Source organism: Gobio gobio (genome assembly GCF_949357685.1).
Source record: "Gobio gobio genome assembly, chromosome: 5".
NCBI lineage: Eukaryota > Metazoa > Chordata > Actinopteri > Cypriniformes > Gobionidae > Gobio > Gobio gobio.
Genome location: NC_137101.1, coordinates 4,862,506 through 4,934,594, shown reverse-complemented (window position 1 = coordinate 4,934,594; position 72,089 = coordinate 4,862,506).

Sequence of the window (72,089 nt, the reverse complement as noted above, 5' to 3'; positions counted from 1 at the left end):
TGATAAATGAAAACTGAAATAAAACCGATTTCAGAATATTTCCAAAACTGAATTAAAATAATTGTAGTTTTTAATTTTTAAATGATATCAATTAGCTCATTAACTTCATAAAAAAAACTAACAATGATTAAGTAAAAACTTGAAACAAAACTGAAAAGACACTTATAAAAATGCTTCACGGTGGACTATTTTAACTAGCAACACCCTAGCAACCATGTAGAAACTGCCTAGCAACCAAAATTCAGAATATTTCCAAAACTAAATGTTTTTAACAAGAAAATACTAATAAATTAGTAAAATGTTGAAATGATATCAGTGAGCTCATTAACTTTGCCAAAAAAAACCTTAAAACTAACATCGATAAAGTAAAAACTGAAGAGACACTATTTTGACTAGCAACACCCTAGCAACCACTCAGAACACCGTAGCAACAGTATAGCAGCATCCTGGCATCCCCTTATGTTTGTATGAACGAACACTACACATTTTCTACAGCAAAAGATCCAGCATATCCTCCACAAACCTTTCAGAAAAGAGATCTGACTATCAAAGCTGGCGTAATTGCTTGTGCTGAGGTTCTGGAACCGCTAAATGACTTCCTAAGATCTCGCTCATTTCCTGTCGCAAATCTTTCTTGCAGCGCTTGGCCCACTTCACTTAAGTCCTTTTTTTTTTTTTTGTGATGTGGCGTCCCTTGAGCGCCGGCCAACCTCTCGCTCACTGTAACCCAGACATCCCAATCTCTCCCCCCAATCTAATCTGCCCCACCAGGAAATCCAAGCGAAATGTGTTATTCCTCTTTCTCCACCCAAACTGCACCTCGATCCTTCCTCCAGAAGTGCTGGCTCTTGCGTCAGAGCCCTGATAAGTGCGGCGCTACTAACCCTTCAGGAATCCAGTGATAAAGGGCCTTTAACATAACCCCAGAGAGCTTATAACCAGGTGTGATGGTTTGTGGGAAACAGAAACAGTGGCGTTTACCGCTCTGGGGATGCTTGTGTATTTGGGCAGAACCCGATCCAGACTGTTTTGTTTGGGCTGAAGCTCACCCTCTGCATGTGTTTGCTTCGTTTCTACACGACCAACCCAACAGATGTTTGGACATGAGCTACAAATACAGTCAGGAAAGACCAAAGAAGCCATTCTCATACTAGCAAACAGCCAGTCTAGACTGGTCTCAACCTCGCCCATTCACCGACCGTCAAAACCGGAAAGCACTTGGGAAAATCGCAAGTGTCGTTTTTTATCAGTTTCAATCCTGTACCGATGGCCTGATCTACTCACACAGTGTTTCGACACCATTTCTACACAGTTGCTAGTCATTTCATTATGTAGAAAGGGCAAGCAACTCTGAATGAAATGTGAAATATAGTGTAGGTGTCGAACACAACCTAGCATTAATAAAGCTTTAAATGTATGACTCCTTTGGTCACAGGTTATATTAGGCTTGCTTATTGTGTTCATGTGTACGGTACGGTTATGGGTAGGTTTAAGGGGTAAGTGAAGGTCATCAGTGTAATTATAGATGTAATTACAGAAATTAGCTACAGCTGTAATTACATGCAGGTACACACTTACTTTATAGTGGGACCAAACCTTTCAAAACTGTTTACAAAGTTGTGTCCTTATTGTTGTAAATAAACAATAATGAAATCAAATTAAATATAAATATGAAAACCTAAATTTAAACAACTTTCACTTAATGGGGATTAGAAATGCTGCTTTGGTTTACCTGGAACTACAAAAAAAAAATCACAAAAACAAAAAAAAAGCTAAATAAAAATATTTACAAAACCTGATAATGACAACGCAAAAAAAAATTACTAATACTTAAATATATTGAATATAAATAATGTTCAATATTTAGTATTTAGAAATGCTGAACTACAAATAATAATAATAAAATAAAGCTAAATAAAAATATTTTTAAAACCTAATAAAAAACAAATTCAAACTTAAAATATATTGAATATAAATAATATTCAATATTTAATATTTAGAAATGCTGCTTTGGTTTACGTTAAACTACAAAAAAAAACAAAAATAAATTATATATATATATATATATATATAAAATCAAGCTAAATAAAAAATATTAAAAAAACCTAATAAAAATGACAAAGCACAAAAATTACTAATACTTATAATATATTGAATATAATTAATGTTCAATATTTAATATTTAGAAAAGCTGAAATACAAAAATCACAAAAACTAAAATAAAATAAAGCTAAATAAAAATATTTTAAAAACCTAATAAAAATAAAAAAGCACAAAAATTACTTATATTTAAAATATATTGAATTTAAATAATATTCAATATTTATTATTTAGAAATGCTGAACTACAAAAATCACAAAAACTAAACTAAAATAAAGCCAAATAAAAATATTTTAAAAACCTAATAAAAATGACAAAGCACGAAAATTACTTATATTTAAAATATATTGAATATAAATAAAGTTCAATATTTAATATTTCACAATGCTGCTTTGGTTTACGTTAAACTAATACAAACAAACAAAAATCACAAAAATAAAATAAAGCTAAATAAAAATATTTTAAAAACATAATAAAAAAAAAAAACAATGCACGAAAAAAGACTTATACTTAAAATATATTGAATATAAATAATGTTCAATATTTAATATTTAGAAAGGCTGCTTTGGTTTACGTTAAACTACAAAAAAAAAAAAAATCACAAAAACTAAAATAAAGCTAAATAAAAATATTTTAAAAACCTAATAAAAATACAAATGACAAAGCACAAAAATGACTAATACTTAAAATATAATGAATATAAATAATACTGAAATAACACTGTTACAAAGTGCTTTACAAAACAATAAGAAGAAGAATGTCAAATGGTATAACATTTAGTACAAAAATAAAATATAATAAATATAAATAAAATAGATATAACTATATATATAAAAATGTTACATATACATATACACATATATTTATATACATATACACATATTTACATATATATATATATACACACACACACATATACATACATATATACATATATATATATATATATATATACACACATACATACACACTATAATAATATATAAATAATACTAAAATAACACTGTATTAAAAAAAAAAAAAAAAAAAGAATAAGATGCAAAATAGACCTGTGTGAGTAGATCTAGAGCAAACTATAGTTTCACAATCATAAATGTAAAAATCAGCTGATCTCACAGAAGGTCATGAGAGGTCAACCTGTGGATTTGGCAGGCCGTTCGTCTCCAGTTGAGCTCTGGTGCTCATCATCAACCACAGGAGAAAATCCGTCCAGTAAGCATGTGCTCAGGGCAGATGATGTAACCTGTGCTCCATTACAGGTAAATAACATAACAGAGATCCTAAACGAGTCTCGCTGGCTCATTACAGATGCGCCATTGAAAAAAAAAACACAACCATCAGGCTCTGCATATGAAACACAATCCTCCCTCCGGGGTTTGAGTGGCTACAAAAGTGACTGCTATCGTTTAACGATAAGTACATTCAGTTTCATAGACGTTATTGTGAATCTGAGACTCTGATTAGCGTCCATGCTAATCTCCTCTGTCTCTCAATGGATTAGCCGCATGGGGTCAGGACTGCTGATGTATTTCCTTTCCTTTTCTGATGAAATACTATGAACTTGTTTTTGTTGTATTTATTTTGACTTGAATCTCGAGGGCTCGAGTTTATTGCAGTGCAAACAAATAAAACAGTACATTAAACATGCAGACATACAATGAGGTCAGATGGGCTTTTCACAAAATGAGATGACTATAAAGCTTCATGGAAAAGCCCTTTAGGATGGATAAACCCCACCTCTGTCAATGTCAATTTATTAAAGGCCTCAAACAAAGGTTTTGTTTCCCTCTGGAAAGGTCAGTGAAAGGGTGAGGTGCTGTACCGGGTGAACATAACCTGCCTTCACTGCACAGGGTCAATGATGAACCGTGTTTAAAAGTCTTTCAAATGTGCTCGAAGCATTTATGCTAGCAAGTGGAGTTCTTGGCTTTTTCACAATTCTCCAAATGAATGCAGAAACAACTTAAAGACAGTATATTTTTTGTAATATTTGTTGTAATGGCATCTTTGTATGAATGAAGTATCACTGATACTAAGACTGATACTGATGTCTCTATGAAAATGATTTTTAAAAATCATTAATGATAGACATTCAACATTACAGTATAATTGAAAGCTATATACATTTTTATTAGGCTTTTAAAAAATAACTTGATAGCTGTAGAGGCTGTTTACTAAGTGAAAAAGTGATATATTCTATTTACACCATGTAAAAGTAGCAGTTGAAATATGTGTAAACAGATGCTATTTATACTTTATTTTGCCAGATACATACTATTTAGGCCTCAGTATTGTTGTACATTAACAGGATGCAATAATAACATTGAGTGTAAATTATCATATTTATTAAAATTATTACAGGGATGCCGACTTAAAGGGTTAGTTCACCCAAAAATGAAAATTAGCCCATGATTTACTCACCCTCAAGTCATCCTGTATATGACATAATTTTTTCAGACGAATAAAATCAGAGTTATATTAAAATGCCCTGGCTCTTCAAAGCTTTATAATGGCAGTGATTGTTGCCTCGTTTATGAAGTCCATAAAAGTGCATCTATCCATCATATAACTGCTCCACATGGCTCCAGGGGGGTTAATAAAGGCCTTCTGAAGCGAAGTGGCGCAATTGAGTAAGAAAAATATCCATATTTAAAACTTTATAGACTAAAATAACTAGTGTCCGGCGGTCAGCGGTGCACAAGTGAAAGAGTAAAAAGTTACGGCGAAAGAGTAACCCTTGACCCTTGAACCCTTGACGCATGCGTATTGACGAACTCAGAAGCGCAAAGGATAGAGCAAAACAAACACCGGTCATGAATTTGAGTCTAAAGTGAGAATTTTTGAGAGAAATGAAAAGTCCATCTCACTACAGTGGTTCTACAATAACTTTATGAATCGGCGAGAATAGTTTTTGTGCGCAAAAAAACCCTAAATAACGACTTATATAGTGATGACGATTTCAAAACACGGCATCATGAAGCTTCGAAGCGTTATGAATCAGTGAGTCGAATCATGATTCGGATCGCGTGTCAAACTGCTGAAATTTGGCGATTCAAACTGCTGATTCGACTCACTGATTCATAACGCTTCGAAGCTTCATGATGCCGTGTTTTGAAATCGTCATCACTATACAAGTCATTATTTAGGGTTTTTTTGCGCACAAAAACTATTCTCGTCACTCCATAAAGTTATTGTAGAACCACTGTAGTGAGATGGACTTTGTAACGACGTCTTTAGTACCTTTTAAGGGTCTTGAGAGTGAACCGTGCATTGTGCCAATGGAGGCCTTTCAGAGCCATCAGATTACAACTAAAATATCTTCATTTGTGTTCTGAAGATGAACGGAGGTCTTATGGGTGTCGAACGACATGAGGGTAAATAATTAATGACAGAATTTTCATTTTTGGGTGAACTAACCCTTTAACACGAGTGTTACATCCTTGACCCTGTAATCATAAATTGGATCATTTCCCTGCCAGAGCATCTCCCGTCCTCATGAAAAACAGAGCAGCTTTTGATGTTGAGACCTTTGCTCTGGAATCACTCTGAATACACACAGCTCTGATCTTGCTTTCATCTCGGGTCTGCGTCATTTTGTTAACATATAAGTTTCTCTCATTATTACACAGGACAGTCCATGCAATTTCGCCGGTTTGATGTATGCAACTTGCCAAGAAACATCAGCATAGCACCTTGCCCTGATGCATCTTACACAGGACATCCGTAAGCCACCAGGGAACAAGACGGAAGAATGCGGCCATCAGTCTCAAAGACATTTATGATCAACAAAGGAGCAGGTCTGGACTGGACCTGCTAGCTGTAAGAGCAAAACAAGCACATTAACTAGAGAACTTTTCATTATTTATGCGCTACCTGTGCTAACAACCGCAAATCTAGAAGCTGCAGGTGGGCCGCTAATGCAACGTTTGCTTCCACATCTTTCAAGGAAAGTTCAACGAGTGAATCGTTTACAGCATTTTATTGGAAATGAGCTGCTTTCCACGGATTCGTTTACCCAACAGGGAATGAGTCTGTTTAATTTGCCTGTGATTTAGGGTTGGATCCGTCTCAACACAGTCCCCGGTTAGCTGTTGATCTCTGCTCAGAGTTTGCTCTTAGACATACTACGTGTCGTCTCTCCAGTATTTAACAGCTAACCAGTTTTAAAAAGTGTTTATGGACCATCAGTAGATGCTGTAGAGAAGTGTCCTATCTTTACCTCCGAATTGCTCAACTTTACAAGACCGTAAATGCATTTATAAAGCTCAAGCGCCACAAACTCCAGCTATTTATTAACCATTTTAATGGAAATTCAGCGATGACAACGCAACAAATATGTTCATAAACTTTATATACTAACAAGAAACAACCTTCCAGGTAAAGCTTTGGTATTAGATTTTCTTAACTCATTCCCCGCCATTGACAGAATTTTCCGGTTTTCCGTGTTTTCACTGTTATACGGTTGCGGTGCGCTAACTGAAAGAGTACAGAATCTCCTGATCAAAACACAGGCGAAGAAGCAGAAACAAGCATTATCATATGTAAGCAGATGCGTTAAGCTAGAATAAAACAGATTTCAAGCAATAGCACAAATAAGTACAAGAAAACAAAGATACAAATTAAATAAACAATACTGTATGAAGTAAATACACACAGAGAGAATATTATAAACTTTCTTGAGGAAGCAGCACTGGCCTATGGAAGCTTGTTTCCACCACGGAATAAAAATATAAATATAATATTCATATCTCACAATTCTGACTTTTTTCCCCTCACAATTGCAAGTATACATCGTAAATCGTAATTCTGACTTTTTCCCCTCACAAGTATGAGTTTACGTCATAATTCAGAATTTTTCTTCTCCCAATTGCGAGTTTACATCGCAATTCAGACTTTTTTCCTCACAGTTGCGAGTTTACATCATAATTCTGACTTTTTTCCCCTCACAGTTGCGAGTTTACTTCATAATTCTGACTTTTTTCCCTCACAATTGTGAGTTTACATCATAATTCTGACTTTTTTCCCTCACAATTGCGAATTTCACCATAATTGACTTTTTTCCCGCAAAATTGTGAGTTTACATAATAATTCAGACTTTTTTACCTCACAATTGCGCAATTCAGACTTTTACTTCTCCCAATTGCGAGTTTACATCGTAATTCTGACTTTTTTCCCTCACAGTTGCGAGTTTACATCGTAATTCTGACTTTTTTCTCTCACAGTTGCGAGTTTTCATCGTAATTCTGACTTTTTTCCCCTCACAATTGCGAGTTTACACCGTAATTTGATTTGGACCGCAATTCTGACTTTTTCTTCTCCCAATTGCAAGTTTACATCATAATTCAGACTTTTTTCCCTTACAATTGCGAGTTTACATAGTAATTCTGTATTTTTTCTCTCACAGTTGCGAGTTTTCATCGTAATTCTGACTTTTTTCCCCTCACAGTTGCGAGTTTACATCGCAATTCTGACTTTTTTGCCTAAGAAGTACGAGTTTATATTATAATTCAGACTTTTTTCCCTCACAATTGCGAGTTTACATAGTAATTCTGACTTTTTTTCCTCACAATTGCAAGTTAACATCGTAATTCAGACTTTTTTTCCCTCACAATTGCGAGTTTACATTGTAATTCGGACTTTTTTTCCTCACAGTTGCGAGTTTACATCATAATTCTGATTTTTTTCCCCTCACAGTTGCGAGTTTACATTGTAATTCTGACTTTTTCCCCCCTCACAATTGCAAATTTACCTCATAATTCTGACTTTTTTCCCTCACAATTGTGAGTTTACATCGCAATTCGGACTTTTTTTCCTCACAGTTGTGAGTTTACATCATAATTCTGACTTTTTTCCCTCACAATTGTGAGTTTACATCGCAATTCAGACTTTTTTCCCCTCACAATTGCGATTTTACACCGTAATTTGATTTGGACCGCAATTCTGACTTTTTCTTCTCCCAATTGCAAGTTTACATCGTAATTCAGACTTTTTTCCCTCAGAAGTACGAGTTTACATCATAATTTAGACTTTTTCCCTTTAGAATTGCGAGTTTACATAGTAATTCTGTATTTTTTCTCTCACAGTTGCGAGTTTACATCGTAATTCTGACTTTTATCCCTCACAGTTGCGAGTTTACATTGTAATTCTGACTTTTCCCCTCACAATTGCGAGTTTACATCGTAATTCAGACTTTTTCCCCTCACATTTGCGAGTTTACATCGCAATTCAGACTTTTTTCTTCTCCCAATTGCAAGTTTACATCGTAATTCAGACTTTTTTTCCCTCATAATTGCGAGTTTATATCGTAATTCAGACTTTTTTCCCCTCACAAATGCGAGCTTACATCATAATTCAGACTTTTTACCCTCACAAGTACGAGTTTACATCGTAATTCAGACTTTTTCTTCTCCCAATTGCAAGCTTACATCGTAATTCAGACTTTTCTTCTCCCAATGGCAAGTTTACACCTCGCAATTTATACTTTTTCCCCCAGAATTGCAAGATATAAAAAGCTTGTTTTTCCTCAGAATTGCTAGATATAAACTCGCAATTGGGAGGGAAAAAGTCAGAATTATGATGTAAACTCGCAATTGGAAGATGAAAAAAACCTGAATTACGATGTAAACTGGCAATTGTGAGGGAAAAAAGTCTGAATTACGTTTACATCGAAATTCTGACTTAAAAAAAAAAAAATTATTCAATGGCGGAAACGAGCTTTGATACTGGCCCAGTCGTCCAGATAGATGATTATAGTTTTAGAGGGGCTGAGATGACCCACCTAAAAAGGGTCTAGAACCGCCCCTGGTTTAAACACCTTTATAATGATACATTAGTTGATCTATAATGGGCTCTGCTGCAATTCAGAATCATGAGTTGTTGGATTTACGACACATAAATTCATCCACTTCTCCCAAAAGGCTCTGGTTCAGCGCCAACGCAGATTTGAATTTAGCCGTTGACGACGTGCCGCACTGAACGCTCTAATCACACCAAATGTAAAAATATTATTTTTTGTCTTTTGGACGCCGCATTCAAAATTCATTTGGCTTAAAAATACTTGGTCACAACTGCACCGGCTGATTCTCTCTGCTATTAGAGAAGCAACGTGAAAAATCATTGTGGGTTTAAAATTTCCTGTAATGTGTAAAAAAAAATGCCTTCAGGCTAGAGAAAGGGCTGGAATGCAATAGAGAAACACTAAAGAGGGAAGTTGTGGGTGAGCTTATCAATCAAACAATACAGTTCACATAAATGACAGCAATAAACTGTGAGCACGCTGCCGTTCCCACGAGCTAACCGTCTCATGTAGCTCAAGCGAGGCCGTGTGGTATTATAACACAGCCTCATAAAAATCATCAGCACTGTCGGTCCACTCGAAAATCAACAGCCCTAAAAAGACGTCATCAATGGTCTTTAGCCTGCTGTAATTTACAGCTTAGTGACTACGTGCCTTCGCAGGCCCACCACACAATTAGCCGAGGGTATTTGCCTGCCATCACCGCGAGGAGTTCTGTTCAACTCAAACACTTCTGACAACCAAATGATAGGCTGATGATTTAGAGGCTAATTAATGAAACAATAAATGGGAGGGTCTTCCTGTGCTTTAATCTGTTCAGTTTGGCTCTGACTGATAAATGGACCCACACCTGATTGATAGGGCCAATTAGCACGAGTCCATTCTTGAATCGCTCTGGGAACAATAACTGTTGCTGTGCTCCAAATCCAAATGGTGACCGAATACATAAAAGGAGGACGTAACTGGATCAAAAGCAATGGAAATTATCACAATAGCTCAGGAAAATGATATGATCTCATGAATAGCTGTATGATAAATTTGCTTTGATCAGTGCTGGCATCAATTTTACTGTTGGCTAAATGTTGAAACCAAATTTTTCAGGCTTTTTTTTCATGCAACCTTTCCCCTAAATAAACTAAATGCATAAATAAATACAAATGATAAATGAATGAATTAATGGGCAACATTAAAAAGCTATTAAACATCTATATTTCTTAGAAGAAGCTTCAAACATTAGCCAACAAATAGAAACATTAATATAATATAATATAATTAAATATAATATAATTAAATATAATATAATATAATATAATATAATATAATATAATTAATATAATATAATATAATATAATATAATATAATATAATATAATATAATATAATATAATATAATATAATATAATATAATATAATATAATATAATATAATATAATATAATATAATATAATACAATAAAATAAAGTTTTGGTATTGTTAAATAAAATAGAAAATCATTAATTGAAATTAAGCTAAATAAAATATAAATATTAGATGAAAAACGTAATCTTAAATGAAAATTAGAAATGTTAGAAGTTGAAATGCTAACATTATTCAATTAAAATTAAAGTAAATTTAACTTACATAGAAATGTTGCATTCAAAATATTATAAAAACCTATAAATATAAATGTATAATACAATATAATTAATATAATAAGTGTTGGTATTGTTAAATAAGACTATACAAAATTGTTAACTGAATATACTGATAATAAAAAAAATAATCAAATATAAATATTGGATGTTAAAATAACGCTTAAATGAAAATTTTAAATGTTAGAAGTTGAAGTGCTACAATTATTAAAATTAAAATAAATGTAACCTAAACAGAAATGTTGCACTTAAAAAACAAAACTAAATTCTTCACACATCTCACAATCTAAAATACACACACATATACATATATATATATATATATATATATATATATATATATATATATATATATATATATATATATATATATATATATATACATATATATATACATATACATATACATATACATATACATATACATATACATATATATATATATATATATATATATATATATATATACATACATATACATATATACATATATACATATATACATATATATACATATACATATATATATATATATATATATATATATATATATATATATATATATATATATATATATATATATATATATATATATATATATATATATATACATACATATACATATACATATACATATTCATGAATCATAACTTCCATCTGAAATATTAGTACAATGAGACCAAATAAATGTAACCCTACATAGAAATGTTGCATTCAAAAAAACATTAAATTATTAAAACGTATTATAAATGTATAATATAATATAATTTACATATTTAGTGTTGGTATTGTTAAATAAAACTATCAAAAATTGTTAACTGAAACAAGTGATAATAAAAATAAAAATATATAAAAATATTAGATGTAAAACTAACGCTTGAATGAAAATTAAAAATGTTAGAAGTTGAAGTGCTAAAATTATTAAAATTAAAATAAATGCAACCTAAACAGAAATGTTGCACTTAAAAAAAAACTAAATTTTATATATATATATATATAAAATGTATAAAAAACTCAGTAAGTTTTTTATATATAATTTATACTAATATATATAATTCAAAATATTTGTAAATAATATAATGAGATTTGAGATTTTCTTTCCCTCATGAATCATAACTTCCATCTGATATATTAGTACAATGAGACCAACGATCAAGTTTGCTAACAGATCTGAGTGAGACATAACCAAATAAATCATAAATGATGTGAGATGAAATTGGTGTTATGCAACAAAAACTGTACTCTGTACCATGACTGGCCTGCTGAGGCCATATTTGTTAATACACGTATCATATTTTATATTTCAGGGCCCTCTCGCCGCTGACCCTTTGCTGTCTAGCCCGGGACATTCAGCAGTCCAGACAAAAGGCTGCGTATGTGGATCCGATCAGCCACAAGCCATCATATCACTGACGGATGTTTACAATAGGGTCATAAAATATCAAAAACAGGAACATCCTTGGAGCCTGTAACTTTCAGAAACCCTAAATCTCCATGCCAGCCGGACGGATTGGGCACAGACGCGAGGCCGTGTCGCTGAGCAGAAGTGAAAAGCGTCGCTCAGCAGCTCGTGTGAGGTCAGCTCTTCCCCAGGGCCAGACACACACACACAGCACTAAACGCCTCCATCTGACGCTCATGCGTATTGAAAGCCAGCATGTTCCCCTCGACCCGACGATGGAGCGGATCTTACCGTTAGTGACAGGCCTGTCCCCGTTTCGCCCCCACCACTGAATATTCCTGTACAGTATTTAAACATCGGAGACTCGAAACACCACATCTTTATGATGCGCATTTGAAGCATGACTGATGGTACACACTGGGTTTTATTCGGTTAAACGTCATATTTCACCCCAAATCAAAGGACATGAATAAGATTATGGATTTTGCATAAAGAAAATGAGGACATTTTTTTGTTGTTGCAGACATTATTTGACCATTAAGCAAATTTCTGCTCCAAATGGCATTACCCATAATGCAGTGGTAATGGCAAAAATGTAAATTATGCAAAACAAAATAAAAAATCTTGCAAATATAATAACATTAACTGATTTTTTTTTTTAAATAATCATCAGTGTTGTTATTGTTATCTAAAAAAACGCTAAGCTGAAATAAAAATATTATGAAAAACAAAAAAATTGTAATGTTGCCTTGTCAACAAAATGCAATGAAGTACTTTTAATAGAAATAAAAATGAAAAAACACAAAAAAGCTTGAATTTTAAATTTAAACAAAAACTGAAAGCATATAAATAAAAGCACATTCAGAATGAACTAATACTATAATAGTACATAAATAATACTAAAATCATTAATAATTCATATTTTCAGACAATTTTAATTATTGCAACGCTGTATTATCATCATATTTAACATAGCAAAATCATCATAGTTATCATAAATATCAGTTTCATATTAGATCGATCGATCGATAGATAGATTAGATAGAACGATAGATAGAACGATAGAATGATAGATAGATAGATGATGGATAGATGATAGATAGATAGATGATAGATAGATAGATGATAGATAGATAGATGATAGATAGATAGATAGATGATAGATAGATAGATAGATAGACAGACAGACAGACAGACAGACAGACAGACAGACAGACAGACAGACAGACAGACAGACAGACAGACAGACAGACAGACAGACAGACAGATAGATAGATAGATAGATAGATAGATAGATAGATAGATAGATAGATAGATAGATAGAACGATAGAACGATAGATAGATAGACAGATAGACAGATAGACAGATAGATAGATAGATAGATAGATAGATAGATAGATAGATAGATAGATAGACAGACAGACAGACAGACAGACAGACAGACAGACAGACAGACAGACAGACAGACAGACAGACAGACAGACAGACAGACAGACAGACAGATAGATAGATAGATAGATAGATAGATAGATAGATAGATAGATAGATAGATAGATAGATAGATAGATAGAACGATAGATAGAACGATAGAACGATAGAACGATAGATAGATAGACAGATAGACAGATAGACAGATAGATAGATAGATAGATAGATAGATAGATAGATAGATAGATAGATAGATAGATAGATAGATAGATAGATAGATAGATAGATAGATAGATAGATAGATAGATAGATAGAACGATAGAACGATAGATAGAACGATAGATAGATAGATAGATAGATAGATAGATAGATAGATAGATAGATAGATAGATAGATAGATAGATAGATAGATAGATAGATAGATAGATAGATAGATAGATAGATAGATAGATAGATAGATAGATAGAACGACAGAATGATAGATAGAACGATATATAGAACGAACTATATAGATAGACAGACAGACAGACAGACAGACAGACAGACAGACAGACAGACAGAACGATAGATAGAACGATAGATAGAACGATAGATAGAACGATAGATAGATAGATAGATAGATAGATAGATAGATAGATAGATAGATAGATAGATAGATAGATAGATAGATAGATAGATAGATAGATAGATAGATAGATAGACAGATAGATAGATAGAATGATAGACAGACAGACAGACAGACAGACAGACAGACAGACAGACAGACAGACAGACAGACAGACAGACAGACAGACAGACAGACAGACAGACAGACAGACAGATAGATAGATAGATAGATAGATAGATAGATAGATAGATAGATAGATAGATAGATAGATAGATAGATAGATAGATAGATAGATAGATAGATAGATAGACAGGTAGAATGATAGATAGACAGACAGACAGACAGACAGACAGACAGACAGACAGACAGACAGACAGACAGACAGACAGACAGACAGACAGACAGACAGACAGACAGACAGACAGACAGATAGATAGATAGATAGATAGATAGATAGATAGATAGATAGATAGATAGATAGATAGATAGATAGATAGATAGATAGATAGATAGATAGATAGATAGATAGATAGATAGATAGATAGATAGATAGATAGATAGATAGAACGATAGAACGATAGATAGAACGATAGATAGATAGATAGATAGATAGATAGATAGATAGATAGATAGATAGATAGATAGATAGATAGATAGATAGATAGATAGATAGATAGATAGATAGATAGATAGATAGATAGATAGATAGAACGACAGAATGATAGATAGAATGATATATAGAACGAACTATATAGATAGATAGACAGACAGACAGACAGACAGACAGACAGACAGACAGATAGATAGAACGATAGATAGAACGATAGATAGATAGATAGATAGATAGATAGATAGATAGATAGATAGATAGATAGATAGATAGATAGATAGATAGATAGATAGATAGATAGATAGATAGATAGATAGATAGATAGATAGATAGATAGATAGATAGATAGATAGATAAAACGATAGATAGATAGATAGATAGATAGATAGATAGATAGATAGATAGATAGACAGATAGATAGATAGAATGATAGACAGACAGACAGACAGACAGACAGACAGACAGACAGACAGACAGACAGACAGACAGACAGACAGACAGATAGATAGATAGATAGATAGATAGATAGATAGATAGATAGATAGATAGATAGATAGATAGATAGATAGATAGATAGATAGATAGATAGATAGATAGATAGATAGATAGATAGATAGATAGATAGATAGATAGATAGATAGATAGACAGGTAGAATGATAGACAGACAGACAGACAGACAGACAGACAGACAGACAGATAGATAGATAGATAGATAGATAGATAGATAGATAGATAGATAGATAGATAGATAGATAGATAGATAGATAGATAGATAGATAGATAGATAGATAGATAGATAGATAGATAGATAGATAGATAGATAGATAGATAGATAGATAGATTTATAGTCTGTCTCTTTGTGTCACTCATTACCCAGTGTGCAACATTAACCTTAAATCTTTTTAAGAGAAGGAGAGAGAGAGAGAGAGAGAGAGAGAGAGAGAGAGAGAGAGAGAGAGAGAGAGAGAGAGAGAGAGAGAGAGAGAGAGAGAGATGATGATGATGCAAAAAGGAAGTGTGTAAAACAGAAGTAATGAGAAAGAATGAATTGATTAGACAGATAAAGAACGCTCTTGGTCCGGGTGTCCACACACACACACACACACACACACACACACACACACACACACACACACACACACACACACACACACACACACACACACACACACACACACAGTAGCGCTTCACACCATTAGAGCGCTGGCAGTGACGCAGGCAGAGCTGAATTAGCCAGGACTGATTGTGCTAACTGTAGTAAACACACAGTTCAGACAGGGCTAGTCTCTGTGCTGCTGCCAGACCTGCTGATGAAGTGAACAACTGCGGCCTTGGGGAGCTCAACTGTAATGTTACGCCATGTGCAGATGTCATTCAAACTCTGCCCCAACAGGAAGTGGCGCAGGAGGTCTTTGTAATCTTGAGAGAACAACACAACCTCCACTTGAGAACCATCGAAATATCAGGAGAAACTGAAGGACATAACAAACAATGCCCTTTTCAAATCAACAGAAGAGGAGCGTCATTTCTACTGCGCAGGACTTTTTCATGTCCCCATCATATGTGTCTTCATCTAAAACTCAGGACTTTTCATTACTCAACACTTAAACATCGCAATAGTCTATTCGTGTCACATGTGCAGTCCGTTTCTGTGTTCACGCTCTCCTCAGTTCCCCAGCTACTCTCACAGGTTAATGAGTTCATCACACCTGTTCCTGTTCTGCCTGATTACTCCAGGTGTACTCCTGAGTTTTCCTCTGTTCCCTGTCTGCTACTGTCAGCTTATTAGTTAATGTGGTTCTGTTTATTCTCCTGCGATTTTTCCAGATAGATAGATAGATACCATACTCTACTCATACCCTACCCATAACCTACCCTACACATACCATACCCCTACCCTACTCATACCCTACCCATAACCTACACATACCCTACCCCTACCCTACTCATATCCTACCCATAACCTACCCTACTCATACCCTACCCATAACCTACCCTACTCATACCCTACCCATAACCTACCCTACTCATACCCTACCCCTACCCTACTCATACCCTACCCCTACCCTACTCATACCCTACCCATAACCTACCCTACTCATACCCTACCCATAACCTACCCTACTCATACCCTACCCATAACCTACCCTACTCATACCCTACCCCTACCCTACTCATACCCTACCCATAACCTACCCTACTCATACCCTACCCCTACCCTACTCATACCCTACCCATAACCTACCCTACTCATACCCTACCCCTACCCTACTCATACCCTACCCCTACCCTACTCATACCCTACCCATAACCTACCCTACTCATACCCTACCCCTACCCTACACATATCCTACCCTACTCATACCCTACCCCTACCCTACTCATACCCTACCCATAACCTACCCTACTCATACCCTACCCATAACCTACCCTACACATACCCTACCCCTACCCTACTCATACCCTACCCCTACCCTACTCATACCCTACCCATAACCTACCCTACTCATACCCTACCCATAACCTACTCTACCCTTGCCATAACCTACCCTACTCATACCCTACCCATAACCTACTCTACCCTACTCATACCCTACCCATAACCTACTCTACCCTACTCATACCCTACCCATAAACTACCCTACTCATACCCTACCCCTAACCTACTCTACCCTACCCATAACCTACCCTACCCATACCCTAACCCCTACCCTACTCTACTCATACCCTACCCTACCCTACCCATACCCTAACCCCTACCCTACTCTACTCATACCCTATCCATAACCTACCGTACTCTACCCTACCATACTCTACTCATACCCTATCCATAACCTACCGTACTCTACCCTACCATACTCTACTCATACCCTATCCATAACCTACCGTACTCTACCCTACTCTACTCATACCCTACCCATAACCTACCCTACTCATACCCTACCCATAACCTACTCTACCCTACCCATAACCTACCCTACCCATACCCTAACCCCTACCCTACTCATACCCTACCCATAACCTACCCTACCCTACCCATACCCTAACCCCTACCCTACTCTACTCATACCCTATCCATAACCTACCGTACTCTACCCTACCATACTCTACTCATACCCTATCCATAACCTACCGTACTCTACCCTACTCATACCCTACCCATAACCTACCCTACTCATACCCTACCCTACTCATATCCTACCCATAACCTACCCTACTCATACCCTACCCCTACCCTACTCATACCCTACCCATAACCTACCCTACTCATACCCTACCCATAACCTACCCTACACATACCCTACCCCTACTCATACCCTACCCCTACCCTACTCATACCCTACCCATAACCTACCCTACTCATACCCTACCCCTACCCTACTCATACCCTACCCATAACCCACTCTACCCTACCCATAACCTACCCTACCCATACCCTAACCCCTACCCTACTCTACTCATACCCTATCCATAACCTACCGTACTCTACCCTACCATACTCTACTCATACCCTATCCTTAACCTACCGTACTCTACCCTACCATACTCTACTCATACCCTATCCATAACCTACCGTACTCTACCCTACCATACTCTACTCATACCCTATCCATAACCTACCGTACTCTACCCTACCATACTCTACTCATACCCTATCCATAACCTACCGTACTCTACCCTACCATACTCTACTCATACCCTATCCATAACCTACCGTACTCTACCCTACTCTACTCTACTCATACCCTATCCATAACCTACCGTACTCTACCCTACTCTACTCTACTCATACCCTACCCCTTCCCCACCCTACCCTACCCTACCCCTTCCCTACCCTACCTACCCATAACCTACCCTACTCTACTCATACCTAGGGATGAAACGATTACCGGTTTCACGATAAAATGTAGTGACGGTTAGTAATATCGTATAAAATTTAATTATCATTAAAACCGTGTGTGATTATCACGATTGTGAAAACTCGCGGTAAATCTTGTCCAGTCAGCGTCAGTCTGGCGCAGCGCACCGCTGTCTTTTGAATGAGAAGAAATGGCAGAAGGCAGTGACAGCACCTGGAGTTCTAAAAGGACCAAATCTGAGGTGTGGTCATATTTTGGCTTTTACAAAAGTCCTGAGGGAGATGGTCACCCTGTCTGAAGAACATGCCAGAAGAAAGTCGCTGTAATAGGGGGAACACTTCAAAACTACGAACGCAAGGCAAGTGGACTTTGACCTCAATACCAAAACTACGTCTGGGAAATAATAACGTGAAGCGAACGAACAAATTCAGTCAAGACTAGGGTGACATTTAAGGGATAATAATCAGGGCTTGACATAAACAACCGCCATTTGCCGATGTAACGTTATTTCGGCTGCACACTATTGCCACTCTGGCTGTTGAACTTATTATAGTCTTCTCAAAAGCCATCTGTTATAATCGCGTTGCGCATTATAACCACTTACATGTGTTTCTATTGAGTTTATGAAAGCGATGTCGTCTCATAATCAGAGGCGTTCAGATCAGCTGGAGTTTTGTTCAGAGCGCGCCGCGCTCACTCGCTGAAATCTCTCAAAGCAGAGATAAACGTGCGATGTACGCAGGAGATTCACTCATCATACAGTGGTTGACTGTTTTTGTTCTATTTCAGCAGCGAACATGGTTTCAAACAAACACAGCAGAACCACAACGCATCTGATATGACTGGCATAACGCTGGCGAATTTAGGGACCGTCTCTAAAGTTACATACAACATTGGTAACGTTATACACGTTTCTGACTTCAATAGCATTTGAAGGGAATGACAGTCATAAAACTGACTGTAAAGTGTTCATCTAGGTGTACAGGTATGATGCACACTTTTGATATTTAATAAAATAAACTGTCAAATCATATGGAAATATGGATATGCATAGGATACTGTTTGGGCTCTAACACAAAATATGCTAGATTAAAATGCATCATTGCTGAACACTGATGAGAATTTTGCTTGAATATATTTACAGAGATAATATTAGAGATTTTATTTACGACAAATTATTATTATTTATGCGTTATGCGTTGCTATTGACGATGGCCATTATAAGGAAGGAAATCCCACAGAATAGAATCTATCTTAAAAAAGTGCATAGAGCTGCTTGATTTATTTGTTGTTTGTTGATTTTCAAATATAAAACTTGTTTAAATGTTTTAAGTGTGTGCATCTGTTCTTTTTGAACACTTTCATCTCATTTGAACAAAACCGTGATAATATTGATAACCGTGATAATTTGCGTCACTATAATCGTGATGTTAAATTTCCATACCGTTTCATCCCTACTCATACCCTACCCCTTCCCTACCCTACCTACCCATAACCTACCCTACCCTACTCATACCCTACCCATAACCTACCCTACCCTACTCATACCCTACCCATAACCTACCCTACCCTACTCATACCCAACCCATAACCTACCCTACTCATACCCTACCCATAACCTACCCTACCCATAACCTACCCTACCCTACTCATACCCTACCCATAACCTACCCTACCCTACTCATACCCTACCCATAACCTACCCTACTCATACCCTACCCATAACCTACCCTACCCATAACCTACCCTACCCTACTCATACCCTACCCATAACCTACCCTACCCATAACCTACCCTACCCTACTCATACCCTACCCACAACCTACCCTACTCATAACCTACCCTACCCTACTCATACCCTACCCATAACCTACCCTACCCTACTCATACCCTACCCATAACCTACCCTACCCTACTCATACCCAACCCATAACCTACCCTACTCATACCCTACCCATAACCTACCCTACCCATAACCTACCCTACCCTACTCATACCCTACCCATAACCTACCCTACCCATAACCTACCCTACCCTACTCATACCCTACCCATAACCTACCCTACTCATACCCTACCCATAACCTACCCTACCCATAACCTACCCTACCCTACTCATACCCTACCCATAACCTACCCTATCCATAACCTACCCTACCCTACTCATACCCTACCCATAACCTACCATACTCTACTCTACCCTTGTTAACTATGTCCCAAAGTGCCAAACTATATTACACATTTTTCCCCCTTTCTTAAATGTTGTTTTCCCCCAATTTCTACACATAATGTGCTTTAAACAAACATGTTTCCTCTAGAATATAGTTTCCCTTAACTAACAAAAATCAGTTCCTTCGTGAAATCCTCCTCCTCCTCCTCCTCCAGGAAGTGACATAATTTTGGTGGGAAAACAACTGCTCAGACATCAATGAGTGATAGCAATGGAATTTTGATGAATTCTGTGATGTTTTCTGCTGTACATGTTCAAAAGAGACAGCGTGACAGGAATGACCCATGGACAGCACAGGGAAAAGAGGACAGAAGACGAGACGAAATCAAACTCCTCCTGCATGAGCATCACGTGTGCTAAACGTCAAGTGCAGGGCCATGATGACTCCAATCGAAGGGGATGGAGAGATAAACGGCAAGTTTTTTTTTTGTCCAAAGATGGTCAAGGCTTGTTAAGTTTCGTAATGACCACGAGAGTTAATGAAAATGCCTTGCATCATGGAATGATTAACCAGCCGCACTAAAGCTAAAAAAATGCACAAGTTTAAAAAGCGGGCTCATTAAAAGCACTACTAGAGCGATGAAGCTCTTCATGTCGGACATGAAAGCGTCCTGACTTGAGGAGGTAATCTGCAGCTCTGAACTCTTGCGGGAGATCAACTCTTTTAGCGTTGCGAGTGGCCCTGTGATCTGACACGTCGGGGACTTGGACTTCACAGCTCTGAGTGAAACGCCTCGGGCACAGCGAGCGTCTGAAGGGCCCGAGTGCGTTTCGCACATCTACACCCTGAAATAAAAGATGAATAGCACAACATCAGACGAGGGCAAAGCAAACCGAGGGCCACGGTTACATTGCTCATGTTTTCCACTCAAAGGACGCGATGATTAAGACAATGATGACTGCAAGAGAACAACATCAAACTTCTGTCATGATTTACTCACTCCCACGTCATTCCAATCCCGCATATGCTGCTGTGATTTTCCCTGTGGAAGAATTTTCTAAACACTTCAAACTGACCACATATGTTTTTATATATATATATTAGGGATGCAACAAAACAGTTAGTCCACGGTTCAATACATACCTTGGTTTTCGGTTCGGTTCTGATGGCTTGTCACATCAGTTTTTTTGTTATTCTATTCTTAAGCGACAGGAACAGAAAGAGGTTAAGGAGAAAAAAGACAATTTTTTTATTGCAATACTCTTTCTTTATTTTACTTAAAAGAATTGAAAAACTTACTTAAACTTAAAAATTCGCTTAAAAAAAACCCTTGTACACATTCCTAGTGTATTGTATAATATAAAATAAATATATATATAAAGATTTACACTGGCAGCTCAGAGCTGAACAGCAGCATTTAAATATGAAATTGAATGAATAAATGTAAAAATAAAACACTACATAGACTTCACTATAAAATATAAATTTATTCTTATCTACTGTATTAGTTTTTCAGTCAAGAGAAATTAGTGATTTTCTCTTTGTCTTTTGTTGTTGTATTAACATTAAAAGGATAGTTCACTCAAAAATGAAAATTCTGTCATTGAGAAATGAATACAGGTTTGGAACAATATTAGCGTGAGTAAATAATGACATAATTTTAGAGGTGAACTGTCCCTTTAAGGATCGCGTGTTCACTATAGGCTACGCCGCTGTCAATTTAAGACCTGCGTGCATCTAATATACAGACACACGCGATTTTACTTTCACTTTTGACATAACCGACTGTGTTTATGTTAACCTTGTATGTATTTGACAGTATTAGCGCAGTAAGACGATTACTTAGTTCAGTAATCACGTGTTTGACAGGCGTTTAGTGCGCACACTCGAAAAAGCGCATGTTAAAACAGTGCATAAGCACGCGAATGAAATGTTTAACCGGCAATGTTTTAAAATGCATGCAAATAATGAACTTTCATGATTGTGAATATCTATAGTGTTCCGTGAGTATAACTCTACCACTAACGTGTGATGTGAATGTATGTCGTGTTGTTCAGTATTGGGATGGAGCAAATTATAGAATTTGTAGAAAAATAATTAATTAAATGCAAAACCGGAAAAAAAAAAAAAAAACGCAATTCACAAGCGCATATTGAACCGTGAATGCCGTACCGAACGGTTCAATATTATATTGAGAATTGTGGCATCCCTAATATATATATAATGGTTTAATGTGACTCTTATGCTCTCACCAATATGATGCACAGTAAAAAGTCATTTTGTGAAATATTTTTTTTTTAATTATTTGTTCCTGTGAAAGCTGAATTTTCAGCGTCTTCAGTGTCACATGATCCTTCAGAAATCATATGCTCATTTCATATTTTTGATTTTGGAAACAATTGTGCTGCTTAATATTTCGGTAGTGTGTAGTATAGTGTGTGGATTATTCGACAAATAGAGTTCAAAAGAACAGCATTTTTTACATTTACTTTGGATCAATTTAACACATCCTAGCTGAAAAAAAACAATAGTACATTATTACCATATTAGTTATCAATTCATATTACATATTTTTTTACTTATCATATTCGACCAACATTGGATATTTAACCTTTACCAACAACATCGATAATTTTGTGAAATATTATTTAAAAAAAGCTGAATTTTCAGCGTCTTCAGAGTCACATGATCCTTCAGAAATCATATGCTCATTTCATATTATTTTTGATTTTGGAAACAATTGTGCTGCTTAGTATTTTTGTGGAAACCATGATTTTTTTGTGTGTGGATTATTCGACAAAAAGAGAGTTCAAAAGAACTGCATTTTTTTTTATTTACTGTCACCTTGGATCAATTTAACACATCCTAGCTGAAAAAAACAATAGTACATTATTACCATATTAGTTATCAATTCATATTACATATTTTTTACTTATCATATTTGACCAACATTGGATATTTAACCTTTACCAACAACATCAAACAATCACTTAAAGTGAAGCTGTAAAAACACTAATCATTTATTGAAACTGTTGTTATATGTAAAATATAGCAGATGGATTAGAATTAATATCTATTTATCATACTGTACATCATGTTATGATGCCTAAATTCAGTTTTAGCATTTAAAAGAATAGATTTTTAATTAATTTGACAAAATAGAGTTCCAATATAGTTTTAATATTAATCACAGTATTATTTTAGAATCATTGCTATTTTTTGTATCAATATTTTGAATAAGTTTTTATTACTATATATAGTTTTTATTAATTTTTATTGCAGTTTGAGTTTATTTTAGCTTCAACTAAATAAAAATGTGAAATGGCAACTAGCTGAAATACATATTATATATATATATATACAGTGAGGAAAATAAGTATTTGAACACCCTGCTATTTTGCAAGTTCTCCCACTTAGAAATCATGGAGGGGTCTGAAATTGTCATCGTAGGTGCATGTCCACTGTGAGAGACATAATCTAAAAAAAATATCCAGAAATCACAATGTATGATTTTTTTAACTATTTATTTGTATGATACAGCTGCAAATAAGTATTTGAACTCCTGAGAAAATCAATGTTAATATTTGGTACAGTAGCCTTTGTTTGCAATTACAGAGGTCAAACGTTTCCTGTAGTTTTTCAGCAGGTTTGCACTGCAGGAGGGATTTTGGCCCACTCCTCCACACAGATCTTCTCTAGATCAGTCAGGTTTCTGGCCTGTCGCTGAGAAACACGGAGTTTGAGCTCCTCCAAAGATTCTCTATTGGGTCTAGGTCTGGAGACTGGCTAGGCCACACCAGAATCTTGATATGCTTCTTACAGAGCCACTCCTTGGTTATCCTGGCTGTTTGCTTCGGGTCATTGTCATGTTGGAAGACCCAGCCTCGACCCATCTTCAATGCTCTAACTGAGGGAAGGAAGTTGTTGCCCAAAATCTTGCAATACATGGCCCCGGTCATCCTCTCCCTAATACAGTGCAGTCGCCCTGTCCCATGTGCAGAAAAACACCCCCAAAGCATGATGCTACCACCCCCATGCTTCACAGTAGGGATGGTGTTCTTGGGATGGTACTCATCATTCTTCTTCCTCACGTTTAGTGGAATTATGACCAAAAAGTTCTATTTTGGTCTCATCTGACCACATGACTTTCTCCCATGACTCCTCTGGATCATCCAAATGGTCATTGGCAAACTTAAGACGGGCCTGGACATGTGCTGGTTTAAGCAGGGGAACCTTCCGTGACATGCATGATTTCAAACCATGACGTCTTAGTGTATTACCAACAGTAACCTTGGAAACGGTGGTCCCAGCTCTTTTCAGGTCATTGATCAGCTCCTCCCGTGTAGTTCTGGGCTGATTTCTCACCTTTCTTAGGATCATTGAGACCCCACGAGGTGAGATCTTGCATGGAGCCCCAGTCCGAGGGAGATTGACAGTCATGTTTAGCTTCTTCCATTTTCTAATGATTGCTCCAACAGTGGCCCTTTTTTCACCAAGCTGCTTGGAAATTTCCCCGTAGCCTTTTCCAGCCTTGTGGAGGTGTACAATTTTGTCTCTAGTGTCTTTGGACAGCTCTTTGGTCTTGGCCATGTTAGTAGTTGGATTCTTACTGATTGTATGGGGTGGACAGGTGTCTTTATGCAGCTAACGACCTCATACAGGTGCATCTAATTTAGGATAATAAATGGAGTGGAGGTGGACATTTTAAAGGCAGACTAACAGGTCTTTGAGGGTCAGAATTCTAGCTGATAGACAGGTGTTCAAATACTTAATTGTAATTTCTTGATTATTTTTTTTTGATTATGTCTCTCACAGTGGACATGCACCTACGATGACAATTTCAGACCCCTCCATGATTTCCAAGTGGGAGAACTTGCAAAATAGCAGGGCGTTCAAATACTTATTTTCCTCACTGTACATGTATATATTTTACATTTTAATTGATTTAATTTAAAATGTATTTAATTTCAAGAGACAAATGTTTTTCTCACACACACACACACACACACACACACACACACACACACACACACACACACACACACACACACACACACACACACACACACACACACACACACACACACACACACACACACACACACACACACACACACACACACACACACACACACACACACACACACACACACACACCACAGGAAACATTCTGCATTTTATAGTTAATGTTTAGTATGTTTTTAAAGCTATTTTAAATATATTTCATGTTTATGTCGTAATAACAGTGTAATACCCGTGTCATTATACAAATTTGTGTCCTTATATATCACAAAAACAAACACACACATACAACACATCATCGCATCATAGACTCTATTCGTTTCCGCTTAAATCACAAAATAAAAAGTACACAAATTAGTCCCTGCTCTTGATACAGAATCACTGCTGAACACCTTTGGTTTTAATGAGAAAAACAACAATACGATGGTGGATTCGAACCCAGAACCAAACCTCAGACACGCTCGCCGGACACAAGCTTTACCACTGGACCACGAACCAATGTGAAGATTGGAAAATATTGTATTATGCTATAGTGAGGAGATGTAACGTTAAGGATGAAACTATCATGTTAAACATGACTTCCCCCACTTTTTAAAACAGTCATGCCACTCCATCGCATTATGGATAACTTTTGATTCACTATACGTTCATATTGTTTACATCATAAGCACTTAAGCGCAGATTGCCAACAAAACACACATTTGATGCAGTTTCAACGGGCCTTGCTTATAAAACATTTGTCACCGGAAATGCCAGAAACACACTTGAAACACAAACTGCATCCACTGTTCTCTTAACGCTGGGAAGCTGAACAAGGTTATCTTTCCCTCACAACCAAAAAACACACTTCTTTGGTGACATTGTTAAAAAAAAATCCTTCTCAACTTGCGCTACCCGAATGATGGACGTCCTCTCTCCTGCTCTGGTTGGTGTGTGTGCACGCTTTTCCAGGAGAAGTGTACATACAAGGATTTTCCGCCTTTTATGACTTCATACAGGGCCATACTCGAAAAAAGTGTTTACTGTCATACGACCAGTCCAACTCATTTTTTGAAACTTTGGCCATGTTTAGCGTGAGAATCAACTCTTTAACAAGTCAAGTCAACTTTATTTATATAGCGCTTTTAACAATGAAGATTGTTTCAAAACAGCTTTACAGTGTTAAAAGGCAAAATAATGCAGCAGAATTTTATTCAGCTGTACAGCCATTCCGGAGAAAATGGTGATGTCATCAGTTCATTTCAATTATTATACACTCTAAAAAAAAAATGTCTATATGGCACCAAAAATGGTTCTTGGCTCGTAATCATAGGGGAACCTTTTTTAGTGCTATATAGCAACAATTTTGGTGCTTCAGTGGTTCTTCAGCGGTTCTTCGACTAAGGTGCTATATAGCACCTCTGAAGAACCACTGAAGAACCACTGAAGCACCAAAATTGTTGCTATATAGCACTAAAAAAGGTTCCCCTATGATGACGAGCCAAGAACCATTTTTGGTGCCATATAGAACCTTTTTTTTTAGAGTGTACAGTGAGTGTGGGCTTTAGATCAGTAATTAAGTTTATATGGTTAATTTAGTTTAATAATTAGATTTATTTGGATATTTAGTTGAAAAAATTAAGAAAAATGTAGTGTCCCCAACTGAGCACGCCAAGCCAGAGGCAACAGTGGCAAGGAAACGAAAACCCCATCAGGTGACCTAATGGAGAAAAATAAACTTAAAAGTGTAAATAAGTCAGAATGCATGGAATAGCATTAGACCCCCGCTTTAACTATAATAACCCCGATTCATCCATTATCAGCCTAACATTATATCAGCATAAATTATTGCCAGAATTTTATCATCATTGCATTTCTAGTCTCTACCATCATATGGAAAAGAGCAGCGTGAAGTTTCTTCAGAAAGTCTCCTTTCGTGTTCCACAGTGACAGCATTCAGGATTGAAATGACACATTTTTGTTCCAAACATGCAGGCTAATGAAGGTGCACATGCAAAGTTTCAGTGCAACAGTGGTTTTAGGAGCGTAACGCACATGCTCGCTGGCTTTGAAGTCACTGAATCTAATCTGTTTTCCATTTTCATTAACAATATAAATGTTCAAAGAGACCTGTGGCTCCCTCGGGCCGTGCGAGTCGGCTCAACCTCGACGTAGAGGTTACAAGAGGGACGAAGTTCTCCAAGGCCCGCTTCATTTGTCCAGGATTTCGAGAAACATTAGCAATGACTTGATTCACAAGGAATTACATAAAGCTTGCGTGACGTCAGACGCCTCCTGAGAAATCTGCTTTCAGAGTGGCGTCCTTCACCTGAGTCACACTGAACAATCGGTCTTATCATGAGGTCGCCTTCAGGAACTTCAGAAGTGCTTGAAGGATGACGTAGTCTTGAGCAATCATGTCATACACACAACTACAGTCATTATCATAATCTCTGTGGTAATATTCAATCATAAATAGCAGCCGGCTCATTGGCCGATCCCACTCGGCAAACACTAAACCCAACGTGCGCTTTATTTATTACGCAGTTCATGCTCTACGCGCTATTGAATCTGACATGAAATTGAATGTGTATATAATTTATGGTGCCCTCTAAATATAAGCGCCTTTGCAAATGTAAGACACGGGACATGGCATGAGCCGCTGGGCAGGTGGGTTGGAGTTTAACTAGATCAGCATCACAATTCCTAGTACTGTTCTTCCTCCATTAAACAAGCTGATTGATAATCTTTCCATTAAAAGATGGCTGATAATTATTGTATGCTTTACTTGTATTTTTCAGTAACTTTTGATTTCGCTCCCAGTAGTTAACATTAGTTAATGCATTAACTTTATGTGACCCTGACCCACTAAACCAGTCAGGTATATTTGTGGGAATAGCCAACAATACATTATATGTTTTTCCTTTTATGCCAAAAACTATTAGTATATTAAGTAAAGATCATGTTCCATGAAGATATTTTGTAAATTTCCTACTGTAAATATATCAAAAATGTATTTTTTAGTAGTAATATGCAATCGCTAAGGACTTCATTTGGACAACTTTAAAGGAGATTTTCTCAACTTTTTTGAGTGGGTCTCTGAGCTGGTGTGAGTGAGTGGAGATGGAGCTAATTTGCATATTAAAAAACAATATAACGATAATGACACAGAGGAACAATATCAGTGGAATCACTTCCAGAACGATTTTATCCAAGGGGAGAATTGGGCCCAAAATCGGCCCATGATCTTTATATAGTGCATGGGTGCCTTTAGTCGCATTCACTCAATTTCCAAAGTCATCTTGAATGTTGAAATGTCAATAAAACTGAACTTCGTAATGGTTGTGTCACCATTATGGTGATCAGTGTTCCATTTGGTTGGGCATTTATATTATTCCCTTTCTATTGACGCAATCGCAGTTACTATGTGGTTTCAAAGGAAGGGAAGTAATAAATAGATTGCTTTAAAAAATGGCCTAACTTCATACTAGATCTACTGTTCATGTAGAATTATGATCTATAAAAATCGCATTGCTAGCACTTATGTCATAAACGCCTTGTGAAACATCAAACGTTTAAATGGGTTGATATAATCCCTCTAGTTGCGACAATCAATATCTTGCAACTGACCTCAACATTCAACTATTTAATTTGACTTATTTCCGCAGTTTCACAGACAAGGTTGACACTAGTCCCAGACTAAAATGCGTGTTTGAGCTGTTTTAACTGAAAGGAACTTGCACTGACAGAAGGCCCTGTCCACACGAACACGGGTATTTTCAAAACCGCAGCTTTTTCTACGCGGTTTGGCTGTTCGTCCACACACAAACGCGGTATCCGGTTACTGAAACCGGACTTTTTTGTGAAACTCCGACCAGGGTGAAGTTTTTTAGAAACTCCGGTTACAGCGTTGTCGTGTAGATGGTGAAACCAGAGATTCAAGCGTGGGGCCGTGATCACCTGTGCATTCACAAGTCCATTCTGGAAATTTCCTCACTACTAAATATTCCACGCTCAACTGTTAGTAGTGTTATAACAAAGTGGAAGCATTTGGGAACAACAGCAACTCAGCCACGAAGTGGTAGGCCACGTAAAATCACAGAGCGGGGTCAGCGCATGCTGAGGGTCACAGTGCTTTCTGCAGAGTCAAGAGCTACAGACCTCCAAACTTCATGTGGCCTTCAGATGAGCTCAAGAACAGTGTGTAGAGGCTTCATGGAATGGGTTTCCACGGCCGAGCAGCTCATCCAAGCTAGGCTTGCTACGATAGTCGGTGTTGCCGGTGTTACCGGTGTCCAGACTCAACACCGGTTACATCACTTGCCCACCGTGGCACCGCCCAACGTCTTTTTGATTTTTTTATAGTAATAAAATAATTTAGTTCAGTTAGAGAACAGACAATACAAATAAAAACTGAACGTATCTGCTTAATAAAGCAGGATCTGACCGTGAGTCTCGGCAGGAGTCATTCATCAGATTTAAGAGTGAGGAGCTGACTGAGATGATCGCGGAAGATTTGGTTTCAAAACGTAAAAACGTAACGTAAAAGCGAAACAAAACGTAAAAGCGCATATTTAGGGGAGTTTGTCCTTTGTTTTGTTGTTGTGTTTTTCATTAAAAATAATAGGCTAATGAACCCATAATTCAAGCAACCCGCAGCCGAATTGGCGCTAATTCAAAACCGAAAATAAAATGTGCACGGCCGCACAGAGCGCGCATTGTTTACTTTCGCCTGGCTCCGCAGTGCGAGCCTCCGCGCTGACTGCGCGCATTTATTTTTGCCACGCGCACCGAGTATAAACAAGGCTTTACAGACGAACTGTTATTCGTTCATGGCGTGCATCTCAATCATAGACTGATCAATGCTTGATCAGTGCCCTGACTACTGAACTAGGGAACTGATTGAGACGCGCCCATGGCCTCACAGAGCGCGCATTTACAGACGAGCTGTCATTCACGGTGTGTGCGCACTGGTGCGTTTTCAGTTCAGAGCGGTCGTGTGCATGTTACTTTCGGTTAGATAGAATTAGTGATTTACAAGCCTCCGCCGGTGATACCGGTATTACCGGTGTTGTCACACATCAATTAACCGGTGGGGAAATTTCCTCACCGTCACATCCCTAATCCAAGCCTTACATCACCAAGTGCAATGCAAAGCGTGAGATGCAGTGGGGTAAAGCACGCCGCCACTGGACTCTAGAGCAGTGGAGACGTGTTCTCTAGAGTGACCAATCACGCTTCTCTGTCTGGCAACCTGATGGATGAGTCTGGGTTTGGCGGTTGCCAGGAGAACGGGACTTGCCTGACTGCATTGCGCCAAGTGTAATGTTTGGTGGAGGGGGGGTTATGGTGTGGGGTTGTTTTCCAGGGGTTGGGCTTGGCCCCTTAGTTCCAGTAAAAGGAACTCTTAATGCTTCAGCAAGACATTTTGGACAATTTCATGCTCCCAACTGTGTGGGAACAGTTTGGGGACGGCCTCTTCCTGTTCCAACATGACCCAGTGCACAAAGCGTCGGTCCATAAAGACATGGATGAGCGAGTTTGTTGTGGAGGAACTTGACTGGCCTCAACCCGATAGATCACCTTTGGGATGAATTAGAGCGGAGACTGAGAACCAGGCCTTCTCGTCCAACATCAGTGCCTGACCTCACAAATGTGCTTCTAGAAGAATGGTCCGAAATTCCCATAAACACACTCCTAACCCTTGTGGAAAGCCTTCCCAGAAGAGCTGAAGCTGTTAGAGCTGCGAAGGATGGGCCGACTCCATATTAAACCCTACGGATTAAGAATGGGATGTCATTAAATTTATGTGCATGCAAAGGCAGGTGTCCCAAAACTTTTGGCAATATGGTGTATGTCAGTGCCATTGTTTTGTCTCAAGATGCACACCAGTAATGTTTTTTTCTTCTAAGGCACGTTTCTAAAAGCTACTTAAATGCCCATACTATTGCTATTCCACTTCACTACGTTTAAGGCGATCAGGTAACTAATTCGATTTTACAGTGTATTTGCAGTAGCTCAGTCTTTTCTGTACTTTTATCCTAGCAGATGATACGCTCCTGTGCTGTAGTTCCTGCTCTGTGCTGGAATGTGCCGTAGCATTTATTTAACTTTCAGATAAATATATGCATCTATCTATCAGCGGTCCACTCTACGCTCGCAGCTCCACTGGCCAAGCATGAAAGCAATACGAGCGCTAGCCCAAACAGATCACGGAAAGCATAAATTCATGGAAAAATATTTAATGAGGGAGAGAGAGCGGCACACGTTTATCTGAGAATAGAAACACAAACTCGTTGAGTCAGAGAGAAAGTTTGAAGACCTTTGAACCGGCATACTAACACACACTACTCATACTGTTTTGGTAAAATAAAAGCGTTAAGACAACAATTAAACGGCAGAAGGAAGAGAGACTTCTGTCCAGAAAGACGAAGGCTGACGTTCACTGGAGTTATGTCAACCTTTACGCAAGATAAAGTGAGCTTGAGAGACGTGCTGAAAGTTTAATATCCCAGGAGGGTTTGATCAGAGACAGCAGCCATCCATCAAATCCATACGCAGACACACGCCGCTGCACGTGTTCAGATGACCCGAGCCGGATTACGGGATATTTAGAATAATTCACTCTCTTTGTCACCTGCTCGCCCGGAGGTGAAGTCATCCATTATCAGGGTCGAGCTCTGACGGGGGCACACTTTTATTTCAACCAATCATTTCTTCATCTCCATCTGCCTCTTTCCTGCACTGCTGACTTGACTCTTTTGAACCAGCAATTTTCTTTTTTGCTCCTGGGAGCAGAGCCTGTATTTTTACAGTGTAATTCTCTCTGTCATTATTTCAAATAGGCTGGAGGTAAAGAAAGGAGAAAGAGGGGCAGAGAGAGAGAGAGAGAGAGACACAGGATATTTGAAGTTGGAAACAAAACCTACGACCAAAAAACATACTGCTCGAATTCAATTTCAGCTGTAAAACAGCTCTACAAAAGACAATAGTGTCATTATTCAGCTCAAGTCAGTTCATTGTTTACTCAATCCAGTCTTATGACAGTGGTGAAGTGCCCCTATTATGCTATTGTAAAAGGTTCCTAATTTTGTTTTTTTGTTTCTCCTACAATAGGTTTACATGCATATAAGGTCAAAAAACACTTTAATTTTCTCCAATCTCCTCCCGAAGTTCCCGAAAAATGTCTGTTAGTGCCTCAGTGACGACTTCAGTCAGAGAAGCTGTCAATCATAACGCCACGCCCCCGTTTTTATAGCATCAAATAACGAACTAAAACGAAACTTATTTAAAAAACGAACACGTGAACTAACATCAGCTTGATAAAAACAGCCTAAAATGACAGAAACTTTCTTTGGAAGAAAATTACATTTGTCTATGTCCCATTACATTTCATGGAGAGGGCGGGGTTTATGAGCTATACTGCATCCAGTCACCTGGGGGCGATCGAGACGCTTTAGCTTCAGTTTTCAGGACTCGTGTGGCACACTTGGTTGTGATTGGTCAACTCTACTCTGATTGGTCAGATGGCCCAGTCTGTTGTGATTGGTCAACTCTACTCTGATTGGTCAGATGGCCCAGTCTGTTGTGATTGGTCTACTCTACTCTGATTGGTCAGATGGCCCAGTCTGTTGTGATTGGTCTACTCTACTCTGATTGGTCAGATGGCCCAGTCTGTTGTGATTGGTCTACTCTACTCTGATTGGTCAGATGGCCCAGTCTGTTGTGATTGGTCTACTCTGCTCTGATTGGTCAGATGGCCCAGTCTGTTGTGATTGGTCTACTCTGCTCTGATTGGTCAGATGGCCCAGTCTGTTGTGATTGGTCTACTCTACTCTGATTGGTCAGACGGCCCAGTCTGTTGTGATTGGTCAACTCTGCTCTGATTGGTCAGATGGCCCAGTCTGTTGTGATTGGTCTACTCTACTCTGATTGGTCAGATGGCCCAGTCTGTTGTGATTGGTCTACTCTGCTCTGATTGGTCAGATGGCTCAGTCTGTTGTGATTGGTCTACTCTGCTCTAATTGGTCAGATGGCCCAGTCTGTTGTGATTGGTCTACTCTGCTCTAATTGGTCAGATGGCCCAGTCTGTTGTGATTGGTCTACTCTACTCTGATTGGTCAGATGGCCACTCTGCTCTAATTGGTCAGATGGCCCAGTCTGTTGTGATTGGTCTACTCTGCTCTAATTGGTCAAATGGCCCAGTCTGTTGTGATTGGTCTACTCTGCTCTAATTGGTCAAATGGCCCAGTCTGTTGTGATTGGTCAGATAGCCCATTTCCACTTGAGCTCGGTTCTGCACAATTACAACCCATTCTCGACCTGGAATTCTGACCACGGTTGGCTAGCCAAGCTGAACCGAGCTGGTAGAATGCATGAAGTGATATTGCAACTTAGGATTGTTCACTTGTCAGTTGCTATCAGTTTCTCAAGTAAACAAGTTAATAATAGAAATATCAGATCATCTCATACCGCCTGTAAACTCTTGCATCATTAAGGCAATGATTGACGCATTTGTATTACATTCCAAAGAGCTGTTATCAGCCCCACAGCGGAAAATGAAACCACATCCATATCGGCTGGGCCGGATCGGCACAGAACGGATCAGTTAAGCAATGAGAACGGTGGAAAAGCTGCTTACGTGCACAAAATAACTGGATAAAAATGTGCTTGGCCTGGAATATCTGTATCCCATAATGCACTTGTTTTGACCTTACATTAGTGACAAACTCTTAAGGTGACTAAATGACACATTTTAGTAGCCAAACTGTATTTTTTAAAGGCAATCTGGATGCCACTTTCTAAATTAAACATGTTGAGGTCATGTGACAAGCATGTAGCATACTACTACTTGAAATGCTTATGCATAATACATAGCGTTTCATACAGTATAATAAATAAATGATATATGTACTCTATATACTGTGCAGTATGTAGTAATCAGCACACTAGTATTCAGAGTCTAGTGTAACCATATACAATAACAGTTTCAATCTCAGTAAGATTAAGCTATTGTCCTCAAAACAATATCAGTACGCTAATCAGACATTTTATAAGTGGTTAAGGGTGCTTTCACACCTGCCTCATTTAGTTCGGTTGAATCGTACTAGAGTTGGTTTTCCCCTTTGGTGCGGTTCGTTTGGTCAGGTGTGAAAGCAGCAATCACACTCGGGTGCGCACCAAAAGCGGACCAAACAAGCCAGAAGAAGAAGAGGTGGACTTGGGACGCTTTCAAACGGACTCTGGAGCCGTTCATTTGTGGTGAGAACGTGATCCGACCTCGAACAGACCCAACTGCAATCATTTTTGGACTAAACCAGCTGCCGTAGTCAGCCTCGCTGTGCATTATGGGATGAGGAAGTGATTGTTGACAGTTTGCACTTTAGCATGGCAGATCGCGGACAAACTTGGAGTAGTGAGGAGGGGCGGAGCCTCATAGAAATTTGGTCTGATGACCATATTAGGTCCCAACTTTCGAAAACTCACACGAGTTTGAAGTGATGAGTGTTTGAAGCCGCATACGCGCTTCTTTATAGAAATGTATTGTTTGCATTTTGTGGTGTATACAAACAATGTAATAGATTATGGCCCGGGACAAAACCAGCCCGCGCAGTTGCAGTTTAGGAAATACGCCATGGCCAATGAGTGATGTGGATGTTGTCATGTGACTGCATTTTGGTTCGTTTCAACTGGTTCGGACCAAAGCAATCAGTGTGGAGTGAAAAGGAACCAAAAAAGCTGAAAAATGCTACAATGTATAATTGGTTCGGACCAAATGAACCGAACTAGAGATGTGAAAGCACCCTTAAGTTCACACTTGTTATGTTTGGTTCATTAAAATGAACCCTGGTGCGATTGCTCGGTTAGTGCGGTTCATTTGAACATATGTGAACGCTGCCATCCGAACCCTGGTGCGCACCAAACAAGCGGACCGAGATCGCTAAAGAGATGGGTCTCAGTCCGCTTCCAGACCAACTCTGGTGCGGCTCGATTGATATATGAACGCAACACGGACCAAAGACATGTAAACCAACCAAAAACAGGACGTGATGTCACAAGATGCGACGCTACATGTCAGCTGATTTGACGACACGGAAAGATCGGTATATCCAAAATGAGTAGAGGACAAACGTGGAGGTAAAGCGCCTCATCAATATAAGCAGATCTGCGTTTCTGCACAACGGAGGAAATCCTGCTGCTGTTTTCAATGTGTTGAACATTTTATGAGCTCTTTGTGAGTTCTCAGCTGGTAAAAATAAAACCATATGTACACGCATAATGATGGCGTCTAATCCAGCACACAGCATTGTTTTGAATGTTCGGTAAGCAGCTCCGTCGCCAAATATACGTCATAAAAGCCGACCAATCAGGTTGTGACCGTATCCCTATGCCTATGGATCTGCAACTTTAGCTTCGCTTTTAAAAATGCGAGTGTGAACGCTAAGCGGACCAGGACTATATGTTTTGTTTTTTGGTCCGGACCAAACGAACCGAACTACAAGTGTGAACTACTAAGTCACAGAAACAATGCTAACCATTTTGTATTAGAATATTTTCAATACAAAACAAAATTGATGAATAGTTAGAAAACAATATATGTGTGTTTATAATTAGCAAACAATAATAATTGAAATGGAGATGATGAATCAAGCTTGGAGGATTGCCGGATAGTGAAATTACATATTAGTCATCTTACTCTTGATAATTATTTTTTGTGGCACAAAGAAAACAATTAATTTTCAGAAGAAAATGCATGTGATTCATTTCTTGCTCGAGTCAAAAATCATACGTGACGTCAAATTCAACACATTGCACTGCCCTTAAATTAATCCATAAATAATAATTCTAATAATTAGAATTATCAAGAGTAAGATGACTTATATAACTCATATAATTATGGTGATGAGAATTTGGTGGATAATGTGTTTAAAATCACATCACAACGCAAAATATCTTAATGGTCATGAAATGGATATTTCATTCAAGCAAAACATAATTCCCTCGAGTTGTTCTATCATATTCTTATTCATATATCTGGGTGCCTTCAAAGTATTAGGGATTGTTTCCAGCTCTTTTATTTTTTATTTTTAAATCCAACAAGACTTATTCATGTGTTTGGTTTAAAACCTTAGCAAGCCTTATTAAAATATACAGACATTTTCCAACAGATGCATGTTTTGTGTCATTTGTATGAGTGGGAAGAAGTTCAGAGAAACGGGTTTAATATGGACAAACTGTCGGGTGAATGTTTCGTCTCGTCTGTGTGGTCGTCTTAAACCGGCAGGTGTTCTGCTTTCTTTTGGGTAAGAAAACCTTTAACGGATCGCCAGCACAAAAGTGCCTTTGTGAACAGGGCTTTTTGGAGTCTTTTTTTGTATTAATGGACGCAGTTCAGCATGTAAGCACGTGTGTGTGTGTATGCGGTTTGGGTAATTTTACTATCCGGCAATCCTCCAATCCAAGTCCAACAGGGTAAAGAACACGTATACATCAAATAAAAATCAAATATTTGGAGTTAGAAATGAGTAAGTGGGGAAAAATGGAAACGAGAGAAACTCTTCCCAAGCCAATTCCATGGAAGAATGAGTGTAGGGCAATACAAAAGCGGCCAAAGGCAGACGGGTTACTGGGAAGGGTGTCGTCTCTTGCTGGATTTGTGCCACGGAGAGATTCTGGAAGATTTGAGAAAATTCCCAAAATAGTGTAGTAGCGATAGGATTGTCGCCTCTCCTAAACACACACATTTGGCAGAAGCATGAAAACACAAGCCGCCTGACTCAAATCTGTGAAGGCCAGGAATGGAAGCCACACTTATCCAGACACCAGCGCGAGTGAAATAAAGACAATTAGACAGAAAGTCTCCCTCCTTGTTTTATTAGCGAGAACGCCACAAATCATTCCTGGATAATCCAGTGGAAACAAACTGATAAACATTCCACACAGGAGCTCGTTTACAAGCTGCTGGTGCCAAACCTTCCACTTGTTATGAACACAAAAATTAAAAAATTAAAAAAACAGAAAGGCCTGGAACAATGTCCAAAGTCTGTCCAGCCCAAATGCTCAGTTTAATGGAACAATATTAGTATTGTTTTGTGAAAAATAAACCAGTATTACTTAACACAAAATCCAAAATATACAATATACAGTTGTGGTTTGCACTAGATACTAACTGGGCACAAAACAGGACTTGTTAGTTACTGGAGTGATACAGTTCAAGCTTTGAATTGCTGATATAATAATTTACATGATTGCCATTGTCATATTTTAATCAAAAATCAAAGCAAGAAATAATGTATAATAAAATTTTTTTTACAAGTAATATGATAATATTATGCATACATGTTAGATTTTTTATATTGTTATATTAATTTTAGCATTTTACAGCAAATTCTCATTAATTAGTGTAGTATTAATACAGTAAAAAATTGCATTCTTGTCATAAGTATCCAAAAATCTAAGAATTAATGTATAATTTTATTTTTATAATAATAAATAATATATTATGCATACATGTTAGATTTTTTTATATTGTTATATTAATTTTAGTATTTTAAAGCAAATTCTCATTAATTAGTGTAGTATTAATACAGTAAAAATTGCATTCTTGTCATAAGTATCCAAAAATCTAAGAATTAATGTATAATTTTATTTTTTATAATTATAAATAATATGATAAAATTACGCATACATGTTAGATGTTTTATATTGTCATATTAATTTTAGCATTTTACAGTAAATTCTCATTAATTAGTGTAGTATTACAGTAAAAATTACATTATTGTCATAAGCAAATCAAAGAAATAATGTATAATTCATAATTTTAACAATTATCAATAATATGATTATGTTTTGCATACCTCTTAAATTTTTTATATTGTTTAGTTTTACCAATTTCCAGCAAATTCTCATTAACGTTATGCAAAAAAACATTGCATTGCATAGTAGTATTTATTAATATAGTATTAAATTAGTGTAGTGTGCATTCTTCAAAAATTGCATTCTTGACATAAGTATCCAAAAATCAAAGAAATAATGTATAAATTATTTTTATAATTATCAATAATGTGATTACGTTTTGCATGCCTGTTAGATTTTAAGTTATATTAGTTTTAGCGTTTTCCAGCAAATTCTCATTACCATAATGCATAAAAAACATTGCAGTATATATTTATATAGTATTAAATTAATGTCATAAGACATGTCATAAGTATCCAAAAATCAAAGAAATAATGTATAATTAATTGTATAATTATATTTTGCATACCGGTTAGATTTTTTATATTGTTATATAATAGTTGTAGCTGTTTTAGCACATTTTCCAGCAAATTCTCATTACTGTAATGCAAAAAACATGCACTTAAGTATATATTAATATAGTATTCAATTAGTATAGTATTAATACACTAATTGCTGCATTCTTGTCTTAAGTATCCAAAATCAAAAGTATAGTTAATATTTTAATAATATGATTGTTTTGCATGCATGTTATTATATTGTCATATTAGTTTTAGCATTGCAAATTGTCATTACCATAATTAAAAAAAAGAGTGCACTGCAGTATATGCATTAAATTATTATAGTATTAATACAGTAAAAATTGCATTCTTGTCATAAGTATCCATTTAAAATAGATACTAGAGAAAAAAGAAAGAAAAAAGGGATGGATGCATGCATGAATGAATGAATTCCATATCTAATACATGCATGCATAAATAAAAATAACATATAAAAAATAAATAAATCCGTAACATGGTTTTGAAAGATGTATCCATGCACGGAAAAAAATGATACATTTTTTTATCGTAAGTGGCTGCAATCAATTAATGTATCTCAATTTAAACAAAAACACATGCAATTCCCATAGAACCAAATCATTTTTTTTTTTATAAAAAAAAAAAAACTAAATTTAAATTATTTAAACGAGCACAAATTAATTATGCTTAATTTAATCGGGCCATAAAAAAACTTTTAATTGAATTTGATTTTAAATAATAATACAAAAAACAATAATAAACTCACAGGTCACAAAAGAAAAGTTTTACCAAGTCACAGCATGTCTGCAAACTTCTCACCTCAACTTTTTGAGAGCGACTGAGAGAGCGAGAAACAGAACAAAGGTAGAGAGACCGTGTGCACACACACTAATGCAAAGCTCCCGTTCCCACAGTCCAGCGGCAGCAGTTCGTATGGAAACACGAGGTGAAACTTTAACACTGTGAGAAATGATCAAACGTCAGGCAGTTGCGTGCAAGACTAAGGAGGGACGTAAACAGATTACAGTACATATACCCCATTTATTAAGGTAAATGGGTTTTAAAACGAAAACAGCATCTGCGGACGGGGGTTCGCAATGCCTGCGAAGAAATCAGTGCAGAAAAAGTGTGTGTGCTCAGAAACAGAGTTGGGCTTTATTAAACATCTGGGAGTCATCAGGTTGCTGTCCTGAACTCAGCTGCTCTTGTTTTCACTGCTGCCTGCTTCACATCTACCCAACACCTTCCCATAGGACGGCAGAGCTGGAAACCGTGACCCCGGAGCCTGTGCGTGGAACAACCCACAGATTCCACCGTTTCTGTAAAGCTTTGTTTATCTGCGCGTGTGCACGCTCATAAACACATCCATGGCTGTGCAAATTACACCCTTTTTATTGTCGTCACTCGCTCTTTTCTGCCGACATAAATAATGCAAAGAATTTGCTGGTGAAGGAGTGACTGTCCGTAATGAGAGGCATGTTTCTCTACACACAGCACGGTCCGGCCCCAGAGACGACGGCTCCAATGTTTTCAAGACGTTTGATGGGAGCGTTTGAACAGCCACTCGCAGTTTCAATGATATTAGAGCTGGACTCTTCGCCAGCTCGGCCTGAGTGAACCCGCTGCCCTGCTTGCAAAATATTACGTTTTATTGGAGCGAGGTTATTCGGTCCAAAACAATATTTTAGCCATGTTTTATTAAAGTCACCAGCTAGCAGTATTATGAGGGTGTTTGTACAGCGTATAACATTATTGTTTGAAAGCACACGCCCTTGCTCTACATTTCATCATGTTTTATCATTTAATTTTTGCTCCACCCACGATGCAATCTCATTGGTTCACAATTCTGATTCTTTATATGGTTATATAAAAAAATAATGTTGTGATTGGCTGTGATTTAAAAGTAGATTTTTACTCTCAGTGTGAGAACAGACCATTTACATGATGCTGGAAATGTACTTTTGTTTTCAATATTACAGCAGGTTGGAGCCAATGTGTCTACATTATGTATTATATTAGCAGTATAATTGTGTTAAAGGGTTAGTTCACCCAAAAATGAAAATTCTGTCATTAATTACTCACCCTCATGTCGTTCGACACCCGTAAGACCTCCGTTCATCTTCAGACACAAATGAAGATATTTTAGTGTAAAGCTGATGCTGAGAAAGGCTTCAGATAGGCCTCCATTGCATTCAGTACATTTACACTCACAAGACCCATAAAAGGCACTTAAAACGTCGTTACAAAGTCCATCTCACCACAGTGACTCTACAATAATTTTACGATGCGACGACAATAGTTTTTGTGCGCAAAAAAAAATCAAAATAACACCTTTATCCAACTTGTTCTTGTCTTCCGTGTGTGCCTCCACGACGCATGCGCGAGAATATGACGCAGATCTGGCGTTCGGACACATGACCCAGAAGCGATTTGTTTACAAGCAGAGGAAGACGCGCGTATCTCAGCTGTTGATCTACATTGATCGTGCTTTAGGTCTCGGCGTAGTGCTCAAAATGGGGCTAAAGTGTGCATTTCATGGATTCCCGAACACCGGCGCTACGTCATATTCTCGCGCATGCGTCGTTGAGGCACACACGGAAGACAATAACAAGCTGGATAAAGGTGTTATTTTGATTTTTTTTTTGCGCACAAAAACTATTGTCGTTGCATCGTAAAATTATTGTAGAGTCACTGTGGTGAGATGGACTTTGTAATGAGGTTTTAAGTGCCTTTTATGGGTCTTGTGAGTGTAAATGTACTGAATGCCAATGGAGGCCTATCTGAAGCCTTTCTCAGCATCAGCTTTACACTAAAATATCTTCATTTGTGTTCCGACGATGAACGGAGGACTTACGGGTGTCCAACGACATGAGGGTGAGTAATTAATGACAGAATTTTCATTTTTAGGTGAACTAACCCTTTAAGGGTTACTAGAGATCGCATTACGTCTCACCAAGGCTGCATTTATTTGATCAAAAACACAGCAAAAATTGTGAAATAATATTACAATGTATGTGATATAGGGGAGCGTGGGGTTAGATGTAACACGCATGGTTTAACACTTTCCACACATGCCAGAATGACAAAACTCAGTGTATTAACTAGTTGCCATAACATTATTTTGAGAAAAAAATTGCGCCAAAATTTAAAAATCTTTGGAAGATATTACTGAATGTTTATTTAACCATGGCGAAAGTTTATTTCTTACCTAAGTTTATTTTTAATCTCTATTTTTTGTGTTTATTTAAAATAAGATATCTGATATTATTATAATCTTATATCTGTTATTTAACGGTTGAGATGGTTCTTTAATGCTGATCTAACCAGCAGAAGAGGTTTAAATCCCAGTTGTGCAGATGGGGTGTGTTGTAACTCTGCGTTACAAGAAGCCCCATTAGAAATATGCCATTATATTCTATACTTTTATGAATTTTTTTAAAGAAACCATGAAAAAAGGGTGAATAATGACTGAGAGTTAATATTCAGAAATGATTTGTTATTATTATGTTTTTAAATATGCTGTTTAGCTGTATTTAGCCATGTGTTTGTTGTCAAACTCAAAAATGAATATATTTTTAATTATTAAAAAATGCCATTATTTTATTTAAAAAAGTTAATAATTGTATTTTATTGACAAAATATTTTATTTTCTCTTGGATATTTTTTTGATTATGTCAGGTAACATTTTAAGCTGTCATTTGGTCATGTTACAATGTACCCCACCTATGGGGCATGTTGTCACATTTCACTTCCATTCTTTAAGGGTAAATAAAGAAAAAAGTATACATTGTATTAATTAAACAAAACCACATAATTGTACTAGACATGTGTGACATTAATGTGGGATAAAATAAATACTCTCAACCCTAAGTGGATTTACACAAACTGACACATTCAAAAAGCGTTAGGTTGTGCCCCGCTCTCCCCTATATAGTAAAATGTAATGTATTCCTGTGACTAAAAGCTGAATTTCTAGCATCATTACTCCAGTCTTCAGCGGGGCCGGTTCTAGGCATGGGCAGGGATGAGTTAACCTGGTCCTACCAGACTCTCATACATTTCATTTGTACAGAGAGTCTGGCCACTCTCCATTGACAAGCGTTCACTTCCTTGAAGGCGGGAACTCTGTTGAAGTTTAAAACTATTGGATCTGCCCAGAGCCACATGACATCCTTTATTTTGAGATAAAATACAAGACAGAAAACCATTTTAAAGCTGCACTATGTAAAAAAAAAAACACTAGGCCAGTGTTATACATTTTGTTCAGTTGAGTACTTACTAGGGATGCAACAATACAGTTAGTCCACGGTTCAATACATCCCTCGGTTTTTTAACCACGGTGTTCGGTTCGGTTCGGTTCTGATGGCTTGTCACATCAGTTTTTTGGTTATTCTATTCTTAAGCGACAGGAACAGAAAGAGGTTAAGGAGAAAAAATACTCTTTTTTATTGTAATACCCTTTATTTTACTTAAAAAACCTTAGTTAAACTTAAAACTGTACTATAAAAAAAACCTTGTACACATTCCTAGTGTATTGTATAATATAAAATAAATATATATAAAGATTTACACTGGCAGCTCAGAGCAGTACAGCAACATTTAAATATGAAATTGAATGAAAATAATTAAAAAATAAAACTACATAGACTTCACTATAAAATATACATTGATTCTTAGCTACTGTATTAGTTTTTCAGTCAAGAGCAAGAGTGACAGAAAAAGAAAGAGTGATTTTCTCTGTCTTTTGTTGTTTTATTAATAGTTCACTCAAAAATTAAAATTCTGTCATCGATTATACTCACACTCAAGTTGTTTTAAACCTGAATTAAGTAATTTCTTCTGTTGGACAGAAAATAAATTTTGAAGAATGTCGGAAACCATATAGTTGCTGTTCCCCATTGTAGGAAATACTAATATGGAGGTTAATGGCTACCATCAGATGTCTGTGTTAAACAGAAGAAATGAATACACGTTATGAACAACATTAGAGTGAGTAAACAATGGCACAATTTTAGAGGTGAACTGTCCCTTTAAGTGTTCACTGGCTGCGCTGCTGTCCATTTAAGACCTGCACGCATCTAATAACGACACACATTCCGATTTTACTTTCACTTTAGACATAACCGACTGTCTTTAGGTTAACCTTGTGTGTATTTGACAGGATTAGCGCAGGCCACTTAGGTCCACTAAGTCCAGTAATAACTTGTTTGACAGGCTTTTAGTGCGCACGCTCGGAAAAGCGCATGGCTTTAAAACGCATGCAAATAATGAGCTTTCATGATTGTGAATAACTATAGTGTTGTATGAGTATAACTCTAACACGTGTGATGTGAATGTGTCGCGTTGTTCAGTATTGGGATGGAGGCAAATGATAGAAAGTGTAGAAAAAATAATTAATTAAATGCAAAACCGAAAAAAATACCGAACGGTTCAATATTATATTGAGAATTGCGGCATCCCTAGTACTTACAATATCCCAAATGTTTCCAACTATTTGTAAATCGTGAGAAAATTACTATTTTAACCAAGGAACCGGGACGTGTGAGGGAGTCGCCTGTCGATGGCGTCATATCTGCGTTCCCCTCGGTTTCTGGTTTTATTCTGCAGAAACGCTTTACTCTCACTGCAGTGTGAACAAGTGTCATAGCAGCCGCAGGGCAAACGCACAGAGTAACGTCATCACATCATTTTCAACACACTCAGATGTGTCTATTATGATCAACAGAGCTGCGTTACCTCATACTCATGACCGGAAAAGCGGAAGTGGCGCCGGCGACTGTGTCATAATAAAAGTCCCGCGGCTCGCGAGGCGTGTGTTGCGTTCATCTTATTAAAGGGTTAGTTCACCCAAAAATGAAAATTCTGTCATTAATTACTCACCCTCATGTCGTTCGACACCCGTAAGACCTCCGTTCATCTTCAGACACAAATGAAGATATTTTAGTGTAAAGCTGATGCTGAGAAAGGCTTCAGATAGGCCTCCATTGGCATTCAGTACATTTACACTCACAAGACCCATAAAAGGCACTTAAAACGTCGTTACAAAGTCCATCTCACCACAGTGGCTCTACAATAATTTTACGAAGCGAAGACAATAGTTTTTGTGCGCAAAAAAAAATCAAAATAACGACTTTATTCAAGCTCTTCTTGTCTTCCGTGTGTGCCTCCACTTTAGTCCCATTTTTACGGACGGAAATATTTGCATGTATATACTGTATATACATTTATATAATCTATAATATATATAAATATAAATGTTTTATATATAAAAATAATATTTTTTTCTTAAATATATGCATGCTTGTGTCTGTATTTATATATAAATAATAATTAACAGAGTACAGACACATATATTATGTAAACACAAACTTTTATTTTGGATGCGATTAATCGCGATTAATCTTTTGACAGCCCTAATTAATACATTAACTAATGTTAACAAATGAGAACTTATTGTAAAGTGTTACCGAGTTTTGCTGCTTTGCAGTTCAAATGAACAGCATTTATTTGAAATACAAATCTTTTCTGTCACTTTTGATCAATGTAATGCATCCTTATCTCATAAAAATCTCTCACTTTTGAACAGTAGTGTTATGCACACTGAAAGACAAGCACATCCCAAGATACAAACGATCATTTCTGAGATTTTTGTCTTGTGCTCAGGGGTTTAATGCATGATGAAGTTCAGCATGTCTTGAAGCGCAGACAGGAAAATAAAGCAAGTGAAAGGAATTCCGTGTCATGACTGAAACGTTGAACTTGGCCGAGTTTTTGGATGTGGCCTGCACAAACAGTCTGCCAAACTACAAGAGGATGATGCATTTCATAATGTGCGGCCCGTCTCTGGGGAGCATCTGCTCTCAGGGGACAAAAACGCTCACGTACATCTTTTCATTATCAAAAGAGCTGGGCTATATTTGTACCCAATCCGTGTCATGCCGGCTCGCACACACGCACTCGCTCGCAGCTGAGGGCTCTGGCCTGTTGTCCATCACATGGCCCTGAGACAAACACGATCTGGGGTTATGACATCAGAGCAGGCCACTGTTAGCTCACACGTCACTGATTCGCCACATGTGCTCCCATCACAAGAACATCATGGGAAAACGACCAACAGCTGCGGTGCGCACTGTCTCCAAAGACTTCAAAAGCGTTACACAATTACTCAATCTTAGCCTGGAACTAGATAAATATGGAAAAAATATAATCCTCACGACAAAACCCTTAACATTTTTTGTAATGGCAAAAAAAAAAGAGGGGGGGGGGGGTGAACAGCATGTTAATTAATTTATTATTATTACTATTTATAATTACATGAATTGTTTATTATATGTATATGAATTTATATTACATTTATATGTAATTATATATACATAAATATTAGATATACAAATAAATTAATATATAAAAACAATAATTAATAAAATATATTAGTACTTTATGGGTATGTAATAATTATATACACAGTATGTATGCAGTATATTATCAAATTATTGATAAATTTCTATAGTTTTATTGTTGTTGTTATTTTATATATATATGTGTGTGTGTGTGTGTATTTATTTCTAAATTATTTTAAATATTTTAAAAGTATTTATACATTATGATGGTATTTTAAAATAAATAAAACCAATATAATATATATTATATTTATATTAAATATTGAATTGATATATATATATATATATATATATATATATATATATATATATATATATATATATATATATATATATATATATATATATATATATATATATTATATTTATATTTATATTTATATATATATATTTATATATATATATTTATATTTATATATATATATACATTATTTAAATATTGTAAAGTATTTATACATTATGACAGTATTAATAAAACATAAAAAAAGAAATAAAACATAATAAATATATTTAATATAATAATATATATTTTATTTATTTATACTTCTAAATTATTTAAATATTGTAAAGTATTTATACATTATGATTTAAAATAAATAAAATAATTTAAATATTAAAATAAAGTAATATAAATATTAATATATATATATATAAATTATATATATGTAGTGCCAGATTAAAATGCACTTGCACTGGAATATCTTAAAATAACCAGGCCAAGAATTTTTTTTAACTATGCACATGTATGTTTTAGCACAGCTGTGATGCTGTATTAGCCAATCAGCATCCAGGACCAGAACTATCTGCTTTATAATCCACTGCAAATAACAGTGAAGATGTCACGAGGTAACAAAGTCTTTGGGGAACGAAAGGGCAACAGTGCAGATGGATTTGGCCTTCTCTCAAAGCTGATTGGAGGAATAGAATTAACACGTCCGTCATTTACCCGTGGGGTTTAATGGGAGTCGCAGCGAAAGGCCTCGTGGATGATGGGATTGCTGGGTGGAAGTGGGACAAAAACAATGGGAAAGGGGGAATAAACCATTTCTGGCTTGAGTTAGTATTATCACATGTGCATGAGTCATTTGTTCTGTTATGCTAATTTATCACATCACATGTGGCATAAACCATTTGTTTGCATGAAGCGAGTTATGCTACAGTTTGTGACTATTTAAGATGCTTTTTTTAATCTAATACCAGGATGACATTCACAGAAAATAAAAAGTGAATCTTACAAAACTAGTCAATAACATGAATTTTTACCCCTGAATAAAAGATATTATATTTAACAAAAATACAAATAAGCCCTTTTTAGAGTGTATATATATATATATATATATATATATATATATATATATATATATATATATATATATATATATATATATATACATATATAAAAAGTATTATTGCAGTCAAACGATTAATCGTCATTAAATCACATCCAAATTAAACGTTTATTTTTACATAATATATGTATGTGTAATGATGTGTATAATTATGTATATGATTTATATATATATATATTTATATTTATATATATATATATATATACATATATAAAAAGTATTATTGCAGTCAAACGATTAATCGTCATTAAATCACATCCAAATTAAACGTTTATTTTTACATAATATATGTATGTGTAATGATGTGTATAATTATGTATATAATTTATATATATATATATTTATATTTATATATATATATATATATACATATATAAAAAGTATTATTGCAGTCAAACGATTAATCGTCATTAAATCACATCCAAATTAAACGTTTATTTTTACATAATATATGTATGTGTAATGATGTGTATAATTATGTATATGATTTATATATATATATATATTTATATTTATATATATATATATATATACATATATAAAAAGTATTATTGCAGTCAAACGATTAATCGTCATTAAATCACATCCAAATTAAACGTTTATTTTTACATAATATATGTATGTGTAATGATGTGTATAATTATGTATATGATTTATATATATATATATTTATATTTATATATATATATATATACATATATAAAAAGTATTATTGCAGTCAAACGATTAATCGTCATTAAATCACATCCAAATTAAACGTTTATTTTTACATAATATATGTATGTGTAATGATGTGTATAATTATGTATATAATTTATATATATATATATTTATATTTATATATATATATATATACATATATAAAAAGTATTATTGCAGTCAAACGATTAATCGTCATTAAATCACATCCAAATTAAACGTTTATTTTTACATAATATATGTATGTGTAATGATGTGTATAATTATGTATATGATTTATATATATATATATTTATATTTATATATATATATATATATACATATATAAAAAGTATTATTGCAGTCAAACGATTAATCGTCATTAAATCACATCCAAATTAAACGTTTATTTTTACATAATATATGTATGTGTAATGATGTGTATAATTATGTATATAATTTATATATATATATATATATATATATATATATATATATATATATATATATATATATATATATATATATATATATATATATATATATATATATAAATAAAAATACACACAAATGCATGTCTATATTTAAGAAAAATGTTTTATACATATACACACACACACATACATATATGCATTTTTACAAATACCATCATGATGTATAAATACCTTATATTCTATAGATCTATACGCACATACATACATACACACACACAGTGCATGTTAATTTTAACTAATATATATATATATATATATATATATATATATATATATATATATATATATATATATATATATATATATATTACTTTTTGTTAAATATTTCAATTGTGAAGTATATATCAAAATAAAAAAAATGTACTGGAGTAAATAAAAGACAAAAAAAAGGTAAATAATAAAGTACATCCAGACGATATATATGAATAATATTTATTTAATTTCGATTGATAATGAAAAATGATGAAGATATAATTCTTATGACCCACTTGACCAATCAGGACAGGGTTAGGGGTCATGTGACCTGACTGACGTCAGCACAGCGGTGTTGTGAGACCTGCATGCAAATGAGGAGCATTATTCAGTAATCTGCACTAAGACCTTTCATAATGAACACCTTTCATTCGTCTCCCCCACAGCCCTGCTCAGCAGATCCTGGAACAGCTGCATGTGTTTCCCATTAACAGAAAAACTCGACACCTTCTGCAGTCAAAGCCCCATCTCGACCCGCTCCTCGTGCGGTTTACACTGAGTTCTGCTGAATAGAAGCGGGGAAGCACAGGAGATGTTATATTGTAAGCGACGTGCATTTGAATTTATTTATCCGACGAGTACATTAATTTCATCAATCTGCGGTCGCCGCAAAACCCTGACCGGCATTCTGCCAGCATCCAAACACTTACTTCACACATTCTTGGGATTGCAGCTGTAATGCTTCTCAGACCAAAGAACGGTGGAATAACTGCCTTGATAACCACGGCCAATCGTCTCCTGAGCCCCCACGGTTACAGCATTAATAAATCAATAAAGAAGCCTTTAGAAGCCTCGTGCCGCGGACACACAGAAATGCAGCAGTGGGCTCAAGCAGTCTGGATAAATGAGGGATTCTGACAGGACGTCACATTGCTCTTGAAGCACTGGCCCTGAATTACTTCCTCAATTTTCTTCAACTTCATTAATGACTAAATAAAGCGCTTTTTTTGCCCTGTTCCCGCAAATTCCAAAAACAACTTTGACCTCAGAGCTACGATGAGTTCTATTTCCACTTTTGACACAACTACATGATTATTAAACTACAATTAAAATCAAACTTTTAGTTTTGTCCAAGTTTTAGCTACACATCTCACCTGAGTATTATTATTTGTGTAATTATCCAAACACACATTTTTAATATTAGTTGGCCAGATATCGGCAAGGCATATAGGCATAATTTTTTCATCTTTTATTTCATATATTTTAAGCCTTTATCGGACGATTCTGATGTCATGCCAATAATATCGTGCATCCCTAAACATTTGCGTAATTATCCAAACAATACATATTTTTAATATTAGTTGGCCAGATATCGGCATAATTTTCTCATATTGGCTGATGCCAATTGTTATATTTTAAGCCTTTATCCGCTGATTCTGATGTCGTGTCAATAATATCGTACATCCCTAAACATTTGCGTAATTATCCAAACAATACACATTTTTGATATTAGTTGGCCAGATATCGGCAAGGCATCATTTTTTCATCTTTTATTTCATATATTTTAAGCCTTTATCGGACGATTCTGATGTTGTGCCAATAATATTGTGCATCCCGAAAAAATTGCATTATTATCCAAACAATACACGTTTTTAATATTAGTTGGCTTGATATTGCCATACATTTTTTATATTTGCCGATTGTTATATTTTAAGCCTTTATCGGCCGATTCTGATGTCATGCCAATAATATCAGGCATCCTTAAAAATGTGCGTAGTTATCCAAACAATACACATTTTTAATATTAGTTGGCCAGAAATCTGCATAATTTTTTCATATTGGCTGATGCCAATTGTTATATTTTAAGCCTTTATTGGCCGATTCTGATGTCATGCCAATAACATTATGCATCCCTAAACATTTGCGTAATTATCCAAACAATACACATTTTTTATATTAGTTGGCCAGATATCGGCAAGGCATAATTTTTTCATCTTTTATTTCATATATTTTAAGCCTTTATCGGACGATTCTGATGTTGTGCCAATAATATTGTGCATCCCGAAAAAATTGCATTATTATCCAAACCATACACGTTTTTAATATTAGTTGGCTTGATATTGCCATACATTTTTTATATTTGCCGATTGTTATATTTTAAGCCTTTAATCGGCCGATTCTGATGTCATGCCAATAATATCACGCATCCTTAAAAATGTGCGTAGTTATCCAAACAATACATATTTTTAATATTAGTTGGCCAGAAATCTGCATAATTTTTTCATATTGGCTGATGCCAATTGTTATATTTTAAGCTTTTATTGGCCGATTCTGATGTCATGCCAATAACATTATGCATCCCTAAACATTTGCGTAATTATCCAAACAATACACATTTTTTATATTAGTTGGACAGATATCAGCAAGGCATATCGTCATTATTTTTTCATATCGGCCAATTGTTATATTTTAAGCCTTTATCAGTCGATTCTGATGACGTGCCAATAATATTATGCATCCCTAAACATTTGCGTAATTATCCAAACAATACACATTTTTTATATTAGTTGGCCAGATATCGGCAAGGCATAATTTTTTCATCTTTTATTTCATATATTTTAAGCCTTTATCGGACGATTGTGATGCCGTGCCAATAATATTGTGCATCCCGAAAAAATTGCATAATTATCGAAACAATACACATTTTTAATATTAGTTGGCTAGATATCGGCAAGGCATTTCGGCATCATTTTTTCATCTTTTTTAAAATATATTTTCAGAGTTTATCGGCTGATTCTGATGTCATGCCAATAATATCGTGCATCCCTAAACATTTGCGTAATTATCCAAACAATACGCATTATATTATATTAGTTGGCCAGATATTGGGAAGGCATATCCAATAATTGTCATCTGCCAATGCCAATTGTTGTATTTTAAGCCTTTATCCGCTGATTCTGATGTCATGCCAATAACATCGTACATCCTTAAAAATGTGCGTAATTATCCAAACAATACACATTTTTTTAATTAGTTGGCCAGATATCGGCATAATTTTTTCATGTCGGTCAATGCCAATTGTTATATTTAAAGCCTTTATCGGCTGATTCTGATGTTGTGCCAATAATATTGTGCATCCCTAAAAATTTGCGTAATTATCCAAACAATACACATTTTTTATATGAGTGGGCCAGATATCGGCAAGGCATATCGGCATATTTTTTTAATATCTGCCGATGCCAATTGTTATATTTTAAGCCTTTATCGGCTGATTCTGATGTCATGCCAATAACATTGTGCATCCTTAAAAATGTGCGTATCTATCCAAACCATACACATTTTAAAATTAGTTGGCCAGATATTGGCATAATTTTGTCATAGCGGCCAATGACGATTGTTACATTTTAAGCCTTAATCGGTCGATTATGATGTTGTGCCAATAATATCAAAAAATGATCCAGATTGGCCAGATATTAACGTTACTTGTACAGTTATAGGTCAAATTGATAATCTTTAGTTCTCAGATCACCCTAGTAATCACTAGGAAAGTATAAAAACACTTCATAAGCTGCAAAATGTATAGTATATTAGATTTTTTTTAAGCACTAATGGTGTGGTATGAGTTATGCACTAAAATTGTAAGTTGACTAAAATAAGACAGTTGAAAACGCAAAGCATCAGAATTAGCTAGTGACTAAAAAGCACTAAATTATGCTAAACAATTTAATACAGACAGATACATAAACAAGCGACATTACAGAAAACAAATTAATATGATCTCTAGTTTTTTTATATGTCAAGAGAAAGGGTTTGGTAATGCAATATTTTTGAATTCTACCTGTAAGAAGCAGCCACCTTTTCCGATAACTCTAAAATGTGTGGGATGCAGAGAACGAGAGGTTTGCCACTGCCAACCTCTACAAGATTGATTGACTGACTCGTTGTTTCCACACATGAATCCCTTGAAAAATGCACAATCCAATATTCTCAACTGACCAAGACTCTGCGCCTGGCGATTCGGGGTTCGCAATGCGCTCGAAACGCCTTGAATTTCAACCCAAATCCTATAAAAACCTGTTTCTTGTTTGGACTAAATGGAGCTAAGCCACATTCTCCATGTGTTTCCAGAACCTGGTTTTGGAAGAGGTTTACGCTGTTGTTTGATGTTTTTGTTGGGTTACACCACAGCCAAGAGTTCTGCCGCTCGCTGAAACTCTTTAACTTTACGGCAATTTAGCCGATATGTAGCAAATGAATGTGAAAAGCTGACCCAAGTTGACTTCTAGCCCACACTCAAATATACGCCATGCCATCTTAGATTGCACAAACTGCCAAAGACTTGAGGCCTTTTATAGGAAGGGTTTCAAAACAAACCAGGGGTCGTATTTAACCCAAGATGTCTCAGAAGTCTCAGATCCCGCAACAAGAAGGTTGTCCCGGAGAAGAAACGCAGAGGGTTTGATATTTATAGCTTAACACCAAAGTCTGACAGACACTTTCAAACAGCGATAAAAGTGAGATGCTTTGTCAACACTCTTGGGTTTGCTACGTTAGCATTTGTCCTTACTAACAAAAATGTATGCTGGACTAAGTGTCTCATTTCTGACAGTAGTCCAGGATTGTGTTAGCATAACTGTGAAGGGCCTGAAAACATTTCGTAGAGACATGGAAAACAAACTGACAGGAAGGGGAACGAGGCCAAGATTCTCTCAGACTCAGTTATTTGACTTGTTGTCCGGCACAACTTCCAGTGTTTCTACTCGGTGGAACGCTCCATTACACGTCTGTCTGTCCCACTGGCACTTTGCTCGAAGAGCAATGTAAACACGGTGTCTGAAAATGTTTCTTCTTCCCATCCCAAGAGCAGCTGTGAAGCAGTTTTCGATGTTTTGGATGGGGGGAAAGAAGAAAAGCCAAAAGGAACAAGAATCTTTGGATGGGAAAGACATGGTTGGACAGCTTGCAGGGGTTATCAGATGATTAATGGACTGTGTGTGTTAATGTCCACCGCTGCCAAAGTCCTCTTTACACCGGCTTTGTTTACACTGATCACTTCCACAAACCAGCCGATGGACGTCACAACTACTAAAACGGCTTTTGGGATTAAGGCAAAAGGTAAGAATGAAACAAGAGATTATGTTAGCAACTAGTGAACAAATCATTCTTGCTCTCTTCCATGCGCTGACTCATATTTTACGATGTTCTTCGCTGACTGAGGTCTACTGAATGAGACTGGGACATCTGATTCATGGAGGATTTGAACGAGGCAGGTCACTCCTTCAGACCGTCATGTGTCACTCGTTCACAACAAGGAGAGAAAGAGGACAGAAGAATCAAGATTGTGTAAAATTGACCGACCACAAACAATTAAAAAATGACATGAGGATAGTCTCATCCTCAGACGTCACGCACACGGTGGACCGTTGGCTGAACGTCTGATGCATATAGCACATTAAATGTAAATTGAAGTCATCTTAATTGGTTGACTTCAACAAGATTTTCAGGAGACATTCTTTAACAAAGATGCCGTGAGGCCACACCCCCTTATGGAAAAAGAACGCCGTCGTGCTTACAACTGTGACAATGAACGCTTATCAGGATCAACTAAACATTGGATTTTCAAAAGTATGCGGCATAGACTATACGTCCAAGAGTTTTACACACCGGTCTGTTATTGAAGGGACATTGACGTTACATTTTCACGCCCCCAAACATGACACGGACTGTGATTGGTTGTTTCCCATGTCAGTCAGATGGCTTCATGAAGGCGGTCCTAAGCCAATGAAACCCACGATGGAGTCCAAACCTTCTGCCATCAGTCTGAAGGTCTGGCTACACGAGACTTAAAGGGTTAGTTCACCCAGAAATGAAAATAATGTCATTTATTACTCACCCTCATGCCGTTCCACACCCATAAGACCTCCGTTCATCTTCAGAACACAAATTAAAGTTATTTTAGTTGAAATCCGATTGGCTCAGAAAGGCGTCCATTGGCACAATGCACTTTTTACTCTCAAGACCCATAAAAGGTACTAAAGACGTTACAAAGTCCATCTCACTACAGTGGTTCTACAATAACTTTATGAAGCGACGAGAATAGTTTTTGTGCGCAAAAACCCCCCACAAATAACGACTTATATAGTGATGACTGATTTCAAAACACAGCATCATGAAGCTTCGAAGCGTTATGAATCAGTGAGTTGAATCATGTTGTCATTGTCAAACCGCCAAACTGCTAAAATCATGTGACTTTGGCGATCCAAACCGCTGATTCGACTCACTGATTCATAACGCTTCGAAGCTTCATGATGCAGTGTTTTGAAATCGTCATCACTATATAAGTCGTTATTTAGGGGGTTTTTTGCGCACAAAAACTATTCTCGTCGCTTCATAAAGTTATTGTAGAACCACTGTAGTGAGATGGACTTTGTAACGACGTCTTTAGTACCTTTTAAGGGTCTTGAGAGTGTAAAGTGCATTGAGCCAATGGAGGCCTTTCAGAGCCATCAGATTTAAATTGAAATATCTTCATTTGTGTTCTGAAGATGAACGGAGGTCGTGTGTTGAACGACATGAGGGGAAGTCATTAATGACAGAATTTTTGGGTGAACTAACCCTTTAATAATATAAAGCGATGATAATTTTTTTGATGCGCCAAAAAAAACTAAATAACGACTTATATAGTGATAACCGATTTTAAAAAACTGCTGCATGAAGCTTCGGAGCGTATAGAATTAGCGAGTCGATTCAGTGGTTCGGAGCGCCAAAGTCACATGATTTCAGCAGTTTGGTAGCCTAGAAATCTAGACACACCCTAGCGGCAGAACATTTATTTTGCCGCGAGTGTAGTCTAGCAACTCTCGGTAGACCTGAGAGCTGGAAAAACCAAACTCTGGTCAGGCCAATCACAGCGTGTGTAGAGTCGGTGGGCGGGCTTAACATAATGACGGCAGAGTTGCGGAGGTTCTGCATACTACTCGTAAACAAAGAAGCTGACGCACAGCGGTCTTTTGAATCAACTTTGGCCACGACTCTGGAAGACTTGGCGTTAAGCTTTTCTTTGAGAAAAGAACGGCACTGAAGTCATTCTTAAGAAAAGATGATATGTTTGAAGTTTTGACGGCGAAAGTCTATCAACTAATGTTAGCTCGGCTTCACCTTCTTCTTTGCTTTGGTTGGTTGTGGCGCTCATGGCGCTATCCAGCGGGAATTTAAAAGACAACCGTTTATCCTGCCCCTCGGATTGAGCCCTGCCAATGGTGAGTTTCCAGACCAAACATCTTGATGTGGGTCTGGCTTGTCAGGTTAGCAGTTAGGTGGTTTGACACGCGATCCGAATCATGATTCGACTCGCTGATTCGATGCGCTCCGAAGCTTCATGAAGCATTGTTTTGAAATCGGTTATCACTATAAAAGTCGTTATTTAGTTTTTTGGCGCACCAAAAATATGATCGTCGCTTTATAATATTAATATTGAACCACTGTACTCACATGAACTGCTTTAAATATGTTTTTAGTACATTAATGGATCTTGAGAGTGTAAACTGCTTTGGTCTCTATGCAGGCCTCACTGAGCCATCGGATTTCAACAAAAATATCTTTATTTGTGTTCTGAAGATGAACGGAGGTCTTACGGGTGTGGAACGGCATGAGTGGGAGTAATAAATGACATTATTTTCATTTTTGGGTGAACTAACCCTTTAAGCCGGGTGCGATTTATAATAGTCCTTCACAATTGTTCCTTGTCAGACTGTTCGAACATGATCCCCGCTGTAAGCCATGTCACACTAAGATCTAAGTTGTCATCAATGTCATACTGTACGATAGTCAAGGCGCGCTAAAAATGAACGCACGCAAGAAAACTCGACCAGAGTTTTAAATCATCAAACAATGACGGTGAAAGTGAGCTGCATTATACACATGATTTAAATGGTGGCTACAAAGAAATCTCTAGCACTCATTTGTCATAGTGTGTCTTGAAAAACGAAGATAATTTGACAGTCATCGTAGGAGAAGTCACACTGCAGGATTGTGCACCAAATCTTCTGACCCTGCCAGAATTTCATCTGAGGTCAAATTTGATCGCAGCGGTCATTAACCATTCCTTGGCTAAAATTCAGATTTTAGCCAAGGATCAGAAGAATCTTTTAGGATTTGCAAAATGGGTCTCGAACTGCCAAATCGTGGCCAAAATGTGCAGCCGGCTTAACATGAGGATGTTATTGAAACTCAATGAATTAATTTAGACTATTGTATTTTTCTACAGCTTGATGAAGTTAAGTCAAGCTGTTGCCAAGATGGAGGGGGCAAAATACCAGAACACTCTGGAGTCTCTAAGTAGATCTGTAGACATGCACATTTTAATAAAGGATACAAAAAGAATCAATTGTATGAATGATTTAGTGACTCAAAAAGACTTTGCAACCTGCAGAAAGGGCCACTGACAAATCAGTCAACAAATCTGAATGATTCTCTTTGGTGATCAGATTCGGAACGAAAACGAAATCAAAAACAACAACGACGAACTTAATCCTAAATGCACTTTTAGTTCAGACCGTCGTTGACGCTCCAGTTCTGGGTAAGAACCAAAGCCTGAGGCTCTCGAAAGCGGCTACAGGAACAAGGAAATGGCTTCCACATGGAGTTCACATCTCTTGTACCTCACTTCCTCTTGGACTCGAAAACAATGAGCCCAAAATCAAGACCAGAGAGCAAGTGTGATGACGCCATGTGCTCACTATCAAGGGCCTATTGCCGCCTTCAAGTCTTCCTGGGAAGTTTGTTCTTAGAAGTCGAGTTGTGGTGTGCATTCAAGTGATTTAGGTCAGAATGGAACAGCAAAATTGGTTCAAATTCATAACCAAAACTAATGATTCTATTATTAACGTGTCCAAAGTTGAATGTGCACTCATCTTACAAACATCCAAAATGAAGGCAGCATAGAACAAATGGAAACACAAAGACAGATACACACCTTTTCAATTAGCATGCACTCTTTTACATAACCAGCCGGATAAAAAGAAAAACAATTTTCCAAGCAATTCATTAGCTTTTGTTGTGTTTGTGGGCTAACAATACATGCATACTCGGGTACGACAACAGCAGCAGAAATCTCAATGAGTCACTGCGGCACTGCAGCGTGAATTCATTTGCCAAACGCTGCGTTCGGAGCGTGAGTGTTTGTCAGGAGCGCATTAGCATATGCAACATTGGCTGTGGATGAGTAGCTGCTAGCGTTGCGCAAACCCCTTCCCTCAACCTCAAACGCCAAACTAGCTATGTGCAGTACGCCAGTCTGTTACATGGCAGCGTGTGTTAGCGGCACAACGAAACATGGCCACCTGACAACGTCAACTAAAAGAAGTTTTTGGTCCTTTTCTGTGACAGAGGAGATATAATTAATCTGTAAATAGCTCAGAGTAGAAAATACACCATCTTCCCCCTGTGGGATGAAGCCGCTCTCTGGAGAAGCATGATTTAGCCAGCTGTTCAGCATAACTGAAGGTCAGTAAAGACCTCGCTGGCTTACACAAAGTCTCTGATAGAGGAGAAAGGCAATGTGTTATGAAAGAGACTTCACAGCATTTGGTTCATTCAACTAAAGGGGTGCAGTTTGTTTCTCTCATACACATTATATATCCTCATGGACCCAGGAACAGACTTTTGTCATCTGTTGTGGACATTATATTTTAGTGAATTTCTCACAGTTTTCACATTCTGAGATTTTCAGAGATATCAAATGTTCGGAAGTTTCACAACTGCCTCTCTTTGGACTTAAAAAATGACTAACATTAGTTTAAGCCCTATTCGGACGGTAATTGTTTCTCACATGGACATCCGTAAAAATTTATTTGCATGCCACCTCAGTGATAAAACTTTTGTGATCCTGCGCACCTGTGGTCAATAACATGATTGTCTGCGATAAATAAAATGTCATATGCTTGGTATAATAAGAATAAATGCATATTTAATTAAATAATAGGAACATAATATCCTAGTTATTATTTAAATCTATTTAAAAATAGGAATATATATAGACGCGCACATAGTTAAAATGGTTTTCTGTATTGTATTTTATCTCAATATAAAGGATGTCATTTTATTCCACATTGAAATGAGCAGAAATAAGTGAACACAGCCTCTTATTTCCATGAGGTGAACATAATGCAGCGATTATTTTAACACATTTTATCTATCTATCTATCTATCTATCTATCTATCTATCTATCTATCTATCTATCTATCTATCTATCTATCTATCTATCTATCTATCTATCTATCTATCTATCTATCTATCTATCTATCTATCTATCTATCTATCTATCAGAAACACTGGGGTTTAAATACACAAGGGGTAATGGGCAAACAAGATGCACCTGGGAACAATCAAAGAACTAATCAACAAGAAAAACTACAAAGGACTACAAAACATGGCGTAACACAGGAAGTAACACAAGTCTACACAAGATCAGGGGAAAACAAGACTGGAATCATGACAACAAATGGGAAAGAAATTATATTTCAATATTCCTATGTAATATTAGATATCCTCCCATTCTTTTTTCATTACATGCTGCCACAAAAACACATTAATATGCAATTATATACAATGTATAGATAGGCTACATTGCATATAATGGGAAAACTCCAGTTTTGCCATTTTACACACACATATTGCATAATGGAAAATGATATAATCAAATCATTCTGTTATATCTGAGAATCATCTTCATAAAAAAAACTAGTGTGTACTAATATTATATAACATTTTTAAACATGTGAAGGTTTCAACAGAATGACCCGTTTATAAGATCACCGGGGTCTTTTAGTGATTCAGACAGCATAGACGAAATTGTCTATCTTAAAGCACGCCAATCACAACAGTCCTCCACATTTCTGTTGCTTTGGCAAGCGGCGTACCCTTCCCACAAGCCATCGATGTGATTGCAGGTCTAATTATTAGTGAAGCTCAGTTTCACAGAGGTCTGAGGCTCGGTGCAGTTAGTTCGCTCTAATGGATGTGAAAATTCGGCTCTCGCAGAGGGACCATGTGAGAAACATTTAGACGCATGACGTGAGAAGAGCCAATTCACAGCCAGCTCTGCTAATCTATCAATCTGTAGTCACCTCCAAGTGAGAAGTCTTACACAATGGGCTTTATTTTGCAACAGCGCTTCAGCGACTCAAAATTAGCAAGAGACGACGACCACACAGAGAGCGGTGTTGGACCAGATATCCCATTGCATCTCCATTGCCTACTAAAGCCGGAATCTTCTGAGGCTTTCCTCTGACCTGATTTCAGACGTGCAAAACACTCGCTCTCTGCTGGATGCGGTTTGTGTTGCAGACTGATGTTGAAGTAGCAATTAGAGCACCGCAAGGAAAATAGTTAGAGAGAAGTGTCAGTCAAAACCCTGGTGTCTGACCAAAAAGAACAAACTGTATGAGCCATATCTCTAATATTAACCATGAAAACAGAGAAACGCTGCATTTCTCTCAGCTTGCCTGTTTACATAAAGATCCTGCTGTAAACGGTTATAAACTCAGAAAACATTTGACCTTTGAAAGCTGACAGTTCAAAACAAGCATCATATAATTTTTATAATTAAGATACAGTGGGGGCCAAAAAAAGTCTGAGGCCACAATGAAAATGACTAAGTCATAAACCAATAAATAAAGTGAGGATTTGGGGTTTTGAACATTTTAAAATAAAGAAACATTATGATGTAAAATTACTAAGAACTATTTAAGATTCTGCACTATTTATAGGTCAGTTATTAAATACACATTCATTTTCATTGAACAACAACATAAAACATTAAACACACCATAACATAAAATCATAACATAACATCCTAACATAACACAACATATAACATAAGGCAACATAAATATAACGCATAACATAATATAAAACAACATAATGCATAACATAACATCAGAACATAACCCATAACATAATATAACAACAACATAACGCATAAAACATAACACAACATATCATAACCATAACATCATAACATACACATAAAACATAACATAAAACATAACAACAACATAACACAAAACATAACACATAAAACATAACATAACAACATAACACATAACAATAACCTAACACATAAAACATAACATAACCCATATCATAACACATAAAACATAACATAACAACATAACACAAAACATAACACATAAAACATAACATAACCCATATCATAACACATAAAACATATCATAACAACATAACACATAACAATAACCTAACACATAAAACATAACAGCATAACATAAAACATAACATAACAACAAATGTAACACATAAAACATAACATAACCCATAACATCACAACACAACCCATAACATAACCCATAACATAACAACAACAAAACACATAAAACATATCACAACACAACCCATAACACCATAACATAACACATGTTATGTTGTTGTTATGTAATTTTTTATGTGTTATGTTATGTTGTTGTTATGTGTTATGTTATGGTGTTAGGGGTTGTGTTGTGATATGTTTTATGCGTTTTGTTGTTGTTATGTTATGGGTTGTGTTGTGATGTTATGGGTTATGTTATGTTTTATGTGTTACATTGTTGTTATGTTATGTTTTATGTTATGTAATTTTTTATAACACATAAAATCATAAAAAAACACAACACATAAAACATATCACATCACAACACATAAAACATAACATAATACATAAAAAATAACATAACCCATAACGACACAACATAACATAACCACACATAAACCATATCACATAAAACATAACGACAACATACACCACACAACATAAAAAACAACACAAACATAGCATAAACATAACAAATTAGATCATTTAAATTAATTTCAATAGCTTGTCTCTTTTGGACCTCACTGTATATAGCAGTGTTTGAAAACAAATGATATAAATAAAGTGATAATATAATTGCATTAATGAAGTATATTTCTCATGGGGGCATGATGAGCTGTGAGACTCACTCCATTAAAACCAGAGCAAGAATTCTGTTGTGCTTAATGAGCTTCACGCTGGAGGCTCTTGAACTGACGATGACATTGAGAAATGCTCAAAACATTCATTGACAGAACCACTGCAACACAGAGGAGGCTGAAGTTCCTGCATCACGCACGGGACGGTTAAAAAGGACGTTTTCTAACGCCAATCATAAGTCATAACAGATGTTGCTTGAATAAAACGGTTTTTGAGCCGGAATGAAATTCTAAAACAAAAACAGTGACAGTTTTTATATTCACTACTGAAAACTAACGATTTATCTAAAATTTTTGTAACACTTTAGTTTAGGGTCCAATTCTCACTATTAACTAGTTTCTTATTAGCATGCATATTACTAATATATTGACTGTTTATTAGTACTTATAACACACATATTAAAAGGAACACTCCACTTTTTTTTTTTGAAAATAGGCTCATTTTCCAGCTCCCCTAGAGTTAAAAAGTTGAGTTTCACCGTTTTTCGAATCCATTCAGCCGATCTCCGGGTCTGGCGGTAGCACATTTAGCATAGCTTAGCATAGATCATTAAATCGGATTAGACCGTTAGCATCTCACTCAAAAATGACCAAATTTCGATATTTTTCCTATTTAAAACTTGACACTTCTGTAGTTACATCGTGTACTAAGACCGACGGAAAATGAAAAGTTGATATGATATTACACAGCGCCTGAAATAGTCCCCAGCGCTCTCTGTGCAAGCAGGTTGTCACGTTGGTTATGTTGATGGAAGTTAGCCTATTTTCCGGTGCTGTGTAATATTGCGCCGCTGCACTCATGATACGACAGCAAAGCTCCTTGTTTATTACGCAGTAATGAGAGAATAGTTCCTAGCCATATCGGCCTAGAAAATCACAACTTTTCATTTTCCGTCGGTCTTAGTCCACGATGTAACTACAGAAGAGTCAAGTTTTAAATAGGAAAAATATGGAAACTCTTTGGTCATTTGAGCGAGATGCTAACAGTCTAATCATATTCAATGATCTATGCTAAGCTATGCTAAATGTGCTACCGCCAGACCCGGAGATCGGCTGAAAGGATTGGAAAACGGTAAAACTCAAGCGTTTAACTCTAGGGAGATGGAAAATGAGCCTATTTTCGAAAAATAGAGAAGGGTTCCTTTAAAGGATTAGTTCACTTTAAAATGAAAATTTCCTGATATTTTACTCACCCCCATCTCATCCAAGATGTTCATGTCTTCATTTCTTTTCGACTGAAGAAAGAGTTTTTTGAGGAAAACATTTCAGGATTTTTCTCCATATAATGGACTTTAATGGCAACCAACGGTTGAAGGTCCAAATCAATGCAGTTTCAGAGGAAGGGCTTCAGAGGCTCTGCACGATCCCAGACGAGGAATAGGGTCTTATCTATTCAAACCATCGGTCATTTTCTTTTTAACCTAAATTGCTCATCTTGCGCTTCTCTGCGGCTCGACACGGATTGTGTAATCATGCCGGAAAGGTCACGCTAGACGTAGCGGAAGAACAAAAAAAAACTCCATCTCCAACTTCAAAATCGTCCGGCATCGTTGTTTAACCTTATTTTACTAAAGGATGTTTGTATTAGTCTTCGCACGAGCGTTTTATAAACAGGCACGTCGCAGAGCAGTGCAAGATGAGCAATTTAGGTTAAAAAGTATATAAATGTTTAATTGTTTTTTTAGAAAATGGCCGATTGTTTCACTAGATAAGACCCTATTCCATTGTGCAGAGCCTCTGAAGCCCTTCCTTTGAAGCCGCATTGATTTGGACCTTCAACATTTTGGTTGTCATTGAAGTCCATTACATGGAGAAAAATCCTGGAATGTTTCCCTCAATAAAACGTAATTTCTTTTCCACTGAAGAAGGAAAGACATGAACATCTTGGATGAGCTGGGGGTGAGTAAAATATCAGGAACCAATCCTTTAATCCTGAACTTAACAACTACCTTAACTATTAATAAGCTAATAGTGAGTTAATAGTGAGAATTTGCCCCTAATCTAAAGTGCGAAAATATTTCTTTGTTGTTGTATGACACTTTTCCAGACACACAGTTGGAAAATCCAACTTTCTGACTTGAATTTAAAAGACACAAATAGTTATGTAAAACACAAAAATCACCATTTTTCATCCTTGAGATTTTTCTTAGACCGTAAAACGATCATATAGATATCAAGTGACATCTCTCCATTTACTAAAAGGCCAAAGCGATCCATCCTTCACCAAACCGGTTAATACGCGCCTCCAAGCCATTTCTCCAAACGCATGTTATTGGTTTAGTTCATAATGCCTTTTCTTTCACTTGATTGGCCTGGCCTGGAAGAACTTGCTGTACCAATTACAAAACAGCAATAAATCTCACAAATCTTTGGTGGCTTGCCATGTGCTCTAAATAAACACCCAATGTGAATCTACAACTCAATCTTTACAGCTCAACGGCCTGAGCACAGAGCTGCCTCTGGGATTTGTGGGAAAAGCGTGATGTCATCACGGCCGCTGCGGTCCTCCTGAGAGTCAGCCTCTCTTGTTCTAATTAGGGGAAGATGGCTATAATTTACCCAGTCCAGAAATGAGGCAGCCATGGGGTGTTTCAGCAACCTACAACCGCCTTACAATGACGCACATGCCCCCCTTTACTCATTTCTGGATGTCAGTTGCCTATCACGCCTCTTGTATCAGCCATAACAGACACAGAGCTGTTATCAATACTCTTTCCCAATGGAATACACTCTTCTTCTTAAGCCAAGAATGAGAGAATCCTCATCTAAGGGCCGACGGACGAGGCTTGTTTGTTTTTCATTCCACATACAGAGAGAAAATTCAGGTTTGTTAATGCATGCTTGCAGCTTGCGAAAAAATGAGGCCTGCTTGTGTTCCGTAAATCAGTCAGCGTTTTACATGACGTTCTTGGACGGACCCGTTTTGAGACGGGGCGCCAAACAACGACACACACACACACACAGAGATTAGAAATGCATCCAAAACAACAATTCTCTGTGGCGTTGAACAATCAGATTCAATCCTGTTGATAAGATGCAGGGCTGTATCTCCATCTGACTCACGGAGAGAGGTTCATAAATCGTAGCGCTGACACTTTCAGGGACACAGGGAGGGAAAACACGAGCCGATCCCAGGCTGCTTTTACACTGTCACACAATAAAACAAACAGTCTTGGTGCCGTGTGCCTGGCAAAGACACCAAGTTAGTCAGACACTAAAAATAGCAGCGTCCACGCACTGGTCAACCAACCTGACTGACCGAAAAATGTATTCCTATTAACAAGAAATGAGCAAACTAATCCAAATATCACAGCTTAATTCAATAAATTAGAACATTTGTAAAGGATTAGTCCAAGTTCATCCATCGACAGCATTTGTGCATAATGTTGATTACCACAAAAATGTATTTCCACTCGTCCCTCCATACCAAAAATCTGGGTAACTGAGACATTTGCAATAGAAGTGAATGGGATCGATCTGAAAATGCTAAAATACTCACTGTTTTAATAGTATAGACCAGGGGTTCCCAAACTTTTCCATCCCAGGACCCACCTAGACAAGTATAATCTATCTCAAGACCCACCTAAATCATTTTAAAGCATGAATGCGGGGTGGGAGGCGTTAATCATAGTCATAGTATGCATGACATACAAGTTTAATTGCAATACAAACTTAGGGTACATTATTGAAATTTTGATAATTAAAATAGCCGCCTAATGGCTGTTGAAATAATGTGAAGAGTAACCGAGTAGTTTCTGCTGCCTCAACTGATCAACACAGACATGGTACAACACATTTAAAACAAATGAAAAAGCACCCTAATCTCAACCAAAATTTTGATATGGCAAAAAAAAAATTGAATATTAAAAAATGTCAATACTAATATGGTTTCATTTCTTAATTTACTAATGTCAATATGAAAGTGCTTTTTTACATTAATGATAGACATTCAACCTTACAGTGTAACTGAAAGCTATACCAATTTCAACATTTATTAGGCTTTTGGATTTATTAGGATTTATTTATAATTTATTTATTATTATTACAAAAAAAATGTATTATGCTTTTATTAGGATTTAAGTGAACTTAAAGGGATAGTTCACCCAAAAATGAAAATTAGCCCATGATTTACTCACCCTAAAGTCATCCGAGGTGTATATTGACATTCTTCTCTGAGTTATATAAAAAATGTTCAGGCTAATCCAAGCATTATAATAGCAGTAATAGTTTCTCTGTTTTTGAAGTCCATAAAAAATGCATCTGTCCGTCAAATAACTGCTCCACGCGGCTCCAGGGTGTTAATAAAGGCCTTCTGAAGCGAATCGATGCGTTTGTGTATGAAAAATATCCATATTTAAAAATGTATTTAATTTTTTTTCTATGGCTCTGCATCAGCCGTCCCCGCGCCATCACTTCCGGCGAATAAGGTCAAAATACGGGTGCGATCATAGATATATACATAGATTCCTCATTAGTACCTGCACGGATCGGTCGAATGAGGCATCTACGTATATATATCTTTGATCGCGCCAGTATTTTGACCTTAATAGCCAGAAGTTATGGCGCTGGGAATACTAGGTCAGGGGTTTTCAAACTGGGGTCCTCCAGGAAATTCTAAGGGGTCTCTAGAAAATTTCAGAGAATAAAAAACAAAGCAAAAATGGATAAAGTCTACCGAACATTCTACCCTTTTCATTTCTAAAGGATTCTCTCCATTCTTGCCATACACATACCTTCCAGAATTGCATATGTATATGCTTCGTATTTTTCTAGTGAGTTTCTCACTATAGTCCCCTTTATTTTCACTCACTGGGGTTGAAAGCCAGTATTCTTAATGTAGTACGTAAGCTGCTTACATACATTTATTGTGAAAGTTGCTTATACAAATAATTTGAATTGAAAATGTTCTTCAGGTTTATACTGTACATCCAACATTACATGTTTTAAACATGTTTTTTTCATACATAAAAATATATCGATGGATTTTAGTAAGGGGGTCCCTCACATGAGGTTCATCGTATTTGGGGGTCCTTGGCATCATAAAGTTTGAAAACCCCTGTACTAGATGACATTCGTCTGATATGAGGTAAAAAAAAACAAAAACAAATACTGTTGGGTTTCTCGCAGAAACTGATCGTTTCGTGTCTTAAAGCTACACTATGTAACTTTTCCGTCCACTAGAGGTCGCCTGTTCAAAACAAAGGCGTAGTTTGATGACGGCACGTTTTAGCGCAGAATCTCGGGACATGTGGTCTTCACCTCACAGCCGGTGGGAAACAGTCAGGATAGGACTCGGGCAGAAATCATGTTCATGGATGCGATTATTAACATTACTGTAGTCTGAAGCAGAGCAGGAGCGAGTGTTGTGGAGCTGAGCAAGGCCGCAGGAGCGATTGAAGAGCGGGACTGTTATTATGGCATAGTCGCTGGCGGGACTTTTATTATGACACGGTTGCCGGCGGCACTTCCTCTTCTCCAGTGCTGAGTGTGAGGTAACGCAGCTCTGTTTATCGTATTAGATATATCTGAGTGTGTTGAAAAGTAAGTTATGACGTTCTCTCAGTGGCTGCTCTGACACTTGTTCACACTGCAGTGAGAGTAAAGTGTTTCACTGAATAAAACCGGAGACCGAGGGTGACGCAGATATGACGCAATCGACAGGCGACTCCCTCACACGCATAGCTCACACGTCCCGGTTCCTTGGTTAAAATAGCAATTTTCTCACGATTTACAAATAGTTTAAAACATTTGGGATATTCTAAGTACTCAACTGAACAAAATATATAACACTGGCCTAGTGGTTTCTGGATATTTTACTGCAAAAATCCTACATAGTTCACCTTTAAGACATCAATATGTCGCCACAAGGATTCGTATGTCGGTGTTTTTACTCTCATACTCTAAAATATCGCTATTGACATGCATTATATGACTATCACACTTCAGCGGTTGGAGCTAAAAATCTTCATTTGTGTTCTACTGAAGAAACAAAGACACTACATCTTGGATGCCCTGGGAGTAAGCAGAAGATAAACAAACATTTCGTTTTTGGGTGAACTATCCCTTTAACAACAATCCTCACATAAACCCATTATAATAAATGTCATATTTACCTGTGGCCTATTAACAGGAAGGAAATATACAGAAATGTAATAAAGATATCAAACAGTCTGCACTGCATAAAGAATACATTAAATATAGATGAATTCTCATTAAAGAAAATGGACAAAACAGACACTTTGGCATAATTCTGTGTGTTGTTTGTTCAAGAGAGAAAGTGAACTTGATTCTGGTGCGCTGTGTGTGTCTCAGACATGAGTCCCACATTCACAAACTGGCTAGTGATTTGACAGAGTTACCCGCCACAATTGATTTTTACCATTTGGCGGGTGTTCATTTCAAACCCTGTTTATAATGAAGCTGCTCTGAGACGCTGAAAACTGTTATCACAACAAGTCACGCACGTGCGCTTCATGAAACACAATGCTGATATATTTATTAATTAAATTGCAGCCTTTAATAGTAATATAGCGATTTATATTTAACGCTGGTATATTGTGCAACCCCAGACTAAACTTTGTTGTGTGTGTCATTCACTGAAACGTAAGCCAAGTGACTGCGCGACCCACCTCTTGAAAGACACAAATTAATGTGTTGACATGCTTTTAGTGTGAAAATCACACAACTTTGTCACAAAAACATATGCTATAAAACCCCAAAACAATAAAAAAAGTTTTACTGCTCAGGTTAACAAAATAATTAATGCAAGTGCATTTATGAGATTTGAACATTTATTAATCTGCTGACAGCACCGGAGACTAGCTTTAGCACATTTAGCTACTCCATTTCTACTATATTAATCTTTTTGTTTGAACAAGGACATCACCTGCACTTGTAGTGTATGTCTCACTCCGTTTTTCAGTGTGAAAACACCACTCGCACTACTTACTGTACAATACAAATGATCACGTATTCATGTATGCAAAAAGGAAAAACCTTAATATTTAGATTTTTTTAATTGTATTTGTCCAGTAACATACAATCGAAATACACAGGGTCAGGTGACAAATATTCAAATTAATTTGATCACCACATTTTTGTATACCCTATTGAATGCGGACCCCGGTTATATATATATACACACACACCCCAATCAGGTATAACATTATGACCACTGATTATCTCTTCATCACAGCACCTGTTAGTGGGTGGGATATATTAGGCATCAAGTGAACATTTTGTCCTCAAAGTTGACGTGTTAGAAGCAGGAAAAATGGGCAAGCATAAGGATCACGTATTCTTTGACACGTCCCACCTACCTAAGCATTGTTGCATGTACACCCTTTCATTGAAACGGTATTCCCTGGTAGCTGTGGCTCTTTCAGCAGGAAAATGCGCCGCCACAAAGAAAAAATGGTTCAGGAATGGTTTGAGGAGCAAATTTCCCATATCTCAATCCAATCGAGCATCTGTGGGATGTGCTGAACAACTTACAGGACTTAACGGATCTGCTGCTAACATCTTGGTGCCTGATACCACAGCACACCTTCAGAGGTCTAGTGGAGTCCGTGCCTTGACGGGTCAGGGCTGTTTTGGCAGCAAAAGGGGGGCTGACACAATATTAGGTCATAATGTTATGCCTGATCGGTGTATATATTCTTGTATATGTATATATTATGTATATATTTTTTTTAATTGCTGTAGTAATCAACATGTTACTCTAAATTGTGGTTTATTTTGTCTAATCCTGACAGACAAATAAGCCACCATTTAGTGTCATACTGCTGTATTTAAAAAATAATTATTATATATAAAAAAATGGAAACCTGCTAGAAACCGCCATTTCTACTCAATCTGGCAGGATGATTACATATTTATGTAACTGTAAGAGAATATTGATACCTTTTCCTATCCTGCTGATTATGTAACACCGGTCCAAGTATTCTGTTACTCCACAAGTGTGGCTGTACGTGACGTTCTTGAACTCTGATGCATTAATCTGTCAGTGGGAGGAAAAGTCATAATATATCTACATCCTGATTGCCGACAATTAAAGAATCCATTCACCGACTGGTTTCATTTAACCAAACCAAATCAAAGCCCTAGAACTGACACCAGCTTGATGATATGCTGGAAAAACAGCACTAATGAATGGAGACGGAGACAGAGGTCAGATCACAGTAAAGCATGACTGATGGAGCACGGGTCTGAAGAGACCAAAAGACAGGCAGAAACACAGAATAAGTCACATTATTAGACAGGCAGCAATAACTGTGTCGACTACTTAGACAATAAACAGCATTTTAAAGCAAAGGAGCACTACTGAAAATTATCAAAGTTAATGTTTTTGGGTGTGCTATGTATTTTTATGCATAGAAACAGGCTAACATTATCTTGGGCTCACGTCAAAGTCTCCAAAGCACTTCACAAAAGGAGCCGTGTTATCATTTTTTTCCCATAATTGAAATAAAGCAAAAATATTAGATGAAAAACAAACGGTAGTTAGATATGTTGCTTGGTAACAAACTAAAATAAGTTAAGTTGAAGTACAAAAATAAATAAAACTGAAATAAAAATAATTTAAAGCTAAATAAATATAGAAAATGAAAACTGAATGTATAAAATTGAAAATATCAATAACTACAATAGTATGTGTATGCATATATTGCATACATAAACACACACATGTATAGATGCACTTTTATGATGATAGATGCACTTTTATGATGGGTAGATGCACTTTTATGATGGATAGATGCACTTTTATGATGGATGGATGCACTTTTATGATGAGAAATGCACTTTTATGATGGATAGATGCACTTTTATGATGGATAGAGGCACTTTTATGATGGATAGATGCACTTTTATGATGGATGGATGCACTTTTATGAACGATAGAGGCACTTTTATGATGGATAGAGGCACTTTTATGATGGATGGGTGCACTTTTACGATGGATGGATGAATGCACTTTTATGATGGATAGATGCACTTTTACGATGGATGGATGAATGCACTTTTATGATGGATAGATGCACTTTTACGATGGATGGATGGATGTACTTTTATGATGGAGAGATGCTCTTTTATGATGGAGAGATGCTCTTTTATGATGGATAGATGCTCTTTTATGATGGATAGATGCTCTTTTATGATGGAGAGATGCTCTTTTATGATGGAGAGATGCTCTTTTATGATGGATAGATGCACTTTTATGATGGAGAGATGCTCTTTTATGATGGAGAGATGCACTTTTATGATGGATAGAGGCACTTTTACGATGGATGGATGCACTTTTATGATGGATAGAGGCACTTTTATGATGGATAGATGCACTTTTACGATGGATGGATGCACTTTTATGATGGGTAGAGGCACTTTTATGATGGATAGATGCACTTTTATGATGGATAGATGCACTTTTATGATGAGAGATGCACTTTTATGATGGGTAGATGCACTTTTACGATGGATAGATGCACTTTTATGATGGATAGATGCACTTTTATGATGGATAGATGCACTTTTACGATGGATGGATGGATGTACTTTTATGATGGATAGATGCTCTTTTATGATGGATAGATGCACTTTTATGATGGAGAGATGCTCTTTTATGATGGAGAGATTAATTTTTATAATGGATAGATTCACCTTTATGATGGATAGAGGCACTTTTATGATGGATGGATGCACTTTTAGGATGGATGGGTGCACTTTTAAGATGGATAGAGGCACTTTTATGATGGATGGATAAATGCACTTTTATGATGGATAAATGCACTTTTATGATGGATAGAGGCACTTTTATGATGGATGGATGAATGCACTTTTATGATGGATGAATGCACTTTTAGGATGGATAGATGCATTTTTACGATGGATGGATGAATGCACTTTTATGATGGATAAATGCACTTTTATGATGGATGGATGCACTTTTACGATGGATGGATGGATGCACTTTTAGGATGGATAGAGGCACTTTTAGGATGGATGGGTGCACTTTTAGGATGGATGGATGCACTTTTAAGATGGATGGGTGCACTTTTAGGATGGATGGATGCACTTTTAAGATGGATGGGTGCACTTTTATGATGGATGGATG